Here is a 72,089-nt window from a genome sequence, read left to right as displayed (position 1 = left end):
GGAAAGACGAGTGGAGGAGCTTATGCAACCTGCTTTCGGATCTGAACGGGACACAGATTTTGCTCAGATCAGACGAGAACAGTTTTCCTGCCAGAGGGAGAGCACGCGCACCTCGGGCACTCTCACACCTACATATGCACTATAGTGTGAGGTCCCAAGCATATTCTCAGTCAGAAAAAAAGGGTTTTGCTCAAAATACGCACATATACAAGACTCACTGTTGCACATATACCAGACCCGGTACGCAAGCCATATGCCTGCAACGCTTGCTGGCTAATCGTCCTCAAGCTGCCAAGAGGTGGAACTGGTGTTCATGGCAGACGGTTGTACCCTGCATCTCTGGAAAGAACTGTCACAGGTTTACATCGTTGGCAAAAGGATGCCTTTAAGCCCAAGCATTTCTAGACACGAAGTAGGAAAAATGAAGTAGGAAAACTTGTGATGATGATTGTCAAAACTTGGAAAGGCATTTCTTCTGCACTGGAGTACCATTTTTGGAGAATCCAAGATGGAGATGAGTGAAGGGAAGGCACAGGCTCTGCTGGGAGCAGCCCTTGCTCCAGCTTCTCTTACACCGCTCCATGGCCCCTTACCTAAGCCCATCACGAAGGATGTGACTTGGCCGGCACGCTGGCTTGCATTATCCGTGCTTTGTGCACACCTCCAGGCTATTCTTAGAACCACAGAATCACAGAATGGTTTGGGTTGGAAGGGACATTTAAAGGTCATCTACTCCAACCCCCTGCTGTGGGCAGGGACACCTTCCACTAGACCAGGTTGCTCAAAGCCCCATCCAACCTGACCTTGAACACTTCCAGGGATGGAGCATCCACGACTTCTCTGGGCAACCTGTTCCAGTGTCTCAACACCCTCATCGTAAAACATTTCTTCCTTATGTCCAATCTAAACCTGCCCTCCTTTAGTTTAAAACCGTCATCCCTTGTCCTGTCGCTACAGGCCCTGGTAAAAAGTCTCTCTCCGTCTTTTTTGTAAACCCCCTTTATATACTGGAAGGCTGCTATAAGGTCTCCCCAGAGCCGTCTCTTCTCCAGGCTGAACAATGCCAACTCTCTCAGCCTTTCTTCACTGGAGAGGTGTTCCAGCTCTCGGATCATTTCTGTGGCCTCCTCTGGACCCGCTCTAACAGGTCCATGACTTTCTTGTACTGGGGACCCCAGAACTGGATGCAGTGCTCCTGGTGAGGTCTCACGAGAGTGGAGCAGAGGGGGAGAATCACCTCCCTGGACCTGCTGGCCATGCTGCTGGTGGTGCAGCCCAGGACACGGTTGGCTTTCTGGGCTGCAAGAGTACAGTGCTGGCTCATATAGTCTTGTTTTGTTCTGCACTAAGATACCCTCAAACAAAGGAGATTGCTTATAGCATCTATACGAGCCCCACAGAGGCCCCACAGAATAATTACCTGGTTGGTCAGTATTGCAAACGCACCACACCATGTCCTCCAGCAAAACAAGTAGTTTAAGGGTAAAACGCTCCAGTGGAAGGTGTGTGAGTGTGCGGGCAGGAGCTGCATGAGGGACAGCACACACCTGATCAAAGCGATTTGCCCAGCAGCACAGAAGAGCACTGCAGAAGGCCAGACCTGGACCTGGGTTTTCCCAGCCATCACCTCACAAACTCAGTCCTCCACCTGTCCCCCCAGCAAGTTACACAACAGGACCACATGCATATTGCAAAATGTAAGGCTAATGGATTTTCCCATGAGCACTATGTTCTTTTCTGCTTACTAACACCTTCCAAATGCTGGGCCAGAAACCCCTCAGTCAGCTTTCTCTTCAAGCATTAGCCACCTGCGTGATTAACATCCAGTACAACAAAGCTCATCAGCCTAGGACATTGAAAAATGTCTGTTTTGTTCCCTTAACGTGCCATATGTATGGGTTTTTTTTCCTTCCTTCTCCTGATATTTATTCAAGTATACGAGGATTATTTCTGAATTATTCATCATACACTATCTGATTAGACTGTGGCTGTGCTGGCTCCCACTGCTTAATGAATGAGCCATTAGCCTTTTGCAGATGGTGCTATCAACAGCTATTTGAATGCTGTATGCTCACCTGCATTTACACAGCACTGTGAGCAAAAGGATAGAGCTGAACCTAAACACAGGGTTGGGAGATGATTTTTTACTGTAATATCCATTAAGTGTCATGTCATGTACAATACTCCCTGGCTCGCTCACTGTCAGAGTCCACGGGATGGCCTCGTTAGGCACTCCCTATAGGAGCTATAGGTGGAGTTTCCACAGAGCACCTTCTGATGCTGGATGCACCTTCTCTCAAGGCTGGAATCCTACAAACCAGACAAGGAGAGGAACTATTTTTGCAACACTTAAATTTTGTTTTAGACAGTATCTAATACAATTTTCTCAGAATAGAAAATCTTTGTGTAGTTGAGTATATATCCTACCAAACTACTCATTAACATCACTTCAAGCAATGAAGTAAAGTACATAAAAAGAAATTGCTAGCAGTTACGATCATTTACGCATACACTGTCTTTCTAACCAATGTGTCCTGCAAGGTTTGGTCACTGCTGCCGTTTCAGAGCCACGGCTCACCTGCATGAGCAGAGGCAGACACCATCTGTGTGCTCCAGATACTTTGTTCTCCTAAAGTTAGAAACTAAGAAGTGAAAGAAGACACTGTACTAGGTAACCCAAGCAGTGGACTGAGAAGAGGCATAACTGGCACAGGCACACCCTTGCTTTGGGAGGGTCTTTGGCGGGCGTTGGAAGACTTTATCTATTGAACAGGGGAACACTGCATAGCTCATGGTGCCCATGAGCTTGAGAAATTCAAGCCGGAATACACCGCGTGCTCCTATACCAACCCCTGTCTGGCAGGGTTCCTGCTGGCGCCCTTAGGGCCAGCCAGGCAGTCTGGCACCCAAACAGCTGGGGAACGGGGCACCAGGAGGCGATGCCTTGCAACATGCAGCCACCCGCTGTCACCAGCAGCAAGGCGTGCCTGCCCCTCTGGAGGGAAGTTCAACCAGGCATTCGGTACCGGCAGCAGCCGTGCTTTTACTTCTGCCTTTCCATAGCCTGCCCCATAAAATGGAATAAGCACATAATAGAGTAAGGATAAAGGGGAATCCAAAACATCCAGAGCTGGACTCTGAGCAAGTCATCAGAAGAACTAAGCGAAAGCTGCTAGCAGCCAATTAAGAAACCTTTGCAGCTGGAAGAAGCTCAATTAGGTGCAGCATTGTTTCCAGCAAGAGCGATTTTTCTGCTACTTTTCTTCTGTTTACTTCAGGAAACGCTATCCTCCCGGATGAGGATGTCAGCAGCAGCTTAGCCTGCCTGCGGTTGCTGATTTCAAGCTGCCCGTGATGTTCTTCCTACAATTGAAGCAAAAATAAAAATAAAGGTGGCTTGCTGATTTGCAGCCAGCACAGCCTGGGAGTCTTTCAAGCAATCTCAGACTTTCAGTGCTGGTACTTGGTATCTCCTGCTGGAGGAAGGACATCTGATTCATCACCACCAAAGGCTACAGAAGATGAGTCAGGATTATACAAATTCCATTTAGTTTGTGTAACAACACTACTTTCTGTATTGAAAACTTCCTTTTCTGCTGCCATGAAGATCTCTACTGAACAAAACCCTAAACACACAGCGATTAGCAAACCATCACCCAAACTGGCGCTGGTCGCTTGTGCGACCTGTTTTTCAGTATTTATGGGGTCTCGGCTGCGAGGGAGCCGCAGGGCTGCGCAGCGTGGCGGGGGGAAGGGGCCAGCAGGAGGGGGCTGACGCTGAGGAAAGCAACGCTGAAACTCCAGTGTCAGAAAAGCGGCTTGGCAGGTTGTGTGAAAAGCCTTCCAAGAGCAGCAATAGACACCCAAACCCTGTGATGAGTCAAATCAAAAGCAGAAATAACTTTGATCAAAAGTTTTGATAAGATATGGGAGAAATGCACGTATAGTTTGCGTTTGAGGATTAAACTCTGTATATATTGATTTAAAACCCTGGATTAAATCCAGAATATTTAAAATATTGGCAAGCTCATATTTATGTTAAACAGTTAATAATAATAAAAAAATAATCCCCCAAGCCCCTTACAAGGTTTGCTCTTATACACATCATTTTCCCTAGTGATCATTTTAAGAAAATATGATTTTACAAATGGCTAGGAGACATCTAAATTCCTCAAAATGCTGTACTGACTGTTGAGAGCTCCGCTTAATTCACTGCCTGTGGCATGAAGGGGGAAAATGATCCCTCCCTAGGAAAGACAAGTGCTATTATCACCATTTCCATTTCTTTCAGATTGCAAATATTGCTGCCTCTACAGTGATTCTTCTGCCAAACAGTATTTAATAACAACTGAGCTGGCTCCTGTGCTAACAGTTGCCCGGGAAATAAGTCAAGAACGAGTGTAAGCCGGGAAGTTTCAGCAACATCTGCTTTTGTCCTGAGTGAAAAACTGACAGTCTCTCTACACAGTTGCCACTGATGTCAATGGTGAACTCACTACTGAAAATAATTCACAGGTGCCTGTGTTACACATCGTTTAGTGGTTCTGTCACAGTGTAAGCTGGGCAGTGATGAACGTAACTTCCCAGTTACGAAGTGCCATGGAGCAATGCTAAGCCTGGCTTGTATAACCAAACAGCAAAGTGTGCAAAGTTGAGGTGTGCACATTTAGGAGCACTGTACGATCGCTTGCTTGGATGATCCCTGGCCAGGGCAGACGAGGTCGGCTTTCGGTGCATCCTCAGAGGATGTCCGCACTGGAGACCTGCCCTGCTGAGCACCTCGCAGGCGCCCCCAGACCTGGCTGGAGGGAGGACCCGCACCCAGCTCTGCCAAAAGCTGCCAGCTCAGACACACTGCTGAGCTCACGCAACTGTCGGCTTCCACATCTGCAGAGGACTTCCAGTGTCAGAGAGCACAATACCTCTGTGGCAACTCCCCAGCGTGATGCAGCCAGGCCTGCTCCACCTGGGGTCTAGCGGGTCTCACCCGCACCCTCAAACGCTGGCAGCAGGGAGCCAGAGCAATCCATTGCCTCTGCCCTACTCACAGGCTGACAGCAGCACTCGAGGACCTGGCTTAAGGACACTTTAAAACTACAGAAGTGTGTAATCTGTATATATGCACAGATATGCACACATATATATATATTCACGTGTATCTTCCTTATGTAGCATGTTTTAGATTGCATACTTACAAATAGGAAGTACAGAAAAATCTAAAAGCTCAGATTTGCTAACCCTTACCCGCACACAGTACGTACCCATTGCACGCTCCCAAGCCTTTGCCTGAAGAGTTTGCTGCAATAGGAAGACAGGCCAGGGATCAGCCCTGTCCCCACACACAGTCCTGCGGAGGGTTTTAGAAATCTATGTAAGAGTTAAGTGGACAATTATGAATAAAACAAGGCAAGTTTCTTTTTGTAAAAATTTCTGCCAAAAATGAAATGTCTGTAGCCATCATCCAAAGGGACTTTAAGGAAGGTTGCATGTTTGCAGACTTAAACAACAGGAACCAATAGCATTAATAGCTTGTTGGCTTGCTTTCTTCCACCACCAACTTGAACCCAAGGTCTACTGCAAACACTCCTCTAGCTCAAGCTACATCTCCTGTCCTTACCGGTTAACTTAAACCATTGCTGGGCTTTGGCATTACCCACATATGCACACTCTATCCTAGATAACTTTGCATGTATTAGCATGGCGAGAAGGAGGGAAGTTGTTCTGCACTGGAAATGCCTGCTCCCTGCCTGGGGAGCACTCTACTACCCTACAAAAGTCTTAAAAGTACCAAACAACCTAAAACACCAAAAATGTTTTAAAACACATCCGGGTTAGGGAAACCCTTCTGCTTGCATAACGCATCACCCTGTGGCACGCCACACTGCTAATCTGATGTGCCCAGCACTGGAAAAACCCCTCTCCCATTTGACAAAGGGAGGCAGGAGGTGCAGGAGGATCAAGGGCTACGGAAGAGGGAGGGGAGGAACCAGGGGAGCATCAAACCCAAGCATGGACTCAGCCCCGAGGGTTTCAATGTTCAGCAGCAGCCCGTGCTCATAGTTTTATAAGCCTTCTTTGAGAAAGATTAGCAGTCTCTGGTGGCTTTCCCCTCCTTTGTACAAAAGGGCAGGTGGTGAGGCTCTTTTGGTTTGTTTCACATAAAAGAAACAGAGATAGGATAGTTATCGCGCTGGAAGGGGGTCCCCTGGTGACAGAGTATTATTCCCTGTGGGACGTGAGGTGGGGCAGCAGCACGCCCCCACCCCCAGCTGCTCTGGCCTGGTTACCTCCCCATAAAATTAGTGTGTTTCTCCCATGCAGCGTGATGGCTAACCATTATCCATTGGTAAGACATCCGTTGCTGCCACTGGTGACAATACTTGGGTCTGACTGCACCTGCTGCGGCCCTGATTAGATTGTGTTTAATGGCAGGCTGCTCGGAGAGATTACAAGCACGTCGTGGGCATCGGCTCCTCCAGCATCTGCACACATTGTCTCCGGGGCTAATCCACCATTTCAGACCTGGGGTATCTTGCCTCTTTGTCCCTCCACCTCTCCGAAACCTCCGCCTCAGAAATTACGCTCCCACGCACCCACTGCTCCCTCACCAATGCTGCCTACGCCACGGGCTCAGCATCTGCGGCTCCGTTCCAGCCCGGGCCTCGCCGTGCTGCCGCCGTCCCTCCGCATCGCCTCCGTCCCCCTGCCAGCACGTCCGGCGGTGGCGGGTGTGACCGGGGGGGCAGGCAGGGCCTGCTGTCACCCTGCGGGCACCAACCCTGAGGAAACTCCCGGAGGCTTCGGCCGCACAGAAAGACCCCCTTTTGGCAGTAGTTCAGTGGAACCGAAGTCCTCAAAAACACGCCTTACGGAGCATGACCTTAGTAGTCCAGTGCTGGAAATTCACACCGTTACCCGGACTGCTGCCGGGAAAAGCAAAGCGGGATCGCGGTGACGAGGAGGCGGGCGGCGGCGGGAGCGGCCTCAGCGGCGGGAGCGGCCTCAGCGGCAGAACGTTGACACCTGGTGGCTGGCCCGGCCAACTGCCGAGGTGGCGGCCGGCCGCCCCGGTGAGGCCTGCCCGCCGTCCTGGCAAAGGAATCGTAACAGTGGAGAGGAACAATTAGACAAGGAATTACAGCTTCACTGGCATTAACCAGGTGTTATCCTGTATTTGGGGGGGTGTATGTGGGCGGGGTGTGGGTGGCTGTGGGGGGTGTGTGGGTGTGTGTGTGTACGTGTATGCACTCGGAGGAACACCAGAGCCAGGGTTTCTGTCAACGAGTCTTGGCGCAGCTGTCCCCAGGCTCAGCAGGCACGTCGTCGTCAACAAACGTGCGTGCACATCGGAGCCTCAGTCCTAAAAAGCCTCCTCTAGGACTGAATAACCACTAAAAATATTACTGTAGGCTTCCTTCATGACAAAAAGTATCATTTATTGCTTTTGAGCTACTGTGTGACGTTTCCCACGAATGATCTCACCCGTAGTGTTTCTACATCAATAGCAGGAACAGCAGACTGATGGGCCACTAACTACGTTAGTTAACTAAAGAGGCTCGGGGCCAGCTGCTAGTCCTGAGCCCAACTGCACGGGCTGGCCAAGTTCGTGCAATTTCATCCTTTCAAAACAGGCGGCTGCGATGGTCTCTGGGAGGGCAAAACCACGCTTGGTTAGACAGGATCTTACTAGCACATTAAAAGCAAAGCAAAGAAAGTTAGAGTCATACGACTCCTTGGTCTTTGTTTGCAGGTATCCATCTGTATCCACATCCACCTAGGGACTAGAGGAAATTTCAGGGTCCGTTTGTAGAAAAAAATCCCTTCTATAAGAAGCGATTTGAACTTTTTAATTATTATTACTTGCACAACATCCCCCTCCCTCAAAGGCTATGAGATGAACTTGACTTGTTTCATCAGCAGGTTCTCCAGCTAAAGACTGATGGATTCCAAAGGAGAGCACAGTATGGCCAGGATTAGAAGTAGACAAGGTGAAGGGCATTGCTATTATTACTACTAGAGCTTGGAGAATCTGTGTAGCTTGGCGGCAAAATGAAAAAAAACAACCTGTTTTTTTCCTGGATTGTTTCAAACCATCTTTTCACTAATCAAGAAATACATCTAAGACAATCTCAAAGCACAGACATTAAGCCAACAACAGTCTAAAAGCAAAATATCGTGATTTTATTGAAAAGTTTCATCTTTTTTTCCTGTCAAAACTATTCCCTAAACATCAGTCACAGTTTTGCATGTTGCTCGCTCCCCCCTGCCCCAACTGCATGATGATGGGAGGAAGGAAAGAATAAACTTTTGACAACAAAACTGATGCCTGAGTTACAGCAACAGTTACAACAACACTGAGAAACCCAGACCAAGACTGAAGGTCTCGGGAACTGGAGATGTGAAGCTCACGCATTAAAAGCGGTCCCATAGGCAAGGGCAGATGGAGAAGTAGAGCAAGAACTTCCCGGGGTCCCATCACTTAGGTGAGCCCTGCACCTCTGTGTTCAGTTCACACATGCACAAGAGTGCCCGCACCAAGCAACAGACCTTTGCTCGCCTCCTCCCAGATCCGGTCCGCAGGGTCTGAGGCAGGAGGAGGTTTCACCACAACGTCCCCGGTGTCAGGGAGAGGGGTAAAGTGGCACCAGGCTACAGCAACCTCTCCGGAGCATCGTGGTGGAATCCATGGCAGAGGACGGAGTTTCCTCTGGCACAGCCCTCACCTCGGGTCCCGCTCTTGCAGCTGGTGGCACATCGCAATCGCTGCGAGCCTGGCGAATACTTTGAAGGAATTATAAAGCCAAAAAACCGCCCTGTTGAAATCATACTGAAAATTAAATAGTTGAATAAAAATTTAAGTTCGATATGAAAGCACACAGTATGAGACAGTCTATTGAATTCCCACCCTAAAGGTTCAACTGTTTGTTAGGCATCCAGTGTTTACTCTCACAGTAAAGCAAGGTTTTAAAAAAATCAGCAGGAGGTTTTAGAGGTAGCTGTCAGGGTGCAGCAGGGTCGGGGCTGGCCACACCGGGGGTCTGAGCCAGGGGGGACCCGTGGGAGAGCCCAGCGTGGGCAGTGCCCTCGCCCACAGGCACGGTCCCACGTCTGACCCTCGCAGGCAGAGCCTGCTGGCAGCAGGGTCCACTTCAGAGCTCCTTGTAATTTTGGAAGAGAAAATAACCTCACAGCCTTATTTTTATAATTTTGTCCATTAAAGATGGGTAAAAATTATTCAGTGAGTTATGGGCTTGTGATAACAACAGAATGGCAAACAGCAAAACCTGCTCTAAACCCTGCTTAGTCTGTCATACCTACGAGCCAGGTTCAAATGCCACAATACAATCTTTGCAGGCAGAGAAATTGGATTGACCCATTCTGAAAGCCTTTCTCCACCTCCCTTCTGTGGGAACAATACAAACAATTATACAAGCCCAACATGCAAGAAATGGCTTGGCTTCAGATAAGGCAAAAATTTACATTTTGCACTGCATGCATGCAAATAATCTAGGTAGCAAAGTCAACTGCTGAGCATCATCTCTCTACTCACTACATTTTTTTATTACTTCTTCTTAGAGCTGTCCAAAAATGTCCATCTTACATAATTAAAACCAGCTCCAGTTTGTGATACATCAAAATTCTAATTATACCTTTGGTACCTTATATATACCATAGTTGGAACATCTTCAGATCTGGCAGGCAGATGGAGTTTAACAGGAAATATTACATCAACAGATGCTACTACCTAGTTATCTTTGCTCAGTCTGGGAATAAATTGAGGGTAAGGCAAGAAAACATGCTTTCTTATAGAGCCACCATCTGCTAATTTGAGAAGCTGCTGTCACTGATGATTCAGTATCACTTGTATATGTAAAAATATTACTAATATCATTCTCAAGACAGCTATTATTGTATATTAACTTTATTATAACTACTGACTAGCACCAAGACGACAGCAATAAGAAAATATTGTAACTAATCAGTCTAAAAGGGAAATAACTTTAAATCAAATTAGTTGTGAAAGGGCAGTTATTTCTCTTGGGAACCTTTAGATAACAAACCTGTTTTTTATCCTTCTTTTCTATCATATTCTGTTAAGAAAGGGAAATGTTTGTTGCTCGACATCAGACAGAGCTTTTCCAGTTGTGGAAACTTACAGTCTTCACACACACGCGCACACACACAAAAGGGTTATCAGAGTTTATAACGAAAGGAACTGATTATTGGATTGCCAGCAGCAGAGATGAAGAGTTACAATTATTTGTTTTATAAAACAAGATGATGGGAGACCACAAGGTGTAAAGGTGTCCCAGCACACACGGGGCACCAGGGGCCTGCTGAGCACATGGCTCATCTCATCGGGATTAGAAAAGGAAAAGATAAGCTGATGGAAAGATGACAACTGAGCGGAGGGTAAAAAAACCCTCATTCTTCGCAGCCACTAAACAAGTAAAAATGTCTCCACAGACCAGAAAGGCTTGCATGATTTGAATTCTGTAGTGAATATACATACAACCAAACCACAAGTCAAACCGCCATTTTGACCTGGCACACAGATAATGAATTAGCTTTAAACCACCACTTTTCCTTCCCATTGCCCAGTGCACTGCACCTCTGCACACCGACTACATGCACTGGTCTTCCCATCTTACTGGCTGGATTTGATCTTGTTCCCTTGCTCCAAGAAAGTACCAGCAGACTGTCGCTGCTTTACAACCAAAATCAAAGATAAATTTATGTCCCAGGCAGTCACTACTCTGCCATCCACGAAGAACCAGGTACACTCAAACAGCATGCCCATGCACACTTAAACTTTCACAAAGAATATGAATATTTTCATATATATGAAAATCAGATGCAGCCCTTAGACCCCTCAGTAGTTGTCAGATCAGTCTCTGTTGTCAAGCTGCATCAGCCGGTATGAAGAGAGACAGCCAAGTCCTCTGCTCTTCAGACTTTTTCAGTTCTGCAGTTTCTCTCAAGTATGCTTCATCTGATAAGAGTACCTGCTGCCTTGCCTTCCCTCACTCTTCACTAACGGGATCTCCGGCATTTCAAGCGGCATGCCTATAAGCAGCGTTAGGCCCAGCATTTCTTTTTTACTTCTTTTCTATTTTCACCTTTTCTGTTCACGTCCCACCCCATCCTCTCCCTCCTGTGCCCTTCACCCCACTCCCCACAACGCATTCTCCTCCTGAACCGCAGCAGGGTCAGTAAGTCCAGCCTGGCTCATAAATGTACCCTACAGCGAACAGGCAGTTTCTGGGAGGGTCCGAGTTCCCCTGCAGCCTGCGAAGGGCAACGGGTGCTGAAAAACGTGGATTTAGCATCACAGCTGGTGAAGGGAAGCCCTTTACAGGACTGTACCCTCGATCAGCAGCTGTACACTTCTGTTCACCCACTAGAGAGCGTGTGACTGCACAAAACCAACACAGCAACGAATTCAGTCTAATAAAAGATTGTATTTTTCCAGAGACATGCAACAGCACGTATTCTATGAAAAGAAAGGGACTGTTACAACCTCACACACCAAAAGCACCTCTTGTTTTAGAGGGCTCCACAATTACCTGGGACATCTGGTCCTGCCTCGAGTGGACGCAGGTACCCTGACTCCCAGCCCTGGGCTTTTCCACAAGGACCTTGCTGACATTCTTAGAGACAGTGTCAGAACACAGACCTCTGCTCAACGACACTTAAAACAAGAAAGCTGGAAAGAAAATTCTTGCTTTTGATGTACAAGTACACGATCAGAATAATTTCACAATTGGCTCTATGAGGCAAATTTTATTACACGACTCAATTTTGGGGATCAAAATCTGCAAGCATCGTTTTGCCATACAGTGAAATGGAGAGTAGTATTTTAAGCTAAGATGTAGCAGCATTTACTTTATATACCATGTAGGGTATCTGTATCTGTTTGCATTTATTTTGTAGACATGTTTAAATGCCAAATACTCTTAAGAATGATGGGCTATTAAATTATACCTTCACAGACACAGTGAATAAAAGTATAAAACAAGTCTTTTTAAAAGCTTATTTAAAAGAAGTGTATCAGGCAAAAGGAAAAATGTTCAGGTTAATTTCTCTGCAAACTGGCTGCAGTGGCATTAATTGCCTCATGCTGGCCACTTTCAATGTTTCTGGTCTCTGACCCCAACAGGGTCTCTGACCCCAGGGCTGAGGGAGTCGGGGCAGATGCTTTTTGATGCTGTTCTTTATTTCAGCCTGCCTGCTGGAATGCTGCTTGTGGACTCTGTGCTGTAGAAACACGTCAATTAGGATTAAGTTAGTCACTTCAAATGACTAAGAGCAACATGAAGCAGCAATGCAGAAGTGAGAAGCTCTCCAAAAAGACACCACTTCCTGGCCTCTGCCATGCAAGCCATAGAAGAGAGCAGAGCTGTAGACCGCTGCAGACCAGAGTCCAAGAACTTTCTTTTGTAAAGTGCTGCAGTTTCAAAATTTTTATTACGATGGGAACAAAAGCATCTCTTTACTTTACATCTCCAGATGGAGAGAAGAACACTACAGAACACAGTGTCATTACTTAACATAGCAGTAAGCAAGTCAAACGCCCATTCAAGTCCCTTCTACAGTCCAGGTATCCTGGGCACTGAGCTAAATCCAGCACGTGAACTCATTGGCGAATGCAATCTCAGTGGGCAGCTCCTTAGGCCCTAGCTGCACGAGCCTCCTTCCAGGCAGGAGAATGGAATCAACCTGAACTATTCTCTCCCTTTCCAGAAACTAGCTTTTGGGTTGAAGACATTAATGACAGTTTTTCATCACAAGCAATATGGTTTTTTGGCAGAACATAGATGTAGGCAGAAATGTCTTTTTGATAGAAAAGCTTCTTGCTAAATGTTTTTTTTTATACTAGCTCTTGTCTTCATCATAAATAACTTCAGAACCAGCAAAGTAACCAGTCTCAACCTCAGTAATACAGTCTGACTCTGACCGATTTATTGGTACTGCTTTAGGGAGCGTTTTAATAGTAATAACTTTCTCACATGAGAACTGAAATAAAAACTGCTGCATGCTAAGTAGAATTTGCACTCTAGAAATATCTTTTTGCATCCCAGAGAACGAATGACCTCACAAACAGTTGTAAAGTTGAACGGAAGCCAAAACCCCAAGAAACTCAGCTTAGAAACATCAGTCCAAAGTTAGAGGCCAAGTTTGGAGGACCACCAGTGAATGGAAACTTACAGATGCACACAAATTTCAGACTTTAATTTATTGTAGATTATCTAGTGCTGAAGATCTGAGCCAAATATGCCCAAATCAAAAGCAATGGACATCTGGTTATCTATTATCTTTATGTAAAGCAGTGCTACAGTTGAGAGAGGATGCCAAAGAATAAGGTGCAGATGAGCTGCGACCTCTTCCGTCCATCCACGATCCAAAGTTTAGTGAATACACCTACTTCAGTCAAGTGCTTCCTTTACACAGGAAGACCATAAGCCAACAAACTTCTTCAGCCAAAGCTTATACAGACAAGTCTTGTGGAAAAAAGAGTGTTCTAAGTGCCATTTATTGTGAAATTAAATGGCAGAGCTTAATACTAACATTAAACACCAAACAGACTAGGAAGTTTTGTAACTATTCATTAACTGCAGAGCAGCGTAGATAAAACTCGGTCTCCAGGTCAGCCTTAGAACAAGGGGTTCTGCCAAACGTTCACACATCCACCAGAAACAGAAGATGATATACAAACTCTCAAGCAGGAATTTGGATGTAGTCCCTGCAATGTGAGCTCAGTGTGCTGCACTCAGAGTTATGGCTGGAGAAAGAACATCAAAAAGAACTTGGAAACTCAGTGGATAAACAGATCACCTAAACGTGTCCTGGGGCTTCTCAAAAGGAATGGTGCTGGTGCCTGCTAAATCAATGCATGGTCAGGCAGCAGTAACAAACTTAGGTGCACAGATGTGGATTCTGTAAAAGGATATCCATTAAAAAACAGACCACGACGGAAAGGAGGATGAGAGTTCGGTGGTTGTTTGCAATACACTTCTAATGCTCTACAACTCATATTACATCTTGCATGCTTTCATTACGAGAAAATACTGCACTGTGTTAAGGCCCATTTACAACAATGAAAATCATATATATATACGTGTACATAAACTTCATATTTTTAAGCAAACAAGGTATGCAGTAACTAAGAGTTATAATACAAAAATATTTCCATAATTTTAAAATTAAACTTACTAACAATCTACAGAGTTCTTCAAAAAGCATCCTTAGAATTTATGGCTTTAGTTGGTACCAGGAGATTTAATTTATCACTTTGGCTCATCAGATAAAAGAGTTCATTACTTAATTAGCTCTGTGCACTCAAACGAGTATTTATTTCACTCATGTTTCTCTGTTAATCATGCAATTCTGCAGGCATTTTTCTCCCGCTGTGTTTGACAACAGCTAGCTCCCAGCAAGCGGGCAACTTCTAGCACTTGCAATTTTTGTGCCGCCGAAGTCCTTTATTACATGACAGCATTTATAGTGGGAAAGTATTAAGTACCTGTTTCTCCACCACTCTGAAGGCCGCCTCAGGAAAAGCCCAGGAGGGGCACGGGGAGCTGGCTGTGACTTGCTGATCTCAGCCCAAGGTTAGAGCAGCTTCCAGAGGAGAGGCAGTAACAGAGGTCAAGGAGTGGCAGCTGGCACAGGTCTGAGTTCATCGCCAGTTTTATGCCAGCTGGGTGTTGTCATTGTTTCTGAAGGGCTACAGAAACAGAGGTTTCTCTCTCTTTTCTATACTTCATACAGTACAAAATAGTTTAACGTGGGTTTCACTGGCATTTATAAACTACTTCTGTTGGGCTCACAGATGTCTCATCTGACCCCACATGAACAAGAAACGCTCCTCAAAAAAGAAGAGGCAAACAAAATATATTGCACACAGCTAGCAAATGGTTTGCTCCCATATATCCCATCAGAGGAAAGTGTGTTTGTGTTATAACCAGGACTATGCCAGTGAAGATCTTATGACAGAAATTAGCAGGGAGTCTCCCACTGTAATGTGTACAAGTCCTACCTGCGATTTATGTGCTGCAAAACCCACTCCACCTTTAACCAGCAAATCATTTCTGTGATTACAATGTAGTGTGCAAACAGCCTGCAGTTCTCTACCTGCCAGGACAGGTAAATGGCTTGGCATGAAGCACAGCTATTTTCTGATTAAAATGAACTCATTATTTCCGCTAAAAGCAGAGCTGATAATCTAATGGGTGTTTCAAATAAAATGTTTTCTTTGCAGCTGCAACACTGAAACAGAGCCTGCAGCAGTTTTCTGCATATCACTAAGACAGGCATAGAGCAAAACCCACAAAACTTTGAGAATCAGCAAATCAGTATTTTATAGCTACTCTGTACTTCCTTGAAAGACTGTAATGCTTCTTACAGACAAAAAAAAAAAATGTCAAATTTGGTACATTCTGACAATCTCAAAGCAGTTCTTAAAAATTTCTGGACCAATCCCCAGTTGGTCCTGTGAGGCAGGTATCATGGGTACTACTGGCATTCAACAGAAAGGAAAAGAAGGGAGAAAAGCTGACAGGCATGACGATGACAGGATGTGAACAGAGAAGAACCCTGGGACCACTTTAAATACCTACAGCACTGAAAAACAGCACATTCAGAGGGGAATTGATCTGAGCAGTTTCAGCTCTGTAGAGGCTAGACAGATAGGCTTCTCTAGGTTGCCCGATGGTAATCAACAGGAGAGAAGCGCCTACCTCCACAGGATAACTTGTGCTGTGCTACCATGCATGCCCAACATACATCCTCTTATAGGATGTCAGAAAGTAGAGCTGCCTCACGTTGACAGAGGTGAAATAAATCCTAGCCACCACGTTAAGTCATAAGAGCCCAGGAAACATCTGAGAGCTGTTTGATCTTATGTGTAGTGAAGTCATTTGCATAACAGGTTGAAGACTTTTCATACTAATTTCAACTGACTTTGAAAAATGAAAGCAGGGTGCTAGCAAATGACTGATTCTGTCTAAAGAATGGATGGGGAAGTCCTAGTCACCTCCTCCTGCATCCGCTGCAGATGCAGGTGTGGAGGCTGGTCGCTGTGGTAACACACACCCACACGGATCCTGGTCTCATGCTCACTGTGCATGGCAACAAGAAGGATGGGGGACAGCATTTTTTCTTATTAGCTTTTAAAATAAGCCTGGTATGACTAAGTTGCAGCAGTTGTACCTTAGAAATTAAACAACTGCTTAATTTCCACAATATGGAGGTGTTCTTACTTCATTCCTAGACTATTGCAATTACTAAACTAAAAGGATGATCAAACTTTCAAAAAAAAACCCCCAACCCCCCCAAATTCCCAACCCCTCCTCCCACACCTGATACCCTAAACCTACCACCAATTCATAGCAAACAACCTGGATCTCAAAATGCCACACTCCAAAAAGTGAGCAGATCTTATTCTGCCTGAATTAAAATTCTGTGCAAGGAAGGAGTAATACTGAAATGCATTATACTTACAGTAGTCAGGAATATACGTCAAGGTGAACATAGCCCTGAAGCTTAATGCATGTGAGAGCTGCCAAAGCTATTAATTAGCTGACAGAATGAGGAAAAGTAGTTGATGCATGAAAAAAGCAGTAACTACAGCTCAGCAAAACCAGCTTTGAAATCTCTTAGTGAAGAGTTACACAGTGCAGATGGTCTTCTGTTGCCAAAGAGACAGTTTAAGGACTCTCAAGATAAAAGGTTGTTTTACTCAGGAGGTAGCTTGCAGAGCTTTATGTAGATATAGAAGGTAAATTCACTCCTACCATTTCTGTGGAAGATATTTCTCCAATCCACTACAAACAGAGCTTTGACTGGACTGCAGGAGAAAATGGCTTGAGCAAGTCAAAAGATGGCACTATTCAAATACCTCCTGCTGTTCAAATAGTTGCATTTTGAGAGAAAAACCAGTGTCTCATCCTGGGCAAAGAAAACTTTAAAAACTCCATTAGGTCAATGCACTACATGAACTAGACTGAGGATAAAACTTTACCCATGGTATTTGGCTATCGTCTTCCCACAAACTCAACATTAGGTACGAAGTTCACCGGTTTCTGTGACCTCTGGTGTTAAATAGTGCAATCCAGGAACACCAGCTGATCATCTCTACCACAAGAAGGTTTCAGATCTCAGCTGTGCCAAAAATCAGGTCAGAGAATTACATCAGTTAATACTTCTAACCAGGGTCAACTTGAGTTCCAAAACGATATTCCGGCTACTTGATGCCTTCATGACGGAATAACTGTTCTGACATTCCCACAGTGTGTGACAAATGGTTAAGAGTGCACTAGGACAGACTTACGAAGAACTGTAAAATCCTTCCTACTCAACCTACCAACAGCATCATGATTTTAGAGTGCTATTCAAGCAACACCTCAAGAGAGAAACCTTCTGCCCTACAGAACTTGTACAAAGCGGAGAAGACAGAAAATGAAGTGGACTGGCAGAGAAAGATGCTCATATAGGACAATACAAATGTCTTACTGCTTGTAATGGTACACATCTCCTTTGGTGGTTTGCCACAACACAGAAATACACAAGACGATGCTTACCCAAAGCCAGTGGCAGTTGGGGCCACGTTAAGTCCCAGCACTGCCTTCTATAGATCAGAGAAGAGCACGAGCAGCATAGTCAGCAAAGGCCAAGGACATGAAATTAAAAATGCCAAACCAAAAGACCAAATGAATCCCAAACCATTAATTTTGGAGAGTTTTTTCTTTATAAGCCTCTCATGCTCCTCTATTCCTATCACTTGCCTATCCGATCCTTGCAATAGGATCACTCTCAGAAGTTTAATGCTGCATTAACAATAGCTTCTTGCATTTAAATTAGCCCACCTTACTGCAGTGTAGGGAGGGAAAATGGAAGAAGTGTGTTGGCCTTTCTGAACCACGTGAACACTTGCTTTGCCAGAGAAGCCTGAGCTTATTTGGATTACCTTAAAACCTTTCTTCCAAACCTGTTCAACATCCAAAACCAAATAACAAACACCTATGTTATACAAAAACCTACAGCTATGGATAAAGCAGGCAGCAAAGTAACTTAGCCTAGCAAATACTTCAAGCAAAAAATAAGTATTATTCCCAAACAATTGCACTTCAGGAAAAAAAAAAACCCAAGGCTTCAGTTCAGAAAAAGCATCACAAGCCAAAGAGAGTTTTAACAAATGCCTAGGTTTAGTCATGTATTTTAAGCCCACCGATTTCACTGGGATTTAAATGTTGGCTTAATTTATGCATGCTGAACTTCTAAAGTGCTTTACTGGATGTGGGCCAAAGGAAATGGATGCCTCTTGCAGCTTGCCCTTAAGAACCAGAATCTTTTGCCCTTAACACCAATGATTAAAACAGTTAAAGCAGTTCCTAAAGGCAGTGATGCAATAAGAAAATGCCTTTCCATCACCATTACCTTTTTAAGGAAGGCTCAGAACGATAAAGTTTTCCTCCACAGACCCTACTGCCACAGGTAGAGTTTTCTCAGGCGATTTGCACAGGTCCCTCTCCAATCTCCACGGTTCTGTGATGTTCTATTTACCATGTTCATATATAGTTAATGTTTCAAGCATCTTAGGTATAGATCCTCAAAGGTTAATCAGTTCCTACCTAGGCTGACAAAGACTGCGTACCACCGGACCATGTACTGAACTTGAGAACTAATCAATGTAAGTTAGAGCCCTCTAGTAGCAGAAAATTCACCACGTGCTGACCAGCTATTCCACTATAATGCACCCGCTGACTGCCCACAGTCAAGTTTTAAATCATGCCAGGAGACAGCTACTCACACAGCAGCACTCCTGCTCCTGGAAGCCGTTCCCATGCCACAAAGGAGTGCACCTGCAAACAGACAAGCAAATAGTGTTAGTGAGTTCCCCTGCCTTTCTCTGGACAACTTTTAAGGTTTAATCATTGGATTCTTTCTCTATCCACATTTCCCAAGGAAACTGAGAAAATATTACTGAAACTTGTTTGGATATCTTTGTGAGGCAACGGAGAAGGATCACTTAGGTTTAGCCAGCAGTACAGTTGGGATATCAGAAGCTAGAAAGCACATGAACTTGTTAAAAAAAAAATAAATCTTTGAATTGCATAGTTTGAGAAACCTGTGTAGGCCCAGGGTACAGATATGTTTAACTTGAGCTGAAGCTCATTATTCAGATTTTCCCTTCTTTTTTGTTACGGAAATTATTTTATTATATGCTTTGTTTTAATAAAGTTTTGGGCTTTTTAAACTGGGAGGGGTAGAAGAATATAGCAACTACATACGCACAGATATATCGTTTTGTGGACAACAGTTTATTACACAGTAAGAAACAGAATAAACTTTTATACAAATTAGGAAACTGCGACAAAGTATTAGCTAAATATTACAGTACTAGACCATGTCTCAAGCTATAATTTTTGATTTATAAGTCAATTGCACAGGGTAGTTAATGCACAGGTACATCTCACTCATCAATAAATATTTCGCTATTTAATACCCTCCAGGAGAAAATCAGAAACTCAAGCTCATTTGCAGATTACTTCAAGCATGGCTGACATTCTGGAAATAACTACATTAATATCCATGTACATATATCCACCTTTCAGCACAGATGAATTTGAAGATCAACGGATCTAGTTAATGATGCGTTAACACTCCCATCTGAAACTTGTTATGACCACGTAGAGCACCTCCCTCAGTGTCCAGCCAACATGCTGTAAGACTACCAGATCCCACCAGAAGGCAGCACTCTCAACTGAAGATTTAAACTGGTTTGTCCACCACATCAATGAGATTCAGTTATTTTAATTTTTTGCTACCTACTTAATGAAAAGCGCTATGATAATTTTTCTAGAGTAAAAAATTATTTCATGATGCGGATCTTAATTAAAGCAATACTGCTTATCAATATTACCAGGGCAGGAGAGGCTACTACCCATATCTGAAAACTCCCTTGAATTTTAATTACCACACACCCCAATATTTTCGTGCTTTCAAAGCATCAAGACTTTTAAAGACCTAATAAAACATCAGTGTTCTCACACTCGTCCACAGACACACATAGGCAAGTCACAGATTCTTCAGTATTTTGAAACAAACCCAAACATTAAAAAAACTACTATGTCTTTTTTGACCAAACTATTCAACGTGAATATGCAAAACAGTTTGGTGAGCAAAACTGCCCTTTCCCAAAGACAGCTCAATAAATTTTGCATCATGTAAAAAGCTTGGCAGCTAGCCCAAGCTAGGTCTATCTGTTCCCTTTGTTCAACGAACCAATAATGCGCCATATGAAAGTAGGTCATTTGCTTTTCAGCAGAGGATCAACTGTCTTCGGAAGGCGCCTATGCCTCTACCTCTAATAGTGAGATTCTGGGGTTCAGAGGCTAAAGGACCTAGAAGACTAGCTTACTTCTGGCACCTGGTCTATGGAGAGAAGAACTCCACCTTTGAGCTCCAGAGCAAATGCACACATGTAGGGCCATATACAAAGTGTCCCTCACCTTCAGCAGACTGCATTTGAAGTTGCTTTATCTTTTATAAGTTTGTGTGTGCTGGAAGCTTTATCTTGGATCTTCACAGTTTTAGGGTAGATTTTTAGCATTTTTCTTTGAATGAATATAAATTCATTTGGCCTGGAAAACAACTGAGTAGGGGTTGTTTGTTTGCTTTTTAAAATCACCACAGAAAAGCAACGGCTGGTGTCCAGGAACACCATCCCTGTACTTCAGCCTGAAGAACCCCAAAGTTTTCACTCATTTTGCCCATTCATTTTTAGCCTTCAGCATGTCTTACTGCATGACTAACTATACAATATTTTGCTTGCTATGAACAGGCACTTCTTCCCCACACGTCCATTTAGTGTTCTTCCAGAACATGAAAAGACCACCTTTCCAGAAATCAGATCAGCAAAAATCTTAAGTGTGTTACATAAGAGAAAGATTATTGTAATAAGAACAATCCACCACAGTATGAATCTGTGACTTTGCTCCCTCTGATGATTTGTAGTTCTCTTAAAAAAAAAAAAAGAAAAGAAAAAAAAAGTGATAATGTTAGTTTACTAGCTCAGTTCAGGTTTTGTTTTCCTTGCACAGCTCTTCATCCATCTGTCAGTTGCTGCCAGACACTGGACATCTGACCATGAGAGAGGAGAATGCAGTCAAAGCTGATGATTAGCTACATCCAAGGGACTGGAATGTCCGTGACTGATCCTAATACATACATGAGGAAGGAAAGAAACTGAGGCTTGAATGAGACACATTCTTAACACTGGAATATTAAAACACAGTATCTTCACTATAAAAGCTCCCTCTTTGCTCAGTTCATTTACATTATGTGTCATCTTATATACTCAATAGGAGGCTGTTGCAACATATGTAAACACATAAAACCTTATTTTAATGCAGTATGTAAAAAGAAATCCCTGGATATTGAACAACTGAAACTGAAAGATGATGAGAGAAACGTATATTTATCATTTTGGGGCTAATGGATTTTTTAAAATAATGTTAAATCATAGAGGACATGGAAATTCATTTTCCTGCTTAATTCTGTCATTTCTTCCTCTGACAGCTATACATGTTTATCTTGGTTTTGTATAGCATGAGCAATTCCTCTCTGAAAACAGATTTATGAAAAATGCATTTACAGTAAATCTTATAACTCCAGTAGGTACTGGAGAAGCAGCTGGGAAGATCCAAGGCTTTACTATCTCAAGAGAAACTCTGACACCACAGCCAGGCTTTTATGCATTCATCCCCTAATAGAGACAGGCAACTTCCTCCCAGAACTGCGTGATTGCTTCTGTTCGTTAGCTGCTTCACTGCCAGAGAATGGAACAGGAAACTCTGAGGAGTTCAGGTTTTTCCCTGTATCAAATGTCAAATGGTAGGAGAAAAAAATAAAAACCATGCCTTTTTCATTCCTAAATCTATCAGTCCAGTTTTGTCTCTTTGGATCTGAAAAATTATCATCATAACCTCATTCCCAGTACCACCTCTAGACACTCCAATCCCTTTGTCCTGAAGCCCCCAAACTCCAGAAGATGGATAAGCAGTGTGGAAGGTCCCCTATTCAAGGATGATACTCTGGTCTATTCTGAACACATCACAGCTACTGCTGTTTAGAGAATCTGAGGTTGTTAGAGAGAAGGAATTCCAGTTCAGCAGTATCATCAGTGGTCTCTACTGGTACATTACTCTTTTCCACAGGGGGTGAGTAATTCCGTACTTCATGTCTTGAAGCTAATATCCTTGAAGTCCCATTGCAAGAACATGCCGCTGGTTGTCTGATGCTGTCTGAGCAAATACGGTTTGGATGGTAAATGCCGGGACAGGAATTTGGTTGGCAATGACTAGGGACGTAGTATTTAGTTGCCACCGGACTTGATTCTATTTGATTATGAAAAGGATTATTAGCCATGCAACAGGTCTGGAGACAGTTGTTATTTTTGAATCCATGATGAAGGCCTAATTTAGCAATAAGGGGCTTCCCAACATTAACTTCCTTTCTTTCATCCATTGTATCTTCTATTCCTGGGTACTCATAGTGCAAGCAAACAGTGAAGATCAAGTGTTCCTGCAAAAGAGCAGGGGGAGGGGAAGAGAAAAAAGTCACACTTCCTCCCCAAATAAACAATATAGGAAACACTTAAAGAGGCACAGTCTACTGGAGAAGGAGACTAACCTTTTTAGGAGCTAAAGACATATATTAGGCAAGACTTGTTTACTGAGGACCTCTTTTGGTTAATACTTGCTCACCTGATAGTCTTTATTTCTAGAAGCACTTGTATTACACCAGCTGCCAAAAGCACTGGAGATACCAAGTGATGTCCAGCACAGATGTTCATGACACAAAGATAGAGAGAGAAACTTAACAGTGCCACAGTATATTGAAGTGAGAACCTTTCAAAAACTGCATGCCCAAGAGCACAGGTTGGAATGGAAGGAGATGATAGTAACATTTTCATCTCCTACTAATGACTTTGTAAGATGCAGCTCTGCGTCACGTCACATTCTTCTTGTACTACAGGGCATAGGAACATCCCCACAGTGTGCAACAGATGATCTTCACAAAAATAATCATCTTGTCAAAGTTCAGTATGGGCCTAGAAAATACAAAGTGCCTCGCATGACGGTATCAGGATCGCGTATGCATTGATTCCCTGGCTTTTATTTTTCAGCTAAGAAACTAAAGTCACTAAATTGTGCTATTAGCCATTTTTTCCCTTCAAAGAACATGTTACTTAATATGCAGACAATACACAGCTACCTCAACAGAACTGCAAAGCAACACGATTAATCTAAATTCTCTGAACAAACTTGTGAGGAATAGTATGTATTAACCCTTAGTTTTTGCAGTGAACTTAGCCTGGTGTAGAGGCAGTGTTTGGGAAGGTCCTTTGATACTAAATAGCTTCCCGTTTCCTCAGGAGTTCCTTTATTAGCCTCTTTAGGATCCACATCCAGGTCCTGTTTCAAGAAAGAAATGAGAACTTAATTGAAGGTACAGAATTTGTAAATCATAAAATAGTTAGCAGTATTTCTTTTTATAAAGTCAGCATTTTCTTCTTCTTAAAAGGACAGAAAATACCAATCTTGGATTACTTGCAAAAGCTGCTGAAACCACTGTTAGTCACAGGCAGAAGGGGTTACGTTTGAGTAGGTTACCCTCTTTTGCTGATGGTTCCTGTCAAACTTGCTGTGCTTGCTTCAGGGTTGCTTTTTTTTTACCTAACTTCTACTATGAAGTACAGCACTGTAACTCTAATTCTGTGGGCTAAAAATACATGTATGTATTATGCACATTAACTCAAATATTTTATTCATAAAGCATCAGAAGTGTCCTGTTTCTTCTATCTAAAAAGGTTTTCTGCCCCGTGTCCTCTTTCATAGACATCAAAAAAGAAGGTTTTTCGCCCCAAGGAGCTTTCTGTTTTACTGTTATCCTTCACTTTACTGTGATCAGCTGAGTAACATCAATGGAACTGGACAGGATCACCCAGGCGCAAAGTACTGTAAAACTAAAGCCTAAGAAACATTGTCCTGCAAGGTAGATGTGTCCTCAGTTCACACAGGAGCTACTAACATTTAACTTCTTGAATTAAATCTAACAAATACTTGATATTAGACAATGAAAAACACAGGAGAGTTTGAAAAAGATGACACTAGACTAATTTTAATGTATTTTTATATATATTAAAAATATGCATTTAAAAAAAAAAGTAAATCTGTGTGTCTGTACAGACACACACACGTAAGCACCTGATTTCAGCAGTTTAGACCCATTTTATTACAAAAGATGCAGTTTGACATGGACAGACCAGACATTTTCAACTTCAGTGGAGGGAGATCACCAAGACACCAATAGGAAGTACTTACGAGGGCAAAGTCTGTAACGTAGGCTCTGCAAACTACTATTTCAGGTGGCTTCTTTACAATTCGCGTGTAGATTATCATGACATTGGAAAACTCGGCTGCAAACCCCAACTGAATCTGAACACCACATCTGAATTCAAGATACATACTTTCTGGAAGCTCTGCAAATAAATAACACAACATTACATTCTCAACAGAACTTAGCATATGTATTTTCTATTTTTTTAATTTTGTTTTTAAATTCAAAACTTTTAAAAGGTATAGACCTCTTCCTCCTGCCCTCCCTCTACCTATCACTTACATATTTATACTGAAGCAAACCAGGTTAGCAGCTAACCAGGCAGCAACACTGTTTGCTAGTATCACACAGTAACTGGCAGACACTGCCAGAGAGAGCTGATGCAACTTCTGCTTCGCAGGTTTCTTTCCAATCTCTGTGCAACTAGCAAGGCAACGTTTACTGTAACTAGGATATAGCTTACTGACCCAAGAATTTGTTTACATATCTGTAATCAAACCAGTAAGTTTAATATGGTCTATAGCCAATATATATGAAACACATCTATAGCATTATAAGAACCTTTGAATTTGACAGCAGAACAAGTTTCAGGTTCATTTTTTTTTCCTTTCGCAGCCTATGCATACATTCATAAAGCGTAGCCCGCAGCATTTTTCTTCTTTATATTTTGGCTCTTTCTCAATCCGTGGGAATATATCTGAAAGTGCTCAAGGGTCAATGACATCATTCTGTGTCTGTATGCTTTGTACTGATTTTTCTACTCCCACTGGAAGTGGATTATTTAACATTATCATAGACATACCTTTATACAAATATAAAGGTTATTCTCTTCCTAAATTCCAAACACATGCTCTTCTATGCATGGCTTAAAACAAATAAACCATAAGATAACATTATGTCATTATAATTTTTGTTTTGCATTTCAATCATTTAACAAACAAGAATTAAGGGCTTGATTCCACAAATAAAAATCTACATCTGTGAAAGAGTCTGCCTACATGACCAGTTGTCTTAAAAATGCCATCCCTGACCCTCTGCCCAATCTGTCAAAGAAATTTTAAAATCTACTCCAACATATTCAGGTGAAAAAGATAAAAAGGTCTTAAACCCCACTGCCCTTCTTAAAAGAAGTCTAGAAAGCCTGGAACTGATGTCACTCTTAGTTTTCTTAGTTGTATACATTGAAAACTCCTGTTCATCATGCACTTTTACCATACAGTTCACCTGGCCATTTTAGGTGATGACTTTAGAATGAGATTAATGATGTCTTAAAAGTGTCATTGTTAGACACAAACAGACTACTGGGAGATTATCCCAGGAGGCAGACATCATATAAATCTCCCCTACAGTGTTTGAGTGGTCTTAAATATACTTACTCAGGATGAATTCTACATGTCATCTTGTTCATTACAATCTCATGTAGAGGTAAAACCCAACACAAAAATTTCCAAGATCTGAACATACTAATGAAATTCAGATATGAACTTGAATCTCTTCCATTTCCATTCAATATCACAACCCACAGACTAGAGATTATTAAGGCAGTACATCCTCTTATTTTTCCCATCGTGCCAGTAGGATCATCTAAAAGTAGACTGTACTATACCATGAGCTTTGGCCCACTGTAGGTTCCGTGCCAGAGACTCTGCAGAAGATACGGTTTGTTGAATGGGATCAGTTAATGCCCTTTTCTCAGACAAACTGCTGCGGATCTCCAAAGCTTGCTTGCCTTTGGTAAGGTGACACTTGCCCATATCTAAAAATAAGATGCATACAGTTTCTTTCAAAATCAATGCTGCTGAAATTCTAACTAAATTAAGTACATCACTGCAATGTTGTGTGGTTGCTATGGTTATGCCAGTGTCAGCATGTCCATAAAAACTTGTAGTTTTAGAAGTATTCATTGCTCAGCTATTCATTCACTTAAGGATAAAACAGCATGCCAGATGCCTGCAGAGAATCCTGAGGGTTTTGCAGGTGTCCTAGTCAACATACTGAGATGTTTTTCAAAACCAGTTCAAGCAATATCACAGCTCTGATTCAGTAAGGTCCTAATTAAAGTGACTAATTTCAAGAATGTGAATAATACCATTGGAGGGGATTTCTAAGAATTGGAGGCAAGTGGAGTATTTCAGGGGTCAATAAAGGGGCCAATAGTGTTTATTTAACATCATCACTAATGACCTGGATGACAGGACACAGTGCAACCTCAGCAAGTTTGCAGATGATTAAAAACTGAAAGGAGTGGCTGATACACCAGAGGGTTGTGCTGCCATTCAGAGGGACCTGGACAGGCTGTAGAATTGGGCAGAGAGGAATCTCATGAAGTTCAACAATGGGAAACACCGAGTCTTGCACCTGGGCAGGATTAACCCCATGCACGAGTACAGAAAGGGGACTGACTCGCTGGAAAGCAGCTCTGCAGAGAAGGACCTCAGGGACCTGGTGGAAACCAAGCTGACCACGAACCAACAACGCATTCTTGTGGCAAAGGCAGCCAACAGGAACAGTGTTGCCAGTAGGCCAAGAGGGGTGATCCTTCCTCTCTGGTCAGCACCGGTGAGGTCACATCTGGAGTGCTGGGTCCAGCGCTGGGCTCACCAGTACAAGAATGACATGTACATACTGGAGAGAGTGCAGTGAAGGGTCACAGAGATGAGGGGCCTGGAACACCTCTCATATGAGAGAAGTATGAGGGAACTGGAGCATCTTTTGTATGAGGAGATGCTGAGAGAGCTGAGACTGTTTAGACTTGAGAGAATGTGGCTCAGGGGACTTCTTATCAATTTGTATAAATACTTGATGAGGGAAAGTAAAATAGACAGAGCCAGACTCTTCTTAGTCAAGATCAGTGACAGTACAAGAGGAAGCAGATGCAAACTGAAATAGAGAAAATTTCACTTAACCATAAGAAACAACTTTTTACTCTAAGGGTGATCAAACACTGGGACAGGTTGTGCAGGGAGATTGTGGAGTCTCCATCCTTGGAGACATTCAAGACCGACATGGACAAGGTCCTGAGCAACTGGCTCTAGTTTACTCTGCTTTGAGCAACAGGGTTGGACTTGACAATCTCCAGAAGTCCGTTCCAACTTTAACCAGACTGCGATTCAAACTTACTCCAATTTATTAGGGTCTACCTATATTTAGTTCAATTACATTTAAAGGTGACATTTTCAGATAGTTTTGCTGCATACAGAAAGTCAAAACCTATGGCCTGCAAAGGGAATTTTAAAAATCCTGGAAAATTTCCATTTATGAGTTCATAAAAAAATGAAATAATGAAGGCTATTTACATGGAACACTTAACATCAACACTCTTTTGGAACATTTTCAAGTGTCATCAGTGCACCAATGTACTCACTAACACCCAATATCTGGTAATACTGACAACAATGGTTGTCACGTTGCCTGACAAATCAATCTTTCCCTCCACTCTGATTTCAAGAATGAGATAAGTAATAGGTCACACGTCAGAACATCTACAGCATATGACATTAACCTGGCAGTACAGACGAAGCAGTAAGTCAGTCGTATTTTACAGGACATTTGGGGAAGCGTAGGGAAAATGGATGCTAACAGAATTGTGAAGCCACAAAGGTGGGGGGAAGAGGAGAGAAAAATCTCAGAGAATACTAACCCACTTAGGAACACCCAAAAGTAACAACAAAAAGGATGAGGGGAGGAAGACGGTAAGAATGTTTTTCGATATTTGTTCATTATAAGATTTGTAAACTTCTTATGCAAGTTGAAAGACTGATTGGTCTGTGACCATTGCAGAATGCAAGCAGCTATCTGTTCTACTCCTAATCCTGCTTTGAACAGGCTGACAATGGGAGAATGCAGGATAAAAACTAAAGACTTAATATATACATATACTACAGACATAGTATTGATGCTAGGATGAGTGGATTACAGGGTTCTCTTTTCACAAAACAGTAATAGTCAGAATGTCCCAGAAGGCAAGAAAGATGAAGGAAAGGGAAGATATTGGGGCCTGCTTCAAAAGAAAGAGTTTCAGGAATGATGGCTTAATGAATTTGGGCCTAAATACAGCAGCTGGTGAGCATCCAACAGGAGGAGCTTTATTAGAGCTTCTGCCAGGCTTTCAGGAAACACAGCTATAGCTAGCTCTAGTTTCTACGACTGCAAATGAGAGGACAGCAAGTCCTCAAATTCTTCCTTTCTATTTAGGTAATGGCAAAATTGAGTAGTACTGTAAGCAAATAAAAAGTACAAATCTTAGTGCAAAAAGCACTCTGCTTGACTGCACCTGGCAAAAGAAGAAAAACATCGCCCCATGCAGGGGAGGAAAAAAAAAGAAAAATCAGCTTCAGCCCTAGGCTTTGGAATAATCATTTTAGTTTTACCATCTACAGATCCTATTTCTTCAGGATAATTCTGAGATCTGAAATTTTACTTAACTTTTCACAGAAACTTCATGGAAAGTTTAACAGATAAGACTGAAAGTACAGAATGGTAAGTTTGTTTTATGGGATCTAGTCAAGCAGCACACCAACTATAAGCAAAAAGACAGAATATATATGAGAATATATAGCAGACAAACAAACAAATGGTAACCAAGAACCATCACATTTCAATTTATGTCCTGGGGGTATGCTGGATTCCTATTGCCATCAATTTGACATAAATTCCATGATTATATTTCAACTAGTGAACCAATGATCTCTTCCCTTTCCTCAGTAGAGCACTCACAGAAGCTCTGTCAGTTTAATCTTTGCACTTCATTTTCAACCGTCTGACCTGTTGACAGCAGAACTTTACTGTGCATTTAGGATCCTCTTGGATTTTTTCCTGTCAAAAGACAGACTGGGCAAAATTCCGAGATCTGCAGTTGCACCAAGTACACTGGAAACCACAGCAGAACTTGGCTGATTATGGACATTACCTACAAATAACAGAATCTTATACAGACAGCTCTTTGTTAATGGCCATACCTATTCCTCTATGTTTTGAGCAAATGTTTACACAGAAGAAATACATTTTCCCTCAACAGTTTTCACTTTAGCACTTCTCCCATCAATTACAAAAGACAATTACTGAACAAGGCATATTAAAACAGTAGATTGCCCTCTATAGTGCACTTACACCCTTTGATAGACAGCAAATAATTATCATCACTACAGCACTCTGAGGTAGGCAGGGCTCAGTTAATTGTTTAAACGAACGTGGAAATGACTGGACTGCCACTAGCAGCTGGCACCACAAGACAGAAGAGTAATTTTTGTGGATGGACAGTTCAAAGCTCCATGCAGAAAGACACTCAGAACAAATAAGGTTCACTAAAAAGGAGAATATAAAATTGATCACTATTAAAGAAGCTCAGATCCCTTTATAATATCATGATCTTTGTTAATGTGCTGCCCAGTAGCACCTGCTTCTTGATAAAAGCTATTTTAACAAAATGCAACAAGAAAGAGCTTAACGTAGTGTTACACATTCACCATGAGAAGAACGACATTTAAGCAAAGAAGTTTTTAGTAATGCAGGCTGAGAAGACTGTTAGTGCAGTAAGCTGGAGTTCACCTTCTGCAACCTCATCAAGCAGTACAGTAATCTTCTTGTCTTCTAACAAACGGTCCTTCAAGAATTTCATGAAGATTCCATTGGCCAACCCCGACTGCTGAATTTCAAAAGCTTCTGCTCCTTGGCACCTATGAGATCACCAATATCAGACAAGGAAAAACACTGAAACATCTGCATGATTAAGACCAACATGAGGACAAAAGGAGTAAAAGTTATGTTAAGAATGGGGGAAAGAAACCCTACAATTTGAAAACCAGGTTGCGTCTAAGGCCAATCTGCTCTTCATGTTCATTTGGAAGCAACTCATCCTGGGAAGATTTCATTTACAATCAAGCCACAGACCAGAGCTGATGTCAAACTGTTTATATGAGCAACTTAAAGTTCTCACAGAAGACTTCATTAAAGCTCTTGACTACTTCTATTCAACAGCTTTTGCACTTGACTTGAAAACTGATAGAGGTTATTTAGCTTTCTGCCCAAGTAAACGCTTCAAATAGTTTCAACTGCAGTTGTAACTTTATTCTTCATACCTAGAAGAAGAAACACGGGGGCCAGTCTATACGCTACTCCTCCAATAATTCATTAATTTATATTTCTAACATTTTTTTCTAGAAATTTAACTTGCATTAACAGAGGAGACACATGAGCAAAGAGGGTACAGCACGTAGGTTATAGTTCATGAACTGCTCCACAGTACTTGACCATCTATACAAGCTCACAGTGCAGTAAGTACCATTAGGAACACACAGGATACAACTCCCCCGTCCCCATCAGCACAAAGAAACAGAACATTATGGGTCTGAGCGTAAAATCTTCATAAAGATTCGTAAAATCTTCTTCTTCTCTGCGTTTTTTCCTCTCTCATACTTAGATGAGTAGAGCACTCCTACATGTAACCATTACAAAAAGATCCGGAGCACCGTCCAGCAGTTTCTAGTTTGCTGAATGCAATTCTCTCACTGGTGTTACCCTATATCTGAATGGGAACATTAAATACTGGGAATCATTACATATGCATTTCCACAGTCAGTTAGCCTGTGGAATGATTCAAAGAACAAAGTAAAAAAGATAGTATGAGGACACAGATATGGATATAAATTATTGGTCCTTTAACACCACAGTTAGTATTTTTCTGTGAAAGATTAGCTATACAATCTCAGTGGTCACTCCCGGCTTCAAAACCTCTGTGGTATAGCAGGAGAAAAATTTCCTTACGTTGCATATCCAAAAACAATGTTGGCTGTAACCTTCAGAGCATCTAAGATAAGAATTGTGTCATCATATTCATTTCTGCAATAAATGGAAACACAAAAAAGTAACATAATAATTTGAGAACAAATAATGGTAACAAACTCTACAGTTGTTCAAAATACCAAAACAGCATTGTTCAGAAACAGTAATTTTTTTCTCTCCTACAATTCTGAAATGAATCCTGACTGCTAAAAGACAAAAATCAGCATCATCAACACTCTTCACGAAGACAATGTAAAGACACAGTCAGATATCAAGCATTACCCAGATGAGGGCATGCTATATTAACCAATATAGAGTTTGGCTACAATCTCTTAAAAATGAAAAGAATATCTTCAAAATCTTAAAAAAATGATTTCTGATAACTAGCCATTTTAGGTTATAACAAAAACTGTATGAATTTTTAATTCCCCACCCCCCCCAACATGGTGTCTGCACAGTTAACATGAGGCTTACGTAGCTGTATTTTCTATTTGGACAGCAGATTGTGAAGCTGAATTGGGTCACTGGCATTTCATTAGCGATGAAGTTTAGAGGCTCTACAAACACTAAAGCACTGGCAATTTTCTATTATGAAACATTCCTTAGAGACCAAGTTTCAGAAGCGGTGACTGAGGAGCTGATTTCAAGTGCAAGTTTAATCGGGCATAGTAGTCTCTTAACATGGAAAGAAAATAGTGCTTTGTTTAGAAAAATCCCCTAAACCAGTTGATTTTTAAGCTCTAAATAAGGCCACAACATCCCCAGTATAAAAGCAGTCCACAAAATCCATGCCTCTGAAGAGTTCTAAAATAGGCACTTCACTTGAGCCCTTCTGTCAAATTAACATGCCTTTGGTCATATGGATCCTCCTTCCTCCCTGTAACGATGGTTAACGATGCAAGGGGAAAGGGTCATTTTTCTTCCTTACGATGCCTAATTTCACTTTTATCTAATAAGACTGATGCTTTATAACTTTTAAACAACAACAAAAAAAGAAATAACTGTCATTCAAATCAAGAGGCAAGTATCTACCCATGGAAACAGAAAGTCTAGTCACCAGCTTCACATTTCCATCGAAGTCCAAAGGCAAAATAAGTCTATGAATGAATCCTATTGACTTTAAAAGCACGCAGGTGCAGACTGAATTCTCAGAACCATGAACTTCCAAGTATAGCGAATTCTCAACCTAGACTAAAGATTTCTCCTCTGCATGAAGTCCAGCTTTCTCTCAAGATCCCTTGCTATTCTCTCAAAGTGGCTGTTCAGTTTTATTTGTTCATTTTTGAAATAGGCTCAGTTTTAATCTATTGCTGCAGTGAATAAACTGAACTTCACAGCTGGTTCCCAAAACTACAGTCATTATACCCTCTCCCTCTATCGTGAAGCAAAAACATCCCTCAAACATCTACTGTCAGTTCTCACTATTCATGAATTATGAGATTATACCTTTTCCGACACATATCCAGTAGGAATACATTAAGTCCTGTCTCTTTCTCCTGCATTAGTTTGAGGATGTTCTGCACACACAGACAGTTTGCAGATCGGTAGGGATTTGGAGCATCAATAGGAACCATGAAACTGTTTCCATAGTTTTCGTAGCCATGGCCAGCATAGTATAACAAACCTGAGAGTTCAAAATATACGTGACTGAAAACACAGTTCAAGAGTACATTGGAACATTTCTATAAATTTTAGCATAGTCAAAAACTTCATGCACTATGTCCACACTGCGTGTCTGTGGGAGATTAACGTCATTCAAGCTACTCCAAGCAGTTTTTTTTAATATCGATATGCCTTTGTTAATACAGGAAGGAAGGGGAGGCGGTGGGGGGAACCACGTTAACATCAACTTCACAATACACAGACACAAGAAATTAAAAAAGACTCATGCAACAGAATCAATTAGATATTTGCATCAAACACACACAGTTAAACACTCTTAAAATGCTTTAAGTAGAGTTATGACCTCTAACAGAAATAATCTGTTATGTATGATATGTAACTCACAGATATGAACAAGGAAATGTGCCAACTGTAAAACATCTTCACATATGCAATTACAAAGCTTTGAGTAGCAGTGAGTCAGTGCAGATTTTATAGATAGGAAAAAATAATGCTGAACAGTTTGGATTGATTTTTTTTTCTTTTTTTTTTTTTTTTAATGACAGATGCTGTCATCTTTAAAATTATTCTCCTTTAATTTTTTTTTTACTTACCATTAATCATTGGCAATTCTTAAAAGTACTTTAACTAGAAAAAAAAAAAAAATCAGAGAAAAACCTTGCTTGCACTATGAGAGCATTTTGTAAGTTTTTAGTTTTGCTGTTTCCTCCGTACAGTCAGTTTCTCCATTTGTTCTTGTCTTTTTTATAGGGAGGGGTAAGAAATATTTTTTACATTTAGAGGGGAAAAAAAAGATTATTCCATGATCATGTTTGGTAGGACTCCAGAGCACATTCCCACTACCAAACTACCAAAACCTCATTTTTAGTTGATTGCATCTACATCTCTTTACAGTTACAGACTCATGACTCTTGCGGGTCTACTAAACAAACAAATCCTTTGTATGCTTACCTAGACACAAAAGATTATCCTACAATCATCTCCCTCATGTGTCAATACACAACAGTCTACAATATTTTAAGATTTAAAATCTTCAATAAAACATGCAATAGTTTTGTATAGAGAAAACAAAACATATCATGGAATTAGAAAAAGCTTTTCTTAACCCTGAAAAAGGGTACTGCAACCTAGGGCTTAGATTTTACTTACATGAATAAAAATATTAAAGTCATATCAATTTGCAGTAAGATTAGATGATCTTAGCACTAATAACCTCCACTGCCATAAAATGCAGTTACCAGAAGTTTGTATGATTAAATGGAATTTTCCTATTGTCTGTTCCCAGTGCTGTTTTTGCTTATCTCTGGCAAATTCCATCTTCTAAAAAGAATTTTTATTTATTTATACAAAGCAGTCTATGGGTGAGATCTTCAATTAGTATATAGTTGCATATATATATACAGCTATATACTATATATATACATGCAATATATACAGCTGCAGCTGAATAAAAGTCAACAGAGACATGACAATTTATGCTAACTGGAGATATGGTCTTCTTATGTTATTATTCTTACTAAAAATAGCTGTGAAATTTATGTCACTACAAAACTTGAATATTCAGAAAAAACAAAATAAGCCTTACCCTAACATACTAAAATTATCTACATTTAAATCAGCTTGTGTAGGTAGGTATGCTAGATGTTTTTACCTTTTCATTACAGATAGCTACAACAAATGAAAATACTTCTCTTGCACAGCCCTGCACTTTTTGTAAAGGAATACGAAGATATAACTATAGCCCTTCAAATTAAGCCTTTGGTTCTCTTTTACTTGTAAGCTCTCAAGTCATTAACAACTATGCCAAGACCTTGCAAACTGCTCCATTCAATCAACAGTGCTAAATTTCTTTTTATGGGAAACATGCATAGTCAAGATAAGCAGCCAGCAAGTGCATACAAGGTAAACTCCAGGATGCAAGATTTCACTTAAACAAAGAGCCTAATGGTTATTCATCTGCCAGAGTCTTGGAAAATGGCAACGGCTTCATTCAATTAAAAGTTAGATTTCTAAAGGGCACAGAATCTAAAGTGTATGATTAAATACCTAAACAAATAAAGGTACTATTGGGCTATTTATAAGATTCCAATGGTTACCTGAGACCGGGTAGTTTCAAGAGAGTTAAAAATGAAGTTAAGTGCCAAGTGCATGACCCCATGTCACGTCCCAAGTTAAAAGGAAACTCTTAAATTTGATTTCCACAGAGTTTGGATCTGGACCTAAATCAAGGTTATATTTGAGATTATATATATCTGAGTGTATGTTTGATAAGTAATTGGACTGACTGAAGGAAACAAGTCTCTTTAATGTAAAGCACGATTTATCAGAGTATTTCCTCAATGAACAGAAATATCTCAGAAATAACAACTACATTTCTTTTATATCCTTGGCAGATGACTGTGCTATGCTTATTTGATGAGTACCTGCAACAGTTAATATGTTGAGCTCAATATCAGAAATAAATCTCTGCATACCCAGAGTAAGCAGAGTGAACATGTTTGGAGGGCCTCATTAGACACTTTGACACAACAATTTTAAGTAGGCTCAAGTTCCTCACAGACGTCAGCATTTAAGTGGTATTTGCCTCTCTCTCTCGCTTTCTCTCTCTCGCTCTCTTTTTTTAAAAAGAAAGCAGCCTAACTATTTTTAGCCTTTAAAACACATGGGTCTATGCTTTTACCCTTTGTGGAATACAATATTAATTGCACCGTACATTTAGAACAACATAAATGAAGCCATTAGAGAAGACAATCATCATCACTTTGTTTACTACTCCTGCTCTTAAGGGACAGTATCTGAAATGCCACTTTCCTGCAGTAAGCAAGAATTACACAATGTCGTATTAGGCATCATGAATATGTGTAACAAGGACTAAACAGAAGTAGCCACTATGCCTCTTCTATTTGGAGCTATGCCCACTAAAAATGCAATAAATCATTATCTATTTGTGCACTAACAGCATCTTTTATATGCTTTAAGTCATAAATAGCCACTATCCAGAAAGAACAAAGTGACCATTTAAATTGAAGTAGTTATTGCCAAACACTACTGAAAGAATGCTCTGCTTACCGTTCAGAAATATGAACTTGCTGGAAAAATACAACTGCAAAAATATGCCTTATAAGAGCTTTCATATGGTGCTGGTGAGAAACTCATTAAAGCCTTTCAGTACTTTATTTTCTAAATTCATGTCAACAATTATAGAAAAAAAATGAGAAGGTGCAAGAATCTAAAAGCTCACTCAAATGTATAAGCACATCTATTTCCCAGGGAACAAAAAAAGAAAACTGCTATCAGAAAGTCTACTAAACTTTACTGCCATAATTAGTCTTCATGTCATGCAAGTTTTGGCTCTGACATAAATGCCCAAATGTCAGATCAGCCAGTTCTGCACAGACAGAGCATCAGGTAACACATCATTAAAAAAGTCATACTAAGAAATAATCTGACCTTGTGTTCCAAAAAAGAATCAAATAATGTTTTCTCGGGTGGGTGTTACTATAGGTATTCTGCAATTTAAATAGGACAACTGGCAGAACTTTTTGGTCTCTGTTCTAAATCATTTCTTGAGTCGTTTATGCAATCTTAGCTTTTAGAAAAATGACAGAAATAGTGGCAGTCAGCAGTAAACTCCTCAAAGCTCACAGAAGAACTTTTCTTACACTCCAAGCCAGGTCATTCTAGGCCTTTTCCACACAAGACATGAAGGTTTTTGCTCTGTGCATCAACTCTACCATGCCCTCCCCCAGCTAGCACAGCCACCAGTTCTGTCTTGTACTTTGTCCCTCAAAATCAAGTTTATGCATGACAAGGAATCCCAATATATGAGTAATCATCTCAGAATCAATGCATATCAGTAGTAGCAAGGCATACCAGACCCGACCGGTTAGTCATTATCCCAGCAGAAGGCACCTCCTGTGCAGTGTGTGGAGGAGAGCTTAAAATTATTATTAAAATTCTATTACAGGTATCTTATAAATGGATGTGTGGCTCAAATAACAAAAACTTTGAGAAAAAAAAGAGAAATGTGTTAAACACACATCTTTTAGTATGCATACTCTCCTTAATTTGTCCTCCTATATCTTAAACCAATACTGATGAGATGCTGCAGTACAATCATTAAAGCGATGCTGCAATTTAGAGGTAAGAGCCTTGGATTTTTGTGGGGGTGTTATTTTTAAGTCTGAAGAGTTTAAGAAAAAGGAAAAAAAAAGAAAAGGGCTGCTGCCTGCTTAAGCAGCATAACCACTATTAAGCTTTCCATCTAATGTGCAAGGACACACAGAAAGAATAAATTTTATACTCTATATTCAGACCTTCCACAGAGCTGTGAAACAATAGTTGTACCTGAGTTCTGCCCAAACAGGAATCTTAGTATTCAACTCAGTGAAAAGTCCTTTATTATTGACAACTGCAGAAAGTCAGAACCTGAAGTCCATAGCTCACCATTTCTCAGTTAATGCCTTTCCTTATGCAAGGTATATTCTGCAAAGGATAATGTGAATTCTTCTCTATTTTATTTTACTTCTTTAAAGTGCATAGACATAACTTAAGAGAACTAAATTTTCATTTTACATAAACAAACTTCTTTTCAATTTGCTTTTTGAAGTAGGAATACGGGTTTGCACAACTCTCTCACTCCCTGTCAAGGACATTATAAAAAACTGTGCTTGCCAGGCCAGTATCACAATAACTGAAAGGAACCAGCAATTCAAAATAAGGATTGCTACTTAACCTGAAAACTTGGCAAAAAAGAAGAGGGCAAAAAAGATTGCATCCAATCTGTTGAGTGTCATGCCCTAACTCTAAAGCACAATGTTTTTCTCTTATTTCTGTACTGCATACTTTAGTTCGTAACATCTTCTTGAGAGATACGCTTTGCTACTATGTCCCACTCTCCCCCCCCTCCCCAACACACCTGGTATCAGAGTGCAGCTCACTGTCAAGGCACAGAAAAGCACCCCTCTTCCTCTGTTCTTTACAGAGCTGGCGAGCGAGGACCAAGAGAGCAGAGCAGCCCCTCCTGAAGAGTGCCAGAAGGAGGGAAATCCAGAAGGAAAGAGCATTCTGCAGATATCCAGCAGAAAGACAGGGGATGAACGAAGGGTCCCACCAGCAAGCCCAGAACATATTCCATGCTGTACTTAGGGCTGTTCCCTCCCTCCCTAACAGAAATGCAACCTAGCAGCCTAAGTATGCCAAGGGATTGGCCAGCCCTAACCAAATCATTAACTGGCAGGCATAGGGAAGGGAGGACAACAGAATAGAAGTTTACAAAGAAGGTGTTTAAGAGGTCTCCTAAAGGCAGCAAGGACTGTTGCCTAAGACCACACATAGTCTTGTATACTGCAGTTACGGTTTTCAACTACTCTGCTAGTAGCTCGTTTCCGTAATACACTAATGCAGGCGACACAATAGACTATTCTTGCTCTTGCTTGAAAGGCTACTACAAGCTAGTACTAATGACTTCTTAGGACAAATGTGCATCTTCTGCAGAGCATGTTGTCAAATATGCTAAACAGATGCAGCAGCTTTTAGCAGAAAAACACATCAGTAATATCAAACAAAAAACTGCACTGCAGTTTTAGGCATGGTTAAAGAAAAAAGTTCAAACACTTTATCTGTTCTAAGAATAAAGAAACAATAACATTTTAACCAAAGTCAAAGAATATGCTGCTGGGTGTTTTTAACTTTTCCCAGTCTCCATACATGCTATTTACCATTAAGTTTGTTGTGCTATCATGTACAGTGAGCTGGCAGAGGTAAATACCAGATGTTTGTGTACTTGATACATCACAAAATTGACCTACTTCAGAAGGGCTATCACATGTTCTTACCATATACTCCTTTGTCCAGGAGAAGTAAAAATTCATCCACTGCATTTCGCATCTCGGACTCAGTAAGATCCAGCAAAGAAACAACTTTGAAATCCAGCTGTCTTAGCAAATTGGTCAATTCATAGACATCTACCATTGGAGCCTTGAGTTGGGGGTGATTCCAGTAGCTCATATTTCCTATTAACAGAGCTACCTTGTCTGTTGCTGCAAAGACAAAGGAAAAACAAAACCACATCACATTTATATTCCATGGGTTCAATATCTTTAAATTTAATTTCTTGCAAAGGGAAAATAGTATCCAATCTCACTTCAGGCACAGTATTTTATATGATTTGAAAAGTCATCCTGCATCAACAATACAGCTCAACTCTCTTCTGATCCCAAAAAACCATTTCAGCATGGTCTGACAGTCAACATATCTGAACTGTGATGCATCTCAGACTGGATAATCTGTCAAGGAGTGAGTCACAAAGGCTATCTCCCATTTCTTTCGTTTTTCTGAAAGCACAGACAATTACTGAATTCCCCCATGCAAGAAGAAATTTAATAAACATGAAAATTCTTATGGCAAGTTGCCAAAGCTATAGCCAGTGTACTTTCCCAAAAACCTCAAATTTTCTTATGCTTCTTAAAAAACAACCAAAAAAACACCACACACAAAAGATCACTTTCACATTTCCATCTCCCATGTCCCGTCTCTCTAAAACACGGTACATTTAGGTGGAAACTTTTACAGGTCAGAAGTCAGTCTTTTTTCTGTTTGTTAAGGTTTACTGTTGCTCTGGTTAAAAACAATTATACAGATACAAGAAATTTACAAAATTCAGAGGGAAGTCTACTGAGATTCTCATAGTTTGAGATACATTCATTTTGATTTTAATAAAGTCCAAAGTAATTCTGTCATAAGTAAACAAAGCAACAATGAAAAGGGGAAAAAGTCACTAACAGAAATGCTTTAGAGACCACTAGCCTGATTTTTATCAAAAAATTGCACACTAAGTTACAGAAAGGCACTTATTCAAAGCAAGGCATTTCCTCCCTGGTTTGGTACTTCTCCTCTCCAATAGGAATTATTGTCCCACAGCTCTGGTGGCAAATGAGATCACATGAATGCCCCAAACCTGCTTCAGAGTCAGTAACCCCGCACAGCTAGATCCCGAAGAGAATCTCTGTCCATAGCCTCAATGTCTAACATTTCACCTCCTTCAAACAAGATGTTTTCAACATTTTTGCAGCTGGAAAACCTCCAAGGTCTTGAACAGTGTGAACTATTGTAAAGAGCAGAGACTCAGTGACAGTGGCATACTGTCATTGAAAAACACTTTTAAAAGTACAAGCTTTCCAATTAATTTAGAAAAGATGAACCAGGTCTGGGGAGCACTTACACTCCCTCCCACACTGATGAACCTGAAAGAGTTGTAAAATCTTGACGGAGGCCAGCAGCCTTTCCACCTGGTTTAGCATTGACAAGACAACGTGCCTGACCACAGTCAAGTCTACCATGCAAATTTAAGAATGCAATTAAAAAACCCCAGCAACTATTCTTCATAACACACATATGCTATCCATCTATCTTTATGAGCTTCAGCTCAGGATCAAAGCATCCACACACTGTGCACAGGAAGAGCTGAGCTTGCAGGGACAGCATACCCTTAGCAGACAGACTACCAATCCTTTTTGTCACACCATCCTAATACCACTATCTCCAACTGTCGAAGTATTCAAAGTAATGGAGTAACACACTGGCTAAGGTCATGGCCAGAGGAATTTGAAACAGTAAACTGAAACAGATGAGAAGTTGTAGACGCTCCACCAAGTCACTAAAAATACTGGTGCCCTCACCACAGTTCACTACTGAAAGGGCATGCAAGCATTATAAAGGACTATAAAAATACACAGAAGTCTCCCTCCCTGCAGCTATTTACATGCACTACACTTATTTCACTAGCAGTGGCAGAAGCAGCAATATTCAGAAGAAGCAGAATCTATTTCCTAGATATGAAATACATATGTTCATTACAGCTACAAAACTACTTACCAACAGGTCTGTGATCTGACTGTTCTTGTAGGTCTGCTTGAAATAGATTGAAAGAGCAGATCATCAGTAACTACAGTCATAGTTGCCAATGGCAGAAAATGAACCGCATGTTCCATACAGTCATAGTCTATTGGTACTGCTTTGCCTAATACCTTGCTAGTTAAAGACAAAAAAAGAGCTCTTTTTTTTGTTTAGGTGGGGTTTTGGGGGGTTGTTTTGTTGTTGTTGTTTACCTGATTTCCTTCACTCTCTTCCAGCAAACATAGCCTAATAGGATATGAATAGCTAGTTCTATAAATTAAGAAATAATAGACGCTTACAGTATAATTTTGAATCTTACAAACTGCACATCAGCATTTTCAGTAACATCTGAAACAGTTCATCCTCTCCAAATGAAATGCAGACATGCAAGATGGGGGATGCTTAGCAGGGATGACCATCTGTATGTGAAAATTCTTTTATTTTGTACTTCACAGAGGGATGGCAGAGCCAATGCTGTGCCAAGAGGAACAGGTAAGCGATATGCCAAAGTGGCACACTTTGGATAACAGGTTACATATCATGACAGTACCACTTCAGTGACTAAAACTAAGTCTTGGCAAAATTAAACATATCTTTGATGTCTAACCCAGGAAATTATAGGACCTTTGTGATTTGAGATTTTGGGAACACTATACCAGGGATAATCCCTTATGGAGCACTACTCCAGATCTACTTTTCTATAATAAACATCAAACAGGCTTCAAATTACATTAGCTCACTCCAACATGAATTTAAGAAATATACCATTTCAACATATCATGGGTGACAGCCAGACACCTTACATCTTTTTCACCTTAATCATCTGAAAAAGCAGCAACATACTAAAACTTAAGAGTCCAAAGAAGCCACAGACAAGAAAGAAAAAGATAATTCCTTCTGTATTTGTATAAGTATACATGCAGTATAAAAGACCAGCTCTGTGTGATTTTACAGAGATAATAGCAACCCTATGATTCACTATATTCTTCAAGTTAATTTATTGGAACCAGAAAGCTGTGTTGGTATCTGCCCCTATTAGATCCCCAGTTATAAACACATCCAAATAATGTAAACTATATATTATAACCCAGCTAGGCTTCACTGATTTGTAACATAAAATGAAGATGTGAAATTAAATTTTTTCAAAACTTATCACTTACCTGATTTTTGAAGATCACTTAGATCTTCTGTGAAGAAATACACCAATAAAAATCATAGTTTAAACAAGAAGCAAAAAATAAATTTTTTATTAATAAAAATATAATTAAGTGTCATGCCATTATTAATACAAGCCGAACGTTAAAGAACAAACTACCTTTCTAAAATACTTTTGGCTTTGCATTTCTGTAAATCTAACCTTTCATATGTTTATTCCACATGCAGAGAAGAGAAAATCCTACATCAATATATTAAGCTATGCTACACACAGCATTATAATACAGTAGATCTCAAAACAAAGGGAGAAAGACATACTATGCCTCAATTCCACAGGCATGCAAGCAGTTTGAATGAATAAGGAACAAGATACCAGAATCACCCATTTGAAAAATACATGTTTGAAGGACTGCTGAAAAAGCAACATCCTGAGCAAGAAATCTTACTTTGTAAAGCCATGTGTATTCAGAAAGACTTCAGATACAATTTTCAAACATTCTAAGGTACCACAGGTTTCACTTATTTATTCTGAGAACACTGGAAACTATGAAAAAGAAAAATAATTTATCTGAAGCACCAGAGGTCTCTTAGAGCAGGCCTGCTCCATGCAGTGGAGCCCTAGGCAGACCTCTTAAGCCACAAGAGCAGGCTCTATACCCACGTGGGAGACTGGAGTGACCTGAGGTGATACTACTGTAGGTGTTAATGTAGCTTCGTAGCAGAATGATGTTGCATCCAAGCAAACTGTAGTTTGGGTGTAGACCCCCACAGACAATACAGTGGTTACATTCTGCTTCAAAGGGTAGTTGAATTACAGGTAACTAGGAGGCTTCCGCATAGCACTCCGTCAGGTAACGCAGACACCCCCAAGCCAGAAAAGATGTGAAGGCTCAAAGAGACGATCAGTTTTAGAAGCCATGCCATGAAAGTGGCTGACACCGAAATGTGTGTCACTTGTATGTTCCAGTGAGTGACAGTACACAATCCCCTCACAATGTTAAACCTTTAGCAAAAGGGCTAAAGGGGAACATCAGCTCTGGTTAAACTTTGAACAAGAAATGCTGCAGAGCAGTTTAATTCCAAGAAAATTCTACAATTCTATGAAAAAACAGGGTAGAGAGCCATTTACTGTACTTTGCAAATGCATTTTTTTTTCCATTGTTGGCAGGTAAGCTGGGGGGGCTGCTGTAAGCAGCCTTACATCTTTATATATGATCCCCTATGATGTAAATATTTACGGACGTCGAGATGCTCAGTAATCAAGGGATGGCATCAACATTAAAGGTCACAATACACTTCTTCCTCTGCATTGCAGCAATGCAAAGGAGAACAGAAATCATCCTAATAAGGATGCTGGAAACACCTCTTGCAGACACAGAGCTGACAGTGGAACTAGCTCTGTCCAGCTCTAAGGTCACCCAGGTTCCTAAACATCTTCCGCTTTTCTTGCAAGGATGTTGCCTCCTGAGCCCAGCCAAAGAAAGCTCAAGATCTTTACATTTCAGTAGAAACTGTGAGCACAGGACACAAGAACAGCGCAAAAATCAAACAACTTTGAATACCACAGAAGAAGAAAGTAGCTTAGTTTTTCTCCCGTGTGCTCTAGATCATGGTATCAAGGCAAAGAAGAGAGAAGCACATGCAGAAGGAACGTTGTATCACACATCAGTGTTTTAAAATAGACTGAAGCTCTTAACCCACACATGCTTTTCACCAACACACTCAACAATCCGTCATCCCCGTCATTAATTTTTAAAAATTGATTCACAGCTAAAGATTTACTTTACCTTCTGTGCACTCCACTGCCATAGCTTTCCTTCCTTGTGTTTTAAGGGGGGGAAAAAATTGGAAGACAATTGCTCTCAGTTATGAGAGTTAGCACACAAAGTGGAAGACAAAGGTCACTTCCAAGCTTCTCTACAATCTGGCTCTTTTCATAGCAGTATAATTCAGCATTGACCACAAGACTGTATAGTAATTATTACTAAAACTCAGGAATGCTAAACTACAGTATTTCTTAGGATAGGAAAGAACTTTTCATATGAATTATGGAATAGTATTCCCAGATAGATCTGGAAGCTATACAAACAGATCTCTTCTTTAGTTTACTGCAAGTACATGCACACATACTAAAACATGTTATATTAATTTATTCTGCTTGCTATGAATAATCTCACCTGTCCTGATGGCTGAAAGACTCAGTGTAACATAGTTCATATCACCAACAAGGGTTAAACTGTTTTTTAGTTGTCAAAAAACATAAAGAAATCAGCTTGCAATCTGCTGACAAGCCACGTACATGCTACCAATGCCAAAAAGTCGTAGCATTTCTATGCTGGTTACCATAAAAACCCAAAGCACTTTATAACCGATAAAGCTCTAAAATTCCTTCCTGCAAGCAAGCACAGCTATTTTAACAAAGGGATAAACTAAAAATACAGAAGGCATGTGCTTGGCTTAATACTGAAAGCTTCAAAAATAAATTCTAATGATAGAGAAGAAATTGATAAATCAGCTGACCTATACCAAACAGAAAAACTCCTTACCTATAATGACTTCTATCTTCTTGCTGTCTTGATCTTCCCGGTCATTGAATACATGACACCAATATGTCCCTTGATGTTCCACATCCACATAAGTTACCTGTGCAAGCATCATCACAGTCATCCCGCCAGACCCCAAAAGAATACCTGTATCAGTTTCATTTAAACCCACATGCAAGAAAGAATAAAAACTAAAAGCAAAGCCTAAACAAATCCAAAAGCTGCTGATACCCTCATTCTTCAGTAAGCTGGACGGCACATGTGTTCTAGAAATGCTTTCAAGAATTGAAGAAAGAATGCAAATCCACCTCACAGGCTTGAGATGCATTAAGCACTGAATGCAATGGCTTGTACAAATCAGAGTGCTTTGCAGTGCAAGATAGAAAGAGAAGTTTTCACTTTTACTGATACTTAATCTTTGTTATGTCAATATGTCACACCAATCCAAGATACACTATAGCCTTACATCCCATGACTACCACCTGAAACACATTCAGGATTAAAATTATGCACCCAAGAGCCTCAGAATAGGATGGGCAAGGGAGTAACAGAACAGGAGAACAACTTCTAGCGAGCACTTCCATAGGAGGTTATCAAGGCTACGAAGAAGTTATTTTCTTCAAAGAAGATTTATGTGATAAGTAAAAGGTGGTTATACGTTAGTCCCCCAAGGCTAGCACTTTGCAGTAACTTACCATGTAGACATTTTTGCTCCCATTTGCCAAGCGAAATCCATTTCTGAACCACTGGTAACGAGGAATTGGGTTTCCAACAGCTCCACATTCTAGTACCAAAGCATCCCCCACTGTCAGGTTTTGTGGCTGAGGCTGAATACAAATGCGCAACTTGTTTTCAGGCAAACCAATTAAGCTCCCTTAAAAAAAAAAGAAGGCAGAAAACAGAAAAGAAAGGATGAGACAATCTAACTGCATATAGACTAATAAGAATTGATGACATATGACCACATCTTCCTGTAACTACAACAGAATGTTTTAATAGCAATGAAATTAAGTTTCTTGTCCTTTAAGAGTATGCTAAAAATGAGTAGCAACAGCTTTCCAGTTCTTCAGTTGAAAAGTAAAAAAGAATGCATGTTAAATATACCACAGAAGTAAAAAAAAAAAAAAGCAAAGCCCTCTTTGCATTATTTATTCCTGCCTGTAGGATTATAAAGACTCCAGAGAAAGGAACAAGCACAAAGAGTGGCTACTGAAGGATGGACTGAGGATGCAACTTGTGTGCAAGTGTGTACACAGGAATAAGAATTTAAAACTTAAAATCAGTTAGTTTTAGCAAATCCCTATTCTTCTCATTCTAAACTGAGCATCAAACCTTATGGTAAACATACTAAAAAAGCCCAAAGCTAAAAACGCTTAAACATCAGCCACTGACATGTCCCCATATAGAAATGTTTTTGGGAAAGAAACCTATTCAGAAAACCCTAAATGCATTAAAGACTTGTCCAGCTGATGTAATGTAAGTTTCTATGTATGATAAAATTTATTGAAACGAAGTGTTGAAATTCATTTTTAAGACATCCACCACACACACACGAGTGCTCCACTGAAAAGGTTTCTGATCTCTGCATACTGAACAGTTCGATTAACCGACACATACTACAGCAAGCCCAGACCTACTTGTAAAGGTCGCACCAGTGATCTTTTGTCTCAGCTGCAAGGTCACTCATCTTTACTTTCAGACCACATATGTAGAAACATGTTTTGTCATCAGAGCTATTCATGACTGACAATTAGGGGGTGATGACATTTTCCTTTGCATAGTAAAATAAAGGGAGACAGTGATATGGATCTCTCTGTTCTACTAGTGTCTGAGCTCCTTGGCGCATTGTAAACTTGTATTTCAGAGATTTTACAAACAGATGTTTTGTATTTATGATCAACGTTGACTAGCGTTTTTAAAAGAAAGCTGTATTTCCCATTGCAGACTTGATACTGGTAAAAAGACTGACAGATGCCTGAGCAAATACTCTCTTCTATGACCACTGCTGTATGGCATTTCAAATACAGAGATCCTGGCTTACCATGTTCTCTATCAGCTTCTATAATGGTGTTGGGTTTTGGTTTTTTTTTTTTTTTACAAAGAGCTTTGTTTTCTGTAACTTTTATCATAGAAAAGATTTTTATATGTCAAAATAAACTTTACTACCTTTCACTCAGCTGTTTACAGAACCTTCTCTCCCCCCCCCCCCCCCCCAACGTCCCAGTTTGATATCAGGATCTTTTAACATAATGTAAGGAATTAATTTCTGTTTAGGGCAGAAAGACAGATGTAAGATAAGATGGAAAGGAACTGCTGTTGTAGTCAAATTAAACAGGATTAGTATTTAAGACAAGGAACACAAAAGTTACAGAGAGTGAAAAAGAACACGAGATTGAAAGATAACATGGTTTCTGTCTCCAGTGGGACCCGTTACCTGCCATCTCATTTACAGGCCCTTGTTGGTACAGCCTGTTGTTGTACCACTCACAAAATACACTAACAAGCCTGTACCAGTATCTTTCGGAATTGTGTCTGGCTGCCTCACTGATCACAAGCTCACAAGACAGCTATGAAAGACAGCTTTTACTGAATGGAAAATGGTCGAGCTCTCATCAAACAGAAAGCAATGAAAAGAGGAGGAAAAAATATCTGAAAAAAGAAAGCAACCAAGGGAGCAGGAAAAGAAAAAAAAAAAAAGACAGTCAGTAGCTGAAATAGAAGATTTCATACCTAGTCAACATTTGCAGAAATGGTACTGTCAGTATCATCTAGTTCAACTGAAATACCAGTAATTCCAGGCCAAATGCTACAGGAGATGGAGAGCATTCATTCAGTTCAAGTACTACATACCCCTTTTAGGTTTCTTTGTAAGGACCCTAAGAGGGAAAGTTAGAGCAAGGAGCAATCCATCCTGCCCCTCATCATTTTACCCATAACGAAGACTTAAACATGCTAAAATTCACTTCCACTATGGTTCCTGGTTGGCCAAGAGTCATGGAACATAAAGCAAGGCACTAGTCTGTGGATACTGCTGCCCTTTAGTCACCAAAACTTTTGCCACAAGTGTGAAACAATATACTGCTGTTTTTCTCAGATTTTTTTTTAAAAGTAGTCATTACAAGGTTATTCATCTCAGCTTCCTGGTGCAATCAGCAAGATCTAAAACTGCAGGTTTCTAACTGAAGAGAACCTGAAGTAGGAGCAAAGGAAAAGCAGAAGAAATCATTGCTTCGATAAGGGACTGAGAATATGTTCAAGATTAAGATGTAAAAAGGTCACCTCAAATGACATTGCAATAGCTTTTGATCTTTTACTGGAAGATCGGTTCTCTCTCTTTCTTTTCCTGACATGAATAATTTTTATATGTGGGATGCAAGTGGAAAACACCTTTGACTTGTGACATAAGACAACATACGTAGTCTTCACAGTCTGAAGACAGTGCAGTTGATTTCTATCTCACTCATCTTTAGGCCAATAGCAAGCAAGTCCAGGCTATTTAATTAGAAAGTTTATAAAGGGTAGACTTAGTGCATGAGTCAATGCCTATTTAATGCAACTGACTATTCTGTAAAAAAACCCCAAACCCCCCAAAAACCTACACACACCAGAAAACAAAAAGACGTCACTCCAGCAACCTCAGGAAACTGGAAATAAATGCACAGTATTAATATACTAGATCCAAGAACTAAATTTCCAAGATTTTCTTTACGTTCTACTAACAAATTCCAGTACTAGCTCAATACTGTTGAGTAGACAGCTATTGAATCTTATTTGCTTTCTGCTATTACTCCATTCTCCTCACGCTTCTTCCACTTCCATACTTTCATCATGTATGCTGCAGATGGAGATTAACCCATCACTGAAGCAGAGGTACCTTCAAGCCAGTGCCATAAATTCATAAGGACTTACACTGGTACAGTTCAATTACTATGGCTTTTCTTATGCAGGTAACACACATTTGACTGTTAGCTGACCATTTAAAAAAACGATGAAGATGCAACTCACACCAAAAAGACTCAGTTTAACTCATGTGTTTGCTCCTCTCATAGGTTTATTTCAGTAAATTGTTGGCATGTCTTCACTATTATCTGGGTTGGTTATATGAAGTTGAAAAGATTGCATCAGCAAACATATATTCTGCAACAGACGTATCCACAGAGCCCCAGCCTCTCTCTCTTTTCCCCAGGTGTTCTCGCAAAGAAAGAATGTGCTGGGCTTTGACCAATTTATCCTTCCCAATTGGTACACGTCTAAGATTGTGATAGCCTATTATGATCTGAAAAAGTGACTGGAAGGGAGATCTATCACTTTGCTACCTGCCAAACCTTATTCCAGACCTCAGTGCTGTTTCCTCAGACTGCAGTTAACCCTCTTTCCATTCCACAGTACCTAGGTTTTCTAAAGTGTCCAGGCCTCCAGCATGCATGCACTCTTCTGTAGTAGTACTGTTTTGACCTTCTAGGTAAGGTAGGACTTCTTTCTAGGAAGGCAGAGAACCTCATTAGATTCTCCTTTACCTTTCTTCTCAAGCCTGGCAGCACACAGATGAAGGGGAAACAAACAGTCCTGACTATTAGGCCAGAGCCCATGGGGCAGACATTCAGAATAGACTGTGTGCATCCAGTCACTAGCAAGTTACAACAAGAGGTAAACAGGTAAACAACAAAAGAGTTAAAAACCTGCTTTTCTGGTCCAAGAATCCTCTAAGAATTAAAAGGATCTGAGACTGTGTATGTTTTCCATCTATCTATTCTTATCCACCACTGTAGAACTTCATTTCTCTTCTGCTTTTGTGACCAGCACAAGAACCCAATAATTGGACACCGCATTTTTAATCAGCCCTCTTTCACATCTGTGCAAGACAGCAACGGGGACCCAAGTTCCTCTAACAGGTGGGAAGACAGACTTCCACAAGACAACGTTTTTGCCACTCACCATGAGATGCACCCTGGAGATCACAAACTTCAAGTCGTGCCCACCGGCTGAATACAAAGGAAGATTCACTGTTCACTCGACAGATGTAAAAGCCAGAATCATTTACGTTCACTGGATTCAAAACCAGCTCTGGAGAATTACCATGGGGAACCTGAATTACAGGTGAACCAAGAAATATTTAAATTTAGATTGATTTAATCTAAACCAGGATCAAACATTAGAATATTTATTTCTATGTCCACAACACCAGCCTCAACTCCTTTGCTAACTTGAAACTTTTGGATGAGAAAGTCTTGTTCTATGTATTTAGCAGCTCAGAGACAGGGTTTCTTCCAAGAATAATTCATATGTCTCTACTCAAGACAATTCTGAGCTTTTAAGCCAGTTGAAAAGCTCTTCCTGAAATTAATAATTTTTACCTTTCTCCACAAATAACTCAGAACAATTTCTTAAGCACTACTCCAACCAGCATGTGTGTTACATTCAGCTCTAGTCTTAAGATACATTCAACTATGACCAGGAAACTATAACATTCTTTCACAGAAAAATAATTTTTTACTACATCTATATTTTAACTGCATTGAGCAGGAAATTACTGTAATCATACTTTTTAAGCCATGTTTTGTATGATCTACATAAACTTTTAGAAAGGTGTAGGAAATGAGTTAAAAATTTCAGTCCTAACAGCAATTTAAAATACCATAAACTTACTGCATTTTTAAAAATAGTACTTACAATAAAATAACATTAAGAAAAAAGTGCATTCATCTTGTAGAAAGATAACTAGGACCAGAAATATGGGCATAAGTGCTGCCATTCCCATTCCAGAGATACCAGCTCACATGCGTTCCAGTATTTTACTGAAGAAGTCTGTGGCACCACTGAGTTCAGGCCTTCAACTGTTCATTCTTAGGAAACCAGTCTCCATCTGTCCAAGACCAACAGCGACTGGCATTTGTTCCAGTGTGGCAGTTTCTCAGTGGCCTGTGTTAAACTTCTTGGCAGGCTGAGACACAACTAAACTTACGGTTTCCTTACTGTCACATTCCAAGATCAGCCTCCAAGGATGGAGTGGTTTGAATATAAGGAATCACCTTATTGTTTTAGCCCACTGATAGGGTCATTATGCAGCATTTCTTAAACTTCTATTTTTATTAGCGTATATGTAGCAATCTTCTCCCATTGTAAATAAGAGTAACAGTCTTAAAAAACCAAAAGTATCATCCACAATCATTACCTATTATTTTCATCATTTAAAAAAAAACCAAACTATATTCTGTATCAACTCTTACCTCTTTTTCCTGCTTGAACCACTGGTAATGCACAAATGGGTGTCCTGTTGCCCAACAACACAGCTTGACGACCTGACCAGAGAGCACTGCTTGAGAGTCTGGCTGTACAACAATCTTTATACCTTTAAAAAAGAATTTATGCATAGGAAAGTTATTAAGAAATACAATTCCACAGTTTAGATTTGCATTTAAATTGTCCTTTGAGCAAAGAAAGTTTCTATCATTAAAAATACTTGAAAATAATATGTTGGTACTGTGTATACAAGCAGTTCCAATTAGTTACATGACTTTAAGGCATTCAAAACTGTCTTCCATTACACAAAATCCATGTTCAAATTGAGCAGTACTCTACAGAGTTTATCAAAGATTTGAAGTAGATCATTCAGATATTTTAATTTTAGGATACTTCAGTCCCTCTTGCTCTCTACTCACTAAAGCAAACAATACTTCCAATGGCATCATAGATCCCTTCTAGGAAAGGTATTCCCAGTTTTAAGAGTTTGCTCACTCCCAACAATTTCTCCGAGTCGTTAATCTTCAGATTAAGATTAGGCACAGCCTGAGGGATGGATCAAAACAGTAAGAGTTAGTTTAACTACAACATAGCGCGTTTTTCTACTATTCCTCATGCAACTTTATTAGCTGAAACATTGGTTTCAGCTTTATGCCTTTGACTCCTGTAGAACACAGAGCTGGGGTTTTCTTTTGCCAATATGCAAGGTAAAATTTTCCACTTCAAATTTTAACTGCCAGAAAATAGCATGAGCGAAATTCTGACACCAGTCTGATATGATCCAGTTATTTTCTTAACCTAGACCATTCCAGAGATCTTGTTACAGCATGACCCCAAAAACAGATCCACTGGTATAACCAAGGTCATCAGAAGAAGCCAGGGGGAGGGAGTCAACTGCAGAACAGAAAGTTTAACCTCACACTGCTGTCAAAAAATACATGGACCTATGACCAAGGTGTTCAGCAACACTGAGCTGATAAGCGATGAAAAAAATCATTAGTTTAAAGCATTATTTGCTATGGATGGTAAAATGCATTTAACAACCCCAGTGGGACCACGAGCAATACTACACATTAATGACTAGTTGCTACAATACTAGCGTTGTGGGTTAACCCCGGTGGGCAGATAAGCACCACACAGTGCCCCACCGCCAGTGGGATGGGGGAAGAGGGAAAGGAAGAATAAAAACAAGAAAACTTGGAGGTGAAAATAAAATGAACAAACAAAGAATAATAATAATTGTTTAATAAGTGAAGGATGAGTGGAAGAATAGGGAAGAAAACAAAACAAAACAAGTGACACAAAGGCAATCACTCACCACCTCCTGTGGGTAGACTGATGTCCAGCCAGTTTCTAAGCAAAAGATGGCTAGGCCCTCCAAAACTCCCTCTTTTCCCTTTTATTGCTGAGCATGATGTTATATGGTATGGAATATGTCTTTGGTTAGTTCAGGTCATCTGCCCAATTGTGTCCCCTCCTAGCCTATTACACACCCCCAATCTATTCACTGGGGGGGCAGAGCGAGAAACAGAGAAGGCTTTGATGCGGTGCACACACTGTTCAGCAAAAGCTAGAACACTGGTGTGTTATCAGTACTGATCTGGTCAAAAATCTAAAACACAGCACCATATGAGCTGCTATGAAGAAAATTAATTCTATCCTAACTAGGCCCAGTACAACTAGTTAGAGAAAAAGCACAGAAATAGTGAACGGTACAGAGGCACTTCATCACCATTTCACTACTCTCAGAAATGAATAATCAGATACAAAATAGGTATACGTACTGAAAATTTCATTTTTTTTAGAGTCAGTCTAATTTCCCTGTTTTGGGAGAAAGTAGTTCCTTCTTTATAGTTTAATGAAAACACATTGCAGCAGCTGAAAGTGTAGTCTGGTACAGAAGCAGTATTCCAGATTGCTGGGGGAATAATCTTACAGAATAGTATAGAGTAAGCCAGAAGCTGTGTAAAAAAATAGCTGCAAAGAGATCGCAAATATCCTGGTACAAGACTCAAGATTATCATTTGCTCCAAGCCTTCTTGTTACTCTCTGCCAGGAGTTTTCTTTTTTTCCCCCTCATGTTTAACGGCTCAGCCGCACATCAGAACTTTTTCCTCACAGAGACTGTTTGAGGAAAGAAACCATAACAATTTGATCAACGGGCTGAAACCTGAGCAGAAACCCATGTGGTCAACAGACTGAAGCAGAGATTATACGACATTTGGAAATGACACAATCTTTGTCTAGCAGGGAAGCGAGCTATATTAACTTCCCCCCCCCAATCTTACTCTGAAATAGTTGATCACACATGCAGCTACTCCAAAGTAGCTACAGGACTTGAAAATTCCCTGCCTTCCTTTCTCTAAAATAACTTCCCTCTATACCCTAGCCCTGAAGATTGCTACCTCAGTTCCTCATTTAACACTTCCTCCGCTGTTTTTCATAGTTAAAGGGAGTGTGTTAAGTACAGTTTTCGAGCATCACAATCACCCAACATTAACCAAGACAAACAGGAATTATATTATTTCAGTTTAAAGGACAGAAAAATTAAGAAGACTTGATCTTTCCAAAGACTTCAACTTTTTTTTTTTTTAAAATCTCTCCTGATTTGCATCACTAACTTCTCTTAAAAAAGTAGTCGAGAAAAACAAATTCTCTGAAAAATTAGAATTTTGCACTCCTTGGAAGCATTACAAACAAGTTCTAAGAAATCTGATTCATAATTTCTTCAGTTTCATTTATTTTCCTGCAATTCATTCAGCACTACACAGCTACTTCCTGCAAGCATTACAGAATTTAATGGTTCAAAAAGAAAACCTTCTGGCTCAATTTTCTGAATGATTACAAAGATACACAAATACTTTTTCGATTTTCCTTGGAAAATGCAAAGCTTGAGTTTTACCATTGAGGATGGCAAACCGACATTTATGGTTATCAGACTTTGAAACATGCAGTGCAAATTAAGTACTCATAATCTTAACAATAATCCAACTGTTATGTTCTTAGCTTACACATCAGTAAACATTTTCAGTCATTTCTGGAAACTCAGCCTCAATTACTCACATTCAGACTGAAGTGCCTAAACTGCTGCAGTAAGAGACCTGCCTGCAGAGGAAAATCACCTCTTTGCTCTTGTTTCAATCACCACAATTCAGTGAGGTTGCACAAGGACTAGACTGTAATACCACAAATTGCGTATTAAGCCTTTTTTCCTTCTTAGCCTGGGAGAAAGCTCTTTGCATTTCATTCATTTCCAGCGAGTTCACAACATGACAAGCTAAAAAAAGGGAAGAAAAGGGATGGAGAGGTGACCCAAGGAACAAGACGCCTAGGCTTTCTCACTACCAAAAAGGAGGCGTTTTAAAGTTATTATTACTACTATTTTGTGTCTTTATAGGAAGATGATCTTCTATGGAGTTAATCGAATGTGACAGGCAAGTCTCTAAGCTCTGAGAGACAAACAAGGTCTGGAACTTGGTTCTGGGAGTCTATGACTCTCCAAGAGATCCTCTGTATTGCTGCAAACAAAGCAATGTCCCAGCTTGTAACAATACATCTCTGCCATAAAGGTACTGACGTAGTATCACTGCCAAAACAGACCGCTAAGCAGCATCAAAACTGTACGCTCATTAACCAGTACACTCACAGGCTCAAAAGGTTTGTCTTTTTTTAACTGCATCAACTAAGCTGGTAAAAAACAGTCTAACAAACCAGTATGACAGCTATAAAGGTCTTACATTAAACAATCCCATTCCTAAAGGAACCTGAGCAACACTTAAGCTCTTTTGGGTGTATTAGAACAAATGGGCAGTTACGAATTTGTACTTTGACTTCAAGCATCAACAACCCCTGAACATTTAAATAAACTCACTGCAAGTATCAAGGCCTACCACTTCTTTTTAAATAGTTTAAAATTCTTTTTGACCTAAACTTTCTTCAAATACCCTTTGCTTTGGTTTCTCTTGGTTCCAGTTTCTCAGTCTCTATGAAGCTACCCAGTCCTCCTTAGAAGGCGCTGAAACCATTCTATCACAGATCATACTGTTCTGCAAGAGATGCATTTGTAACAAGACCATCTCTGCAGTTCCAAGGGGTCTTGAAAAAAGTCTACTTATTGGCTTGTTCTCCTCAATACAAGGATATCTTAGCTATCTATCCAGTTCCCTAATTGATACCACTATCTCACAATTCTGCTATGTAGCAAGTTCCTGTTTTACCCAGGATTTAGTCTTCATTACATATTTCAAAATGTAACTTGACTGACAGCCACACAGAAATCCTCAATTCAATGGTGATGATACTTGACATGATCACAGATCAAGCAAGCACAACACTTTTGCTCAGTGCAGGCACTCTGCAGTACAAATGTGAACCAGGACCATTCTTGTTTTCAGTACTCCCCCAGTAATCACTGTGGTTACCAGTAACTCTCCATGGAGAACAATAAAAAGGAACAATCATTCATAGTGCAGGACAGCATACTACCGCCTATGCCTCCACCTCAACTCTTGCCCCTATGAGTGCAATCCACTCACACTGATATAACACCAATTCCCCTCTTCCCGCCAAGCCTACAGTAGTATCCTTCAGCTAGAATAAGCTATCATGTAACTCAATCATACCACATTCAACACACCATGGTCCTCCTCATACAGTAAGAAGCAGCAGCCTTAACTAGACGAAACGTCTGTAACGCATTACTATAATTTACTTGAAAAATTCCAAGGTTGTCTTACAACGGTTCTCAGCCCATGGCTTCTTTTCTCACACTGTCCAAAGAATAGGACAGCTGTAAGTATGACAAGGAGCTTGCTAGTCTTGTTTCCACTCCCTGCTCTGAAGAGAAGCTTTTGTAACTTCCCAGTAGGCTGAATTTCACCACATCCTAAAGGAGGATGACATAAAATAGGGCCCTGACTTTGTACTATACCAAGAAGCACTTGATCTACATGGTCTTACCCATGCATTCCCTTGCGTTGCCCCACTTCCTAGACTTTTTGTTAAGAAGCAAGCTGAATGTGTTAGTAGAAAATAATCTAGTTCTATCCTAAGTTAGTCTGTTTTTCTGTTCAATTAGCAAGTTGGACTGCATCCAATATGCACCAGAACTGGCACTAATTGGACCCTTCCCTTTCAATTAGGGTAAGCTATGAAATGCAGTTAACAAAACCTGTAGCCCGAACAGATGGCTGGCAACACTACTTGTCTTTCTAACTCAATCATTTCCATTCTATAAGCATCTCCCAAAGGCATAGTTTGATACAGAACCCAAGTCAGCAGAGGGAATGACAGCACCTGTCACATCCATGCAGCCAAGTCCAAGTCTACAACAATACTGCATTAAGCCTGCTTATCTACATTGCTTACTTTTAATCTCAGAATCATATGAGCCAATTATTGTGGTAATCATATGAATACCAATTACTAGAATTCAAACACTAAAGATGGTTTTACTTACTGTAGCAAACGAATACTTCAGTGTTTCCAGCGTAAAACACACAGTTGCAGTGAAAGCACACACCAGAACTGACCTGAATGGCTGAGACACTGGAGAGCCTCTGTATGCTCCAGGGCCTGCAAGAACTCCACAAGCTCCACCACAGTGCAACCGCGATCTCCCAGTAGTTTCAGGAGACTCCAGCTGGGACTTCCTTCTGGCTCCAGCACTTTGAGGGAACACTGTTCTAAATCCAGAGGGCTACAAAATAATGAGAAAGACATGGCATAGACCTCCTTGGTACTTTTTCCTCAAAAAGGAGTCGAGTTAAAAATCACTTGTGGACAAACAAAAAGATTTAAAAAAACCCCCAGACATGGGAAGTTCCTAGCTGATTTGGACATATTTGCAGTATTTCCTTCAAGTTTCAGGAGTTCAGAGGTTATACAGTGACACCTCCACAGACAGAAAGTGGTATTAGTGAGTTGCATGCTACAAAACAAGAGATGCTTGTACCTAACAATTCTGATCAAATGTATTAAGAAATCTTCTAATTTTCACTTTTTAAAGTCTCAGCAGAAAAACAAGTACAGCACTTTTCATTTTCATGTGCCTAATTCAGAAGCGGTAAAGAATGACTCAGAATCTAACTTGAAAGTCCAGGAAGACTTTGATTTTCAGAGTAGTTGTTGAAATAAGTGACTGCTGCAGCTGAACTGATACACACATCTTCTGCTACAGTGCAGTTAACTGCTCCAATAAGGTCATCTCCAGGTATAAACATGCATAGTTTTAAACTTTGGTGTTAAGTCTTCATGCACTTTCAATCACAGCAGATTAAAATAACACAGATAACAGGAAATGAATACAGCTACGGAAAGGGAATGCAAGTTTATGTATTCCCACTAAAAAGATCCATCAATGTTTCTTTCATTAAATCACAGTGCCATGCAAACCTGGAGGTGAGATATTTTCAATTATCACATAGACTTTCATAGTATTGTACTGGATAATACAGTGAAACAAACATAGCAACAGGCCCTACAGAGGGATCACATTGTAGTCCTCAGGTTCTATTTGCCTATATCAATAAATACAGTCACAACACAGAAAGGACACATCTTTGTAATGTACATTCAGTGCTGCACTTGAAATGCCTCATTTTTTTTAAGATGCTACCCTCTAAACAAAATCTTGAAAAGCCACAGGAAGTAAAATGGTCAGGAAGCGATCTAGAAAATGTGACCTAGGAAGAAAGAGTTGAAGAAAATGAATGCGTTTACCCTAATATAGACAAGAGGAGCTACAGGGAACAGTCATCAAACATTTTCCGTGTTCCCTGTCTAGGGCAAGCAGTTGGCTGCATTCGTGCTGAGGAAAGTCAGGTGAGGTACAAGGGGATGTGTTCCAACTACAAAGGTGGCAAAGCAAAAAACTATGCTGCTTGCAGCCTGTTACTTCTTTGCTGGAAGCCCTCATGTGGGACTAAGCAAACATCTCCTAGAGATGGGCTACCTGTCCTTGATCCTACCTGCCCCAGCACAGGGGCTTCGGTTAGGGGATGCTCCCTTCCTTTGTACGAATGACGTGCGGGTTTGCGGAGAGGGACAGTATAGCCGCCACAGGCTGGGTACCTCTGGATTCAGGTAGAAGCGGCAATAAAACAACAGCAGCATTCAGCTGCTGTTCTTCGCTGGAGTACAAACTTATAAAGGAGCTGGTAAGCAAAGACGAAGCCACAGCTGCTTCATCCTCGCTGCCCCGCCACTGACTTCAGGACCGGTACCACCGGTCGGCCGCATCGCTCACGATCCCGCGTGCTTTCAGCAACGGATGCGCCAGAGCGCGGCCCCAGGGAAGGCTCCGGCAGGGACCCCGCGGCCGGCGCGTCCCCTGCCCCTCGACCCCGCGGCGGCACCACGGCCTCAGCCTTCGCTCTGCCAAGACGCCCGGCCCCTCCGCCCGGGGCTGCGCCACCCGAGCCCCGCGGCTTCCCCGCCGCGGGAGCCGCTCCCCGCCAGCCCGCCGAGGCCCCCGCCGAGGCCCCTGCCGCCCCCCGCGCAGCCCAGGGCCGCGGGCCACCCCCCAGCCTCCCGTGCCGGCTGCCGCGCTCCTCGCCCGCTCCCGCAGGCCGCCCTCACCTCAGCCGGACCCTGCCCCGGCTCCCCGCTCGCTGCGCCAGGTCCCGCCAGCCCTTGCCGGGCGCTGCCCGGTCCAGCAGCTCGCTGAGCCTCCGGAGCAGCGGCTCCGCCAGGCGGCTGAGGGGCAGGGACCCCAGCGTGCTCCGCACCGGCTCCGACATCGCCCCTCTCCTGCCTCCACAGCGGCTGCCGGCCACGGCCCGCCCGGGGCGGTGCTCCTGCCCGGAAGGACGCGCCGAGCGCAGCCGCACGGCACGGCACGGCGCGGCGCGGGGTAGCGCGCCTCAGGCACGGCGCGGCTGGTGCCCTGGCGCGCGGCGCAGCTTCCCGCCCTTCCCTGAGAGGACCCTCGCCGTGTCCGTGCCTGCGAGGCGTGTGGCCCTTCGGAAGGGGAAGGTCTTCCCTCGGCCCGGGAGTGCGTGCTCCGGCGCTGCTGACAGCGTGAGGGAACCGGTCAGGGCTTTGTTTTACCCATTTTGAAACGGGAAAGTTGAGTGTCTGACTTTGAGGCCGAGACCTGCTGCCAGTGTGGGCAGCTGGCACTGAGAAGGCCAGACATGGCCGGAGAGCCGCAGCAGCTCTCCTGTGAGAGGGAGAGGAGTCGGGCGGAGGGATAAACCAGGCAAAAATCATACAACACTGGGGGCAGGGGTCTTGCGTTGAGGAGAAACAGCTGTATCTAACCGTAGCCAACACAGCCATGGACTCTTCTCGGTGACGCGTACTTTCCCCCCAGTTCCCGGACGAGCAAGTGCCCAGCTTAAGGGGTCAGGCACCTTATGTGTCTTTTAGCGAGGGAGAGCAGGTACTGCTTGGGAAGAGTCTCCCAAGAAGAGATGTTTCCATGACTGCTCTCCATCACTGCTAGACAGATGAGTGTGGCCATGATCTAAGGGGAATTCTCATCTGTCTGGAATTACAACTTGCTCAAAGTGGACTGAAAGTGCCTTAGAAAGTAATTTTACTAACATTTTTAATCAGTGATCAAGCATTCAAATGTGGCTGCCTCTATTTCTGAAGTCTTTTTTCATGTGATTGCAAGCTTGCCTTGCCTTCCCAGTGAGCAAGCTGGAAGTGAGGTGGCTGCAGTAGCACAGCATTGAGATCAAACTGATAAGCATTGCTGTTCAGTAGAGTGTTGTCTCATGGGTTGTATTGCACTAGCTGAAACGGGCTTTACATATCTGCCTGCAGAGCAGATGACAGTATAGCATCTTTCCTGACTTCTGTGGGGTCCAGAATCTCCAAAAACCAAGCCATTTAGTTAGACTTAACTTGAAGAAATTGCATTGAGTGGCTTTTTTCTGTGTCGTTAACCAATAGTTTGTTTCTTCTAATTTAGGTGCAAAACCAGTCTGCATGGCAAAACAGATACAGGTAAGACAGTGAACTTGACTTCCTGATGATATGTAGTTATCCACAGCTGGGTATGACTTAGGTGCTAGAAAATCAGGCAGGTGCCTTTCACCCACCTCAGCCTATGGTTGCGCTTGATGGGTGTCTTTCTACAATGTCAAACAGTTAAATTGCCTCAGGTTGAATATGGTTTTAAATCCTGCTCTCTCATTTCTTTGGGGGTTATTTTGACTATTAGGCTATTATATAAAACAGATATCCCTGCTGCTATTCCTGAATGAGGGTGGTTGTAAGTGCTATATTTATGGCTGAACACACCAGTTTCCTATCTGGGTCTAGATCACACTGGGAGCAAGATGTATTTAGCACGGTAGTATCTCATAACCAGTTTTACCTGCGCTTTTGCTCAAGAAAAAACTTGGCACAAAACTTGCTTTTCAGCCTTTTCTAGATCCCTTGAGCTCAGAGCAGTTTGTGCAATTCATTCAAGTTCCTCCTGTGTGAGACTTGGCTTCTTGGGTAACAGGAGCGGGAATACTTTCTTACTTCAGGATTCACTTACTTGCCTTCGAGGAATGTGAATCATTAAGTGAATTTTTATGTAGTGATTGTTAAAATTTCACTATCCACCTTTGGTTTCCTCAACCTACTTGTTAGGGATTGCAGATTTTCTCATGTTCAGCAGAACTTTTGTGTGCTTAACTTCAAGCAAGTAAGAAATTCCCAATGTGCCTAGCAAAGCAGTTAAGCACGCTTAAGCATGTGCTTTAAAAAACAACCCGGTGCTTTATTATGAAAAGCTAAGGCCAACACTTCCTCTTTCTCAATGCCATGAGGAAATTCCCGTGGACTTCTATGGAAGTAGGATGTACCCTCTCATCAGTGCCAACTCTCTCTCTCTCTCTCTGTCTGGCTGAGGTTTTCCCAGGAAGAGCCATCTGCTGCATGTAATGACATAGTCTCTCTTAAAAGTCAAACTGTTCTGTGATCAGACTCACTATACTAAGGTCACACTAGCAAAACAACACTGAAGCTTTCAGCTAGCTTCTCAGCTCTGAAACAACATGCATAAATTAAATGTCTTTTGTCTTGTAACACAGAGTCAAACCACAGGCCTGGCCCACTTCTAGAACTTAAAGAAAAGAGCACTCAAGGGTAAGTGCACATTTATGGTTTGAGAAGTCAAATTATTTATACTTTTAAAATTGCTTGTCTACTTTTTTCTCCTGTGTGCAAATACAATGTGTATCATAAAAGATAAATAAACAAAGAAGAGCAAGTTACTTTATTCTTAATGCACTACATTGAATATAGTGATTTATACTGTTATTGAACAGGAAATATGATTTGTTATTTGCTTCTGCTAAAGTATAGTTATTTTTGCTCATCTTGATAGATTATTTTTTTTAAACATGTTGCATTTAGAATTCTGCTAAATGTTTCTGAAATTACACTCTGGTACTATTTCCACCGAGTTTCAGCAAGACAAACAAAATTGCAAAAATCGTACAAAAGCAAGCTTCCTTCTCTAAAAAATGTGTAAGTCGTACTAGGTATCCTGAAATATGCATTTTATTCTTTCTAAATATATATTGCGTGGCCTAATACTCATTAGGTGAAAATTTCCTCCATTCCTGAGAAAAAATCTGGTTACTTGGTACCATGTAGATGATTACCAGGCTGCATGAATTGCTCATGCTGACAGTGTCAGATGCTTGACAAATGTTAAAAATAGATTAAGACAGATCAGTGTTAAGAGTTGTGCTGTGATTGCTTATTTTAATTACTCTATATTAAGGTCTTTGTTAGAGATATGCAGAGCCAGTCATTTATTCTTCTTACATTTAGCCAATGAATTATAGCTGTGGTGTTTTCTTTACACTGTGATGCTGTTTACAGTGGGTAGTACACTAATATAAAAGTTGTCAAAAAGCCTCGGATGTCAGAAGTTGAAGAAACACAATATATCACACTATATTTGGCAAGGACATATTTTCCAGACGTCTGCTTTTTGAACAGCCAAAACTTCACTGATGTTTTTCTTATCCAAACCTTGTTAATACAATAGATATATGATGATTGGTTTAGATAATACAGTATTTTGCTAGTTTGATTTCTGACATTACACACTCTTTGACAGGTATGCTGCTTTAAATGTTTGATTTGATGGCAATGTCTTGAAGGATATATAGAAGAATAATATGGTCATAGTTATTGTTTGTGTTCCAGCATTAGGGATTCCAGACGGAACTGAGTCAGGCAGAACTACTGTGAGATACAGAAACAAATAGAAAATGCAATCATTCTAAATCCTTGTGTGCATGGGTTCTCACTACTCTTACCCCATCAAATGTCAGACTCTATAGTAAGCAAACTGCTGTATAAATACTTACTGTAGCCCTATTGTGAATAGAGTTCATGAAGTTATAATTGAATTCTAGAATACCAGTTTCTGTTGTTGTATTGGGTTTGTGTGGCAAGGTTTTGGTAGCGGGGGGGCTACAGGGGTGGCTTCTGTGAGAAGCTGCTAGAAGCTTCCCCCATGTCCGATAGAGCCAACGCCAGCCGGCTCCAAGACGGACCCACCACGAGCCAAGGCCGAGCCCATCAGCAACGGTGGTAGCGCCTCTGGGATAACAGATTTAAGAAAGGGAAAAAAAAGTTACGGGGCAGTAGCAATTGTAGCCGGAGAGAGGAGTGAGAATATGTTGGAGAAACAACTCCGCAGACACCAAGGTCAGTGAAGAAGGAGGGGCAGGAGGTGCTCCAGGCGCCGGAGCAGAGATTCCCCTGCAGCCCGTGGGGAAGACCATGGTGAGGCAGGCTGTCCCCCGGCAGCCCCTGGAGGTCCACGGTGGAGCAGATATCCACCTGCGGCCCGTGGAGGACCCCACGCCGGAGCAGGCGGATGCCCGAAGGAGGCTGTGACCCTGTGGGAAGCCCGTGCTGGAGCAGGCTCCTGGCAGGACCTGTGGACCCGTGGCACCGTGGAGAGAGGAGCCCACGGTGGAGCAGGTTTGCTGGCAGGACTTGTGACCCCGTGGATGGGACCCACGCTGGAGCAGTCTGTTCCTGAAGGACTGCACCTTGTGGATGGGACCCATGCTGGAGCAGTTCGTGAAGAACTGTAGCCCGTGGGAAGGACTCACGTTGGAGAAGTTCGTGGAGGACTGTCTCCCGTGGGAGGGACCCCACGCTGGAGCAGGGGAAGAGTGTGAGGAGTCCTGCCCCTGAGGAGGAAGGAGTGGCAGAAACAACGTGTGATGAACTGACCGCAACCACCATTCCCCATCCCCCTGCGCTGCTCGGGGGGAGGAGGTAGAGAATTCAGGAGTAAAGTTAAGCCTGGGAAGAAGGGAGGGGTGGGGGGAAGGTGTTTTTAAGATTTGGTTTTATTTCTCATTATCCTAGTCTGATTTGACTGGTAATAAATTAAATTAATTTTTTTTCCCCAAGTCGAGTCTGTTTTGCCTGTGACGGTAATTGGTGAGTGATCTCCCTGTCCTTATCTGGACCCACAAGCCTTTCGTTATACTTTCTCTCCCCTGTCCAGCTGAGGAGGGGAGTGATAGAGCGGCTTTGGTGAGCACCTGGCGTGCAGCCAGGGTCAACCCACCACTGTTGTCTTGGAGATTTTAACTTTTACAAGGTAACAACATTTAAGAATGTAGGCGTGATCACAACACATCACAGTCACTTTGGAAAGCTTGTATAGACTAGGAGTGGAGGAAAGCTGATCAGAAATTCCATGTGGAATTTGATTCCATCAGTACTTACGGATGCACGGAAGAAAAAAGATTCACAGAAACATGCCGATGTTGATGAAGCTTTTAAAGGAAAATTTTTAATAAAAGCTTTGATTTCTGTTAAAGGAGAAGTTTAAAAAGAGAACATGAAAATAAGCATTTAGATATGGCAAAACATTCATGGCAACCTTTTTGGAAAAAAAAATCGCGAATATAAATATATTGTATGTATTTCCATACACGGAATATAATACCTCATTTAAGAAATCTAAATTGGTGTGTAATGTCCGTGTTTATTGCACAACAGGAAAAGTCTATGTTTTGTTTTGTTTTGGAAGAAGAAAAATGCTAAACTTACGGAGTGTGCTACAAAATAAAAAATCTCTGTTGAGAGATGCCCTGGATGAGGAAGTGAAAAAATGTGTGTATTCCCAAACACAAAACAGTTGGCAGGCTGGGAACAGACAGTGGATGGAATTATGGCTATTGATTTCTTAGAGGAATGTTGCAGCTATACAAACCATATGCAAACTCTTTGCAAGAAAGTTAAGACATATTTGAGAAATATTTCCAGGGAGAATGGAGAGGGAATTAGCATTAACCTTGGAACATAACTGCATTTAAGCAGGACACTAAGATTTCACAGACGTCTGGATGACAGGATGTGTATTATACATACAGTGCCATAGTTGGTCATTCGGGAAAGGATCTGTAAGGTTATTTGAGTGATTAGGCCTATGACGTCTTTGTATCTCTGCAAACCAAGAGTCAGAGTAATAAAAACGCAAGCAATCCAAGATTCAGGGTCATAAAAACACGAGCTTTGTTAGCAGTAATATTTCATTTTAAGCTACATTTGCTACTGCAAGTTACTTGCTATGCAAGCTATTGCAGTAAATGTTACTCTTTCGGTTCTCTTATACATATGCTAGGAATCACTGTGACTTTCTGTGTGTGGTATGTGGCTTTTCATGCCTAATCTTAAACAGTACAGTCATATTTATTGACAGAAATGCATATAAAGTCCTGTTTCCCTGAGCACTGTAGAAATCGATAATCACATACACAAGCCTTCTTGTGTCCAGCACTTCACCCTAAACTTTCCTGTTTATGTCTAGACTGAAGCACCTTTGCGTTCCTCAGTACTGCCTCAGTACTTGGTCACGCAGAGCGAGAACCCGGCCAGGCTGCGGCAGGACTCCATTGTATCCCACGTGCTTGTGTTTTCTGTCTGTGCCAAATACAGGGTAAGGGAGGAATAGTGTGTATGCAGCAGCCATTCCAACATGATTCCAGCGTGAGGCAGGGGCATGGATACAGACCCAGGCGGTGGGAAGTTCCGCCTAGTCCCACCTTTTAGACACTGCCCCTTTTAGGTGTTTCTTGGGATCATGTGGTTAATGGAGATTCCTTTCTGCTGTTTTTGTTGTTTCTGTTCTGCTTTTGCTGCTTTCTTGCCCTTTAATCAATATAATATTTATAACATCCTGCTGTCCATACCAGCTAGCTTTCTGGTTGGATCTGCATAGTATATGACCATTTCTGTTCATCATAAAGGTTTTGTGGTTATTAGTGTTTTGGCTTGGAAATTTTTCATGTTTATCTTAAATGAAGTCTAATTATATCCACCAGCTTTCTTCGTGGTTAAGCTACCTGCCAATATAACATCTCTATAAAGGGATGTATGAAAATGTATATAGTACGCCCAGGCAAGTAGAGAAGGAGCTATTGATAAATCTAAAGTTTAGTAGGATAGTCTAGGGGATAATAATTGTTTTTCAAAAGGGCAAATCCAGATCCCAAAGTTTGGCCTATGGAGTGGAGGTGATAGTAGGAAGCTCTGCTGGCATTTGGGGAGTTTGTTGTCTCAGACCAAGTATCTCAGAATAAACAGTGAAGCACATAAGCAAATACTGCACTGACTTTCTAAAAAAAATCAGTCTCATGGAGAAGTGTTAAAAGAATAGGTGAGCAGGCTGTATTATGCATGCGTCCACATCCTCCTCATACACACATACATACAAAGGAGAAAAATGGTGCTTTTTCTATGTAGGTTTGTGCGTAGAAGTTCAATGAAAGTTAATCCTTGACCAGCTAAGCAAAAGGGATCTGCCAGACTGTGTGTGGCCCCACAAGTGTGGGCAATGGCAGATAAGTTACTGAAGACATGGTCTGTGTGATCTGAGGCTATTACAAACACCCATTATTTATGTAGCTATCCATTCTTCTTGTGTTTTCAGGTATCCCAGACCCAGTGTCAACTTGGCATAAAGAGACCAAAATATTAGTTGATGGAAGGATATTTCTTCATATGAAACATAGGGGGATTATCAGTTTCATTCCTCCTGTGTGTTTAGCTAAGATAACCCTTTGTGTGGGCTAATGCAGGTTCTTCTTTCCCACTCCTGTGCGCTGATGTGGGTGTAAAGCGGGTCATCTGCAGAACGTGTACAGCCACACAGGGGTATTTATGCACTGATGTGGAGCTTTTAACGTACCTAGACAATGCTTTGGTTGTCAAAGCATGTTTACATATATTAATTGTACTGCAGTACTATACAAGGTTTGGGCATAGATCAGGTGCCCATTGTGCCAGGCAGCATGTGAATACACAGAATGGTCCCTGACCCAAAAGGCTTGTGTGGTAATGATAAGGAGAGAGATGATACATGGGTATAGACTGACAGGTCCTGTGAAAGGTGGGGAGGAGCAAGTGTATCTGAAAGATAGGAATAAATCCTATTGAGTAAGGGTGTGGGCGGAGCAGGACTGTACAGATAACAGAGATTACATGATGAATAGATAGTAAAGAAGAGAAAAAAACTTCAGAGAGGTAGTAAAGGGAATTTTTTCCGCTGACTCTAGAGGACATGAACCCCACAGAAAGACACAAATTCCCTCCTGGACTTGTAAAATGCGTAAGCTTTCTGTAGAAGTAACTTCTGTGAATGTAAAATTGCTTACAAAGGAAGATTTCCATTTTGGTTATAACTAAATAAAGTAGAAAAAAAAATGTGATGCAAGAGAGGAAAATTAATGGCCACTTTTTAAGTTTAATCAAATTTGTATATTTTTGTCAGTTAAAAATTTTTTTTGCTGACATTAGGATTAAGCCCACAGTTCCTTCTGAAATCATTAGAAGTGGCTTTGGGTCCAAAACCACCTGCAAAATGGCTACTACTAAAAATTAAGCTAATTTAAACAGTTTTCCTTCCATGTTAAAATGTAATTTTTCAAAAATGTTTCCATTCCAAAAATGGAATAAATGATCAAATATTGAACATTTTTTATATTAAAAATAAGTTTCAAATTGGGAAAAATGTTTATTTTAATGAAAATAAGTTTGAACAATCAAAATTTTTATTTAGAATTGGAATTTCAGACAATTTTTTCACTATGAATAAGTTTTTCAAAACCAATATGGAATTATGACAAAGTATGAATTTTAAATAAAAAACCATTTTTTCCTGAAAATTTACTTGAATTTGTTTTACTATATATTTTCCTTAGAGAAATGTTGAGTGATTTTTTTTAGCCATTTTGATGCTTTTTCCAGCCATTCCTTTGTATAATATTATTAGAAACTGATTGTTTTTCGCGAACACTTTGGTTATTTCCTGCCATAAAAGGATTTTGGTGAAGTATCTACAAATGTCTTTACTGCCTATTGCTGCCTTGTTAATCTGATTATTCCAGGTTTTCATCAATTCTATATTTCTCCTAAATCATATCCAACCACAGTTCTCAGGTTACCGTTTTCATGCTGCTGCCAGCTTTGTTTTCCCTTTTCCTTAGTTCCTAGGGCATTGAGCTTAGGCAACATCAGACCCTGGTGACAGGCATGCGGTTTTCTTCGTGGGAGTGGAGACAGACCTGAGAGATGGGTGGAGGAAGGGGAAAGGGGAAGCCAACATGTCCAGGGATAGTGAAGGGGAAATTCAAATTGTAGCTGCTCAGCAGTGGTAATTTGTGACCAAGGAATGATCCGTCATGGAGGGCAAGAAGGCCCAACTGCAGAAAGGGTTAAGCTGGCTGGAAGCAGGAATGCCAGAGACCAAACTACTCACTGTAAAGGAGTGAAGTTTCACTTGGTGGTGAGATAAGAAACAGCCACAGCGTTGTCTTGTAGCCATCCGCAACTTCAGCACTCAGGGCACCTTTGGGCAGCAGAGCTGGGCTGGGGGATGGACCCATGGCCAGGCTGAGGCGCCCATGCAACCGCTCATGGGATGGGTGCTGGTGCCAGTGTATGTCGGGAATGGGCTCGTCACAATCTTTGCAGACTCCTTGTAGAACCGCTTATGGCGGTAGGACTCTGCCTAATGCATTGCTCATTAATTTTTTTTTTTTAATTTAAGCACAAACGTGTGTTTAATTCGCCTCAAGGGGTACCATAAAAATTCCCCAACAATTGCCACGGTTCTGATCAGTAAGAGATGGAAAATATGTTTACAAATCATTAGAGAAACAAAATAGGCATCTTTCTTACCATTACCTGCTAAAACCTGGTGGTGTTAATTTCTCCTACATGGCTCTGCTTCACTGTCCTCCTGTCGTTAGGTAGTACCCGATTCAACAAGTAGCATTATTGGTTTCCAGAGCAAGACTTGAGACAAGCAGCCAGAACACCCTTATACATTTAAATGTTGTCTTGTCGTCTTTTCACCAAATGTTCAAAACCCAGTTTATTAGGAATTGAGCTTATTTTCAGGTTACTAGTCAGTAGCTGATGGTAAATTATCATGATCTCCCATTCATCTTTCCTCAGTGAATTTCATTATGCATCTTCTGTCACAAGTTTTCTTGAGGACCTGAGAGGGTATTATACTAACAGTTCGCTTTCCAATTTCTATCTAAATTCAGTAATTGAAATGATGGTTTTGTCTAATATCTTCTATTTTCTCCCTAGATTAAAAAAAAATGTCTCTTTATCTTGGGTGGAAAACCAGCATTTATTGCAGTTTTCATCATGGAACATTATTTTGCTTTAATTTCCATTGTTGGATCTGACAGAATGCACAGCAATCTAATCTAATTTTCATATCGAGAAATCTGACAGCTCTTTTCCCCTCGATGTCAAAATGCAGCTGAAATAAGATGATGATAACTGTATAGTACAATTGCTTTAGTAAAGAGTATTCATGAGTCAATCTGCATTAAAAAAATGTTGCCAAGGCTCTTTTCAGCTGGGAAGATTATCATGCTTATTTTAAAATAACTTATACCCTCCAAAAAGAGGAAACAGGCATCTGGTCTTCTGAAAGGCAAAGATGAAAGCAGATTTGAAAGAATGCAACAGGGAACATTAGGCAAATACATATTTAAGAGGAGATGGGTGAATGCTGGGGGGTTATTCCATGGCACTGTAATAAAATGGGTGAGGAAAAGATTAATCTCTACTGCTCCATTTTTTTTTGGTGTTAAATATTTATGTTTCTTAGAGTTGAAATGGAAAGCAAAACATGATCAGAGATCTGAAAGGCTGAAGATAATGGGATCCAATGCCTTTTTTCTCCAGGCTCTTGTTGCACGCGTGGTCTAGATTGTAGTTCAAAGGCCTGCATGAAGCAAGCGTAGAGTATTGGCCCAGGGCCAGTCAACAGGTGTCCGCATTATTTAAAGCCACTACAATATGCACTAATTGTCCTCTTCAGCAGGGAAGCCCGTATTACGATGGATTTTGAACTAAACTGTTTCTCAGGCTCAAAGGTGGTAGTCTGAGGAAGCCTGCACACCAGCTTCCTGCCCTGTACCTCCTGTGTGGATAATCATAGAATCATAGGATGGTTTGGGTTGGAACAGATCTTTAAAGGTCATCCAGTCCAGCCCCCCTGCAATGAGCAGGGACATCTTCAACTAGATCAGGTTGCTCAGAGCCCCATCCAACCTGACATTGACTGTTTCTAGCGATGGGGCATCTACCACCTCTCTGGGCAACTTGTTCCAGTGTTTCACCACCCTCATCATAAAAAATTTCTTCCTTATATCTAGTTGTATTAGGTTTGCGTGGCAAGGTTTTGGTAGCGGGGGGGGGGGGGCTACAGGGGTGGTTTCTGTGAGAAGCTGCTAGAAGCTTCCCCTGTGTCCGATAAAGTCAATGCCAGCCGGCTCCAAGATGGACCCGCCGCTGGCCAAGGCCGAGCCCATCAGCAACGGTGGTAGCGCCTCTGGGATAACAGATTTAAGAAAGGGAAAAGAAGTTACAGGGGGTAGCAGTTGCAGCGAGAGAGAGGAGCGAGAAGATGTGAGGAACAACTCTGCAGACACCAAGGTCAGGGAAGAAGGAGGGGGAGGAGGTGCTCCAGGCGCCGGAGCAGAGATTCCCCTGCAGCCCGTGGGGAAGACCATGGTGAGGCAGGCTGTCCCCCGGCAGCCCCTGGAGGTCCACGGTGGAGCAGATATCCACCTGCGGCCCGTGGAGGACCCCACGCCGGAGCAGGCGGATGCCCGAAGGAGGCTGTGACCCTGTGGGAAGCCCGTGCTGGAGCAGGCTCCTGGCAGGACCTGTGGACCCGTGGCACCGTGGAGAGAGGAGCCCACTGTGGAGCAGGTTTGCTGGCAGGACTTGTGACCCCGTGGATGGGACCCACGCTGGAGCAGTCTGTTCCTGAAGGACTGCACCTTGTGGATGGGACCCATGCTGGAGCAGTTCGTGAAGAACTGCAGCCCGTGGGAAGGACTCACGTTGGAGAAGTTCGTGGAGGACTGTCTCCCGTGGGAGGGACCCCACGCTGGAGCAGGGGAAGAGTGTGAGGAGTCCTGCCCCTGAGGAGGAAGGAGTGGCAGAAACAACGTGTGATGAACTGACCGCAACCCCCATTCCCCGTCCCCCTGCGCCGCTCGGGGCGGGAGGAGGTATAGAGAATCAGGAGTAAAGTTAAGCCTGGAAAGAAGGGAGGGGTGGGGGGAAGGTGTTTTTAAGATTTGGTTTTATTTCTCATTATCCTGCTCTAATTTGACTAGCAATAAATTAAACTGATTTTTCCCCAAGTCGAGTCTGTTTTGCCCGTGACGGTAATTGGTGAGTGATCTCCCTGTCCTTATCTTGACCCATGAGCCTTTCATTTTATTTTCTCTCCCCCTGTCCAGTTGAAGAGGGAGAGTGATAGAGCGGCTTTGGTGAGCACCTGGCGTGCAGCCAGGGTCAACCCGCCACACTAGTCTAAATCTACCCTCTTTTAGTTTAAAACCATTACCCCTTGTCCTATTGCAACAGGCCCTACTAAAAAGTAACCTGAAGCCTTCTGTATCTCAGCAACACTGTATACCGCAGTGCATGTATCCCCCTCTTAGTTTCATGCTGCAAAGCATCTCTAGCCAAGCCACTGTGACCAGGCTGGCTTGCACTACTGTAAAGATGTTTTTTCGTCTTCTGTGTCTTCTGGCAACTTCCCGGCTACACCTCCAAGCTGACAATATACCTTTGTGTCACATCAGGCTTGCTCTTCAAACCATCTTTTCCTGTTGGCCTCCACTTCCTTGTATGCTGGACCTTTGCCAATTTATTCCAGGACTAAATTGACAAAACATGTTGCCTCTCTACTGCATTTTCACTGCCTCCTCCCACTCCCCCTTCTTAGTTCTCATATCAAAAATACTGAACTCCCCACCTCTCCCCTCCCCTTCCCTCTGATCCCTTCATGCACTCCAGAGGTCCTGTGCTGACCCAGGTTGCCTGTTAGGAGGTGCTGAAGCCAGCAGCCTTACGGCAAGGCTGCCGCAGCTCCATGCCCATGGGTCCAACCAGTGAGGCTGAGCATGTGTACTCAGTAGGCACATGCACACGTGTATACAACACACATATATGTTGTATGCTGGGAGAAGGTGCTGGTCTCGTTGCCCTATGTGCTGCTGTTGGTCTGTGCTCCTTTGTGTGCATGGAGTCAAACTGTTTGTCACACAATCCAACATTGTCCCTTCTGGTATCCTTCCTGTTAACCACCTTCTCTTCCTGCTTTTCGCCTCCCAGGTAACTCTGTGGAGAAGGTGTCCGTGGCAGGGTTTGCCTGAAGGAAATGAAAATACACCTAGCTGCTTTGTGCTCTTTACATGAGAGGCAGATTCCAAGCAAGCCATGCAAACCCCTTGCTATTTAGCCATTAAGCTCTAATCTAGCTCCCACATACTTTCTTACTAACTGACTTTGATCAGTGTCTGCAGTGGACTGTGACACGAAGCTGGGTGCTGACAGGTCCAATGACTGCTCTGCTTGTGGCCCTGCAGAGAGCAGATAGAGCGCTATAGAGTGCTTGAAAGGGCATTGGGAAAGGTTGCTGTGCTAGGGTGCTAGTGACTGGTGATCTTGCAGCCAGGAGAGAGACAGAAGCTAAAAAGGTCACAATGGGAGAAGCAGAGGGAAGGAAAAGGAGAATGAATAGAGGCGTCTTTAAATTGCTTCATCAGATTAGCAGGATGGCAAGAAAGTTTTTCCTGCTGTTCTTCATGTCGTACCAGTTCTGTAAATAAAAGTAGGTCACTATTTTTCAGAGCTTTTAGTCTGGCATCCTTCATGAGGTCAAATTTACTTGAAACTCAGTTCTGCTACACTGCTTTCCCTGATGAGTGGATCCCTGGATAGTGGAAGAGTCCTGCTGTGATTAGTGTGAGTACCCAGTGGTGAAGAATGACCCAGAGTACCTCTAGTAGACTACAAAAACATCTCAACTATCTAAAATCCTAAGATTTGGGAATGCTTAGGAAGCAAGTTTTTTTAATGAGAAGAGAGATGATTCCATATTTCTTTGGATTCAGCTCATGGAAGCCTTTT

At 41.5% G+C, this 72,089-nt stretch overlaps 1 protein-coding gene across 1 annotated transcript; it reads right to left on the bottom strand.

Annotated features, from left to right (window-relative positions):
* Positions 1-19,314: 19,314 nt before the first annotated feature.
* On the bottom strand, positions 19,315-58,381 carry MALT1 (MALT1 paracaspase). Its single transcript, XM_050913459.1, has 17 exons — positions 58,221-58,381; positions 56,174-56,340; positions 50,630-50,751; positions 49,338-49,488; positions 45,098-45,276; positions 44,406-44,502; positions 43,647-43,679; positions 41,865-41,891; positions 40,684-40,719; positions 38,646-38,849; positions 32,632-32,809; positions 31,168-31,242; positions 29,953-30,080; positions 26,012-26,161; positions 24,390-24,547; positions 23,355-23,480; positions 19,315-22,587 (listed from the first exon to the last, which is right to left on the bottom strand). Exons 1-17 carry the CDS (start codon positions 58,379-58,381, stop codon positions 22,123-22,125), a joined length of 2,457 nt encoding a protein of 818 aa, XP_050769416.1. The 3' UTR covers positions 19,315-22,122.
* Positions 58,382-72,089: the final 13,708 nt, after the last annotated feature.

This window comes from Gymnogyps californianus, chromosome Z (assembly GCF_018139145.2).
Source record: "Gymnogyps californianus isolate 813 chromosome Z, ASM1813914v2, whole genome shotgun sequence".
Lineage (NCBI taxonomy): Eukaryota > Metazoa > Chordata > Aves > Accipitriformes > Cathartidae > Gymnogyps > Gymnogyps californianus.
This window is presented reverse-complemented; position numbering and strand designations above follow the sequence as displayed.

Bases quoted from the DNA above. Each gene is read 5' to 3' on its own strand.
- MALT1 (XM_050913459.1), bottom strand. From the start codon at position 58,381: ATGTCGGAGCCGGTGCGGAGCACGCTGGGGTCCCTGCCCCTCAGCCGC. The intron at 40,720-41,864 runs GTAAGTGATAAG...ATCTATTTCAAG, and splicing joins AAGTGATCTTCAAAAATCAG to CAGACCTACAAGAACAGTCA. The intron at 26,162-29,952 runs GTGAACTCCAGC...TCTTATTTTTAG, and splicing joins GCTTGATGAGGTTGCAGAAG to ATATGGGCAAGTGTCACCTT.